Consider the following 60,948-nt stretch of genomic DNA (forward strand, 5'->3'; position numbering starts at 1 on the left):
CGCTGTGCTATCTCTCCGGGCCCTTAAGTTGCTGTTTAACTGGATAATTTGCTTTTTTGTCAGAGTATAGAGGTTCTATATCCATTATCTAGATTTTTTATATGATCTATTTTCAACTTTTCAGACAGTATAGCTAACAGCAATATATTCAGGAAAAGCATAAATAGAGTAAGGCAAGAAGACAGCAAAAATACTATTAGTTGAAGAACAATAGTAAACATATATTGCCCACTGTATATTTATAGAGACAAAATAATAAAACAACCATCAAAACTCTTGGACTATTAAGTCTAATTAACTCAAACTTATAAAATTAAAGGACACTTAAAAGTATATTGAAATGTTTAAGTTTATAAAAACAGGATATTATTAACTTCTTATATTTGGCCCATATTGATTTATTGATAAGCTGAGCAGCTTTTCTTAAACACCAAAATGTCCATCATGTTTAGCATAAATTGTTTTTAGAAAAGAGTTAATTCCTGGAATTTATCTTCTCACAGGGTTCTGTACTTGTGAGATGGCTTAAATTCGCTCATCCTTGTGTGAGTTCTGATGATTTGTTAGAGATGCAGAGGAAGTTTTAAAAAATGGAGCAATCAACATCTAATTTAAACAGAAAATCACAGACAGCTGAAATTCTGAGTTGATTGAATAAAGTGAAATAAATGCCCCAACAGTCCTACATCTCACTGTATCTCAGACACAATTCTTGCCTAAGATGCTATAATTCGGCTGAAAGTCAACTAAACATATTTTTTAAGTCTATGCAATTCATCTAAATTGTTGATAATCAATTCATTCTCTGTGGAACTAGGGAGTACCAGGCATAACAAAATAAGCCACCAGTTCTCCATGGTCAAACTCCTTCAACAGAGATTACATTTGCTTGTCCTCAGCCCTTAAAAAGATGGAGGAAATGAGCATTGCAGCCACACTTGCAGATGTGATGATGCAGTTAGATCATTTGATCTTTCAAGTTCTGGGTCTTCTATATTTACAAAATCTTAATGGAAAAAAACAAATATAGAAAACTGGAACCTTAGGCATTTGCATTGGGGTGGGTTTGACTCTGGAACTAGGAAGAAAAAAAGGTTCCAGGAATCACAGATGTAAGTTATCTCCTGAATTTTCACCAAAAAACATTTCATTCCTCATTCTAAAAAATTGTTATTACACATTCCTGATGGAAACACAGTTAAAGAGATAGAAGGTCATGCGCCTCTAGTAAAATCCATAGTTTAAAATTGAGTAAATTATCATCATTGAATTGTGTGCACTAAAGGAATGAAATAGTGTTCTCTGAGAGTTTCTAACAAAGGAAACTGGTCGAGAGAAAAGGCCACAGGCATCAGAAAACTAACTTTGTTCATAGTTGCGTAACCAAGAATAGAGGAATCCTTCCCACCTGCCTGAACTCCTCAGTTCTCACTTTTTTCTTAGTTTGTTGGGATCATTCAGACAACTACATGAGAGAAGTGCAAGATTAATTTTGCTGAGGTTTATATGATATGCAGTACTCTAGCATCATTCAGACTTGATGTGGGTAGCTGAGTTGGTCCATCAATTCTTGGTTAGTAGTTATTTTTCAATATAGTATTTTATTTTTATTATTATTTTAGCGGTTTTTGGGGGGGTTGGTTTTGGGGCCATACCCAGTGACACTCAGAGGTTACTCCTGGCTATGCACTCAGAAATCATTCCTGGGTTGGGGGGCCATATAGGATGTCAGGGGATCAAACCGCGGTCCATCCTAGGTTAGTGCATCCATCCTAGGTTAGACAGACATCCTACCACTTATGCCACTGCTCTGGCCCTCAATGTAGTATTTTAAAAGAACCATGACTGAATCGTGATGAAAATACTCCTGAGGTCATATGGTAGATTGAATGGCTACTGTTCATTTGTCTATAAAATTTAGCATCGCCTCAATTTCTCATTTTTATAGGGTATTTGAACTGCTATGTATCCACCTCTTACATCTTGATAAGTCACTCTTAGAATAACCTGCTTTTACATGGAATTTTGTTGCTTTTAAACCTGAAAATCCATATATTGAGAAATTCCTCAGTCCTCCAAAAGTAAGAATATTTGTTCACTCTCCTCACTGTACTACTCATAGATGAGAAAATGTTTAAAGTCAACATTATGTTATGGGCAAAATTAATTTTTTATAATCTTGCACAACTATGAGGTAGTAACAGAAAACATACATCATTACCCATGGGTAGATTTAAGCAAACGAAAATAATTTTATCTGATGGTATCTATTATTATTCTAGAAAAGAATTTTATGGTCAGAAAAAGAAACATGATCATGTTTATCATCATGACTATAAGAATGATTTCAGAGTTATTTTCTCAGTGGAAAAAATTAAGAATTTTATGTTATGCCTATATTAATAATACAATGTTATATGTCTAGTGCCATTCATTAAGTTTGCTGCTTGATATACACAAAAAGACAATTTTCAGTAACTCGCTAATAAGGGCCAAAATTCTATCCCCAAATACAAATTGATGGAGAAAGTCAGTCAAGCTAGAATTATCTGAGAAGGAAGAACCAGCTTGATTTTCTATCAGCATTATTCTACTTGCCCATTTCAATTTGTCACGTTCTGCACACTTATAGGCTAAAGGAGACATTTGTTGTTGACTTCGTTCATTTTTAGCAAGTGTTCATTATGGGACATTTCATGGGTATCAGATTCTGTGTGAGGCATAAATTATTATAAATCTTTGCAACTTTGCAAAACGAATCATAGGATTTGTTTTTCTTTGGGGGTTGTGTGTTTTTTTTTCTTTGTTTGTGAGAGGGAACACTCAGTGGTGCTAGAGCTCTGCACTCAGAAATTACTATTGGTAGTGGCTCAAGAAGCCATATGAAATGCCAGAGATCAAACTCAGGTTGATCACATGCAAGACAAGTTTCCTATCTTTTGTACTATCACTCAATCCCAATGGTTGTTGGTTCATTTGTTTAACTTTACAGATAGGAAAAAGAGATGCAGAAGCATTGTCTAATTCTAACAAAGACACCAGGCAGGAAGCAATGGCAACCAGATCAAAGAGAGGAAGTCAGATTCTCTCCATATACCAATCTACTGTTTCACAGGGTGAAAATTTTTGTTTCTGCTTCTTTGAATTTACTTTAAAAAAAAAAGAGTTCTTAATTTATAACCACTTGAATTTTGTTTTCTTATCATTTTTAAATAAGAGACACTTTAGTTATCTAGATCAGACTGGTTGTGTTTTATGGTCACAAGAGCTACACCCAACAGTTCGGAGTTATAGCATAGCTGTAGGGCATTTGCCTTGCATTCTGCCAACCTGGAACAGACCTGGATTTGATCCCCAGCATCTCAAATGGTCCCCTGAGCCTGCCAGGAATGATTTTTGAGTGGAGAGCCATGAGTAACCCCTGAACACTGCCAGGTGTTTTGTTCAATAAAACAAAACAAACAGACAAACAAAAGAGAGCTATACCCATCAACGCCAGAAAAGCTCAGGGTTGTACACTTGTCAGGTATGGGTTCCCAAACTTGAGCTACTGGCCAACTTATATATTATCTTTTCAGAGATATGAAAATCACTTTAAAACTTCTAATATACTCCAAAAATAAATTTTATTTTACTATACTTATTGTTTGACTTCAAATGAATATTTGTATCAGTCTACTGCCTATGAGAAGTTATATTCAAGAGCATATGGTGGCACCTGAATAGTACTCAGAGTCATGCTTTGAAGCAAGCATCTATGTGTTTGTTTTAGCTTTAATCTTTCAGGTGATTTCTAAAAACAATGTACACAATGAATGCCTGAGAACCATCAACGTTCAATAATGTCTGCGTTAGAGGGAGCCTCACAGATTTTTTGTGTTAAGATCTTATTCCAAAAATGCCAACAAATTTTCTAGTAGTATTCTTTTTTTTTTTTTTTGGTTTTTGGGCCACAACCGGTGATGCTCAGGGGTTACTCCTGGCTATGTGCTCAGAAGTCGCTCCTGGCTTGGGGGACCATATGGGACGCCGGGGGATCGAACCATGGTCGATCCTAGGCTAGCACAGGCAAGGCAGGCACCTTACCTCTAGCGCCACCACACTGGCCCCTAGTATTCTTGATATAATTTTTCCTTTTATCATTACCGAAATATTAGTCTAATGAAAATATTAGAAAGCTAAATGGAGGAGTCCAGAAACAAAAATGACCAGAGTAGAATTCCTGTTCAGTCATTTAACAATGCATCATCCTCTTTGTCTCTAAGCCTTGGAAACATCACTTGAAAAACAAAGAATAAAAGCTATCATTTAGAGCTAATTTGATATAAACCTTGTGTATAAGCCATGCTCAGTTCCATAAATAATTGGTTTAAAAAAAAACTTAGTGGTTAGATAGTGGGTATGGAGTCTCAAAGAATTTTCTGGTAAAAAAAGGTTCAGTTCTACCCAGTAATTTCAGCTGCTTGAAGAAAAAGCAAAAACAAAAAAACAAAAACCACAGAGGCCAACAGGTATTCTAAACTGCTATATGAGATTAATCATTTTAATTATATTTATTATTAACATAAACAAGAAAGATAGATTATTGATTAAAACCTCAAAATAAGCTGTCAAAAACAAAAATAAAATGAGCATTCACTTATACTAAGGGTGCTAGTATAAATTTTATCACTTGGAACTATCCCCAATTTAGCACACCCCCCCTCCCAGAGAGACAAGTCTGATAACATGCATTACCCCCTAACAGTGATCCTCAAACTACAGCATTCGGGCCACATATTATGTTTGTTCCCATTTTGTTTCTTCACTTCAAAATAAGATATATGCAGTGTGCATAGGAATTAGTTCATAATTTTTGTTTTTACTATAGTTCTGCCCTCCAACAGTCTGAGGGACAGTGAACTAGCCTCCTGTTTAAAAATTTTGAGAACCCCTACCTAGATTGAGTGGCCTCGTGTTCAAAGCAAATGTCAACAGCATAGGGTAGCTTTATGGACTGATGAGTGGAAATCTCTACTCTGTAGTTCATTTCCTGATGTGTTGTCATTGTTAACTCTTTATCAATAGAAAATATGTTGATTTTCAATGATTCACACCCAAAATGTGTTATGAAGCAATGTTACTTGAAAAGAGAAAAGAGAGGGCTGGAGTGAGAGTACAGTGTGTAGGGTGCTTGTTTTGTATTCCACTGGCCAGGGTTTGATGCCCAGCACCCCAAATGATTCCCTGAGTGCAGATCCAGGAATCAGCTCTAGGCAAAGCTCTCAAAAAAATAGAGGGGGGAAAAGGGAGGGAAAGAGAAAAACAATAACTTGCCTTTTAATATGTTTATTTAAAAGCATTTATGCACTGGGAAGTTTTCCTGTCTGACTTCTCAAATGTGAAAGTCTGTGAGGTCTCTTCAAACTAGTCCTATGTTTATCTAGACTTGCCATCTAGTATCAGAACTATTTTTTCCAGATCAATGAAATAGGTGCTGATGATATAATATAATAATCAGTAGGTGTTTCCTAATTTCTTCCTCATTCCTCAAAAGGTGCCCTAACTGTTTAAAGTGTGTTTGTATTTAATAAAAAGACAAAATATACAACAATCACAACTGTAAACATTTTTTTTTTGGTTTTTGGGCCACACCCGTAACGCTCAGGGGTTACTCCTGGCTATGCGCTCAGAAATCGCTCCTGGCTTAGGGGACCATATGGGACACCGGGAGATCGAACCTCGGTCCATCCTAGGCTAGCACAGGCAAGACAGGCACCTTACCTCTAGCACCACCATGCCGGCTTCACATTTTCTTACTTTTCTCATGTAATAGCTTTTTTTGCTATTTTTAAGATGATTTTTGTTTATATGTAACTTTGTTTAATAAAAAAGTACCTAACTTGTATACCATAAGTTTATTATAAAGATTATTTTTAAGTTACACAGGTAATTTGTTTTAAAGATATGTGGACCTGCAAAGACTAATTAAAATACCTGCATACTCACTTAAAAAGGAAGTTTTAGTAGAAAAATATTCTATGAAAATTTAAGTATCTCAATTATAGTTTACAATATACAATGGAATTCAATTGCATTTTCTTAAAATGATTCCAACATACGTTGTTTTTCTACTCTTGTCTTTTCCTGATCTCATTTGGTTATGTCTTTTTCTTTTCTTTTCCCCCCTCTTTTGTTACTTATAGATGAGCTTAGTGCATAAGATCCCTGGAGAGTTTGCAGCAAAAAGAAGAGTACTGGGGACCAAAGAGATAGTACAGCGGTAGGACATTTGCCTTACACACGGCTGACCCAGGACAGACCTAGGTTCAATTCCCAGCATCCCTTATGGTCCCCCGAGCCTGACAGGAGCAATTTCTGAGCACAGCGCCAAGAGTAACCCTTCAGCACTACTGGCTGTGGCCTAAAAACTGTTCTTCCCAGGAGCTTCTCTATACTGATTGTTTTTGCTCTGAAAACCAAACAAAAACAAAATGTTAAAATCTACAACCTCTCTCTTTTTTTTTTTTTTTTTTGTTTTTGTTTTTGTTTTTGGGCCACACCCGGTAACGCTCAGGGGTTACTCCTGGCTATGTGCTCAGAAGTTGCTCCTGGCTTGGGGGACCATATGGGACACCGGGGGATCGAACCGCGGTCCGTCCAAGGTTAGCGCAGGCAAGGCAGGCACCTTACCTTTAGCGCCACCGCCCGGCCCCATACAACCTCTCTTAAAATGAAATCAACTTAAGTGTCTTTGAAACTCTAAGCATTCAACAGTATATAGTTACAAATTTCCTTGTTAGAAAGATCAAGAAATTAGAATTATTGTTTAAGGTTGGTTTGGGAGTGAGGCCGGAGAGATAACATGGAGGTAAGGCATTTGCCTTGCATGCAGAAGGTCAGTGGTTTGAATCCTGGCATCCCATATGGTACCCTGAGCCTGCCAGGAGGGATTTCTGAGCATAATGCCAGGAGTAACCCCTGAGTGTTGCCGGGTGTGACCCAAAAACCAAAAAAAAAAAAAAAGGTTGGTTTGGAAGCAAACAGACACTGGTGAGGGAGAGAGAGAGATGATATCAAGCTGTCTGACTTTGAATTAGGTTCAACCTCTTGTTAATTTCTCAGTATCCTCTCTACATATCAGGAGAAATTGGGGTTGGAGAAATAGCACAGCAGTTACCTGCCTCACAGTTGGTCAACCGTCGCTAAATTTCTGGGGCCCCATACAGTTCCCTAAACAACCACCATCCCTGAGTGCAGCCAGATGTTGGCCAAAACCCACTAATTACAACTAATTGAAGAAGAAGAAGACGAAGAAAGAAAGAAGAGAAGAAGAAGAAGAAGAAGAAGAAGAAAAGAAGAAGAAGAAGAAAAGAAAAAAGAAAAGAAGAAGAAAGAAGAAGAAGAAGAAAAAAGAAGGAAAGAAAGAAGAAGATAAAGAAGAAGATGAAAAGAAAAAAGAAGAAGAAAAGAAGAAGAAGAAAAAAAAAAGAAGAAAAAAAAAAAAGAAAAAAAAAAAAGAAGAGAAAAATAATAAGAAAAAAAGAAGAAGAAGAAAGAAGAAGAAGAAGAAGAAAAAAAGAAAGAAGAAGAAGAGAAAAGAAGAAGAAGAAGAAGAAGAAGAAGAAGGAAGAAGAAGAAGAAGAAGAAGAAAGAAGAAGAAGAAGAAGAAGAGAGAAGAGAAGAAGAAGAGAGAGAAAAGAAGAAAAGAAGAAGAAGAGAGAAGAAGGAAGAAGAAGAAGAAGAAGAAGAAAGAAGAAAGAAGAAGAAGAAGAAGAAGAAGAAGAAGAAAAGAAGAAGAAGAAGAAGAAGAAGAAGAAGATAAGAAAAATAATTGCACCTACACATAATATACAGTTAATGTAGGTCAGGCACAATAATTTCTGGCACTTATTTTTACTTCTTTTTTTTTTTTTTTTTTTTGGTTTTTGGGCCACACCCGTTTGACGCTCAGGGGTTACTCCTGGCTATGTGCTCAGAAATCGCCCCTGGCTTGGGGGACCATATGGGACGCCGGGGGATCGAACCGCGGTCCTTCCTTGGCTAGCGCTTGCAAGGCAGACACCTTACCTCCAGCGCCACCTACCCGGCCCCTTATTTTTACTTCTTAAAACACATACTGTTTTAGACAACTTTCAAGGAATCAGAAAGTAAGAGTCGTTAAAGACCTGAGATTTAATAGGCATTTAGTCTATCTGAATTCTTTGATTAGAATGGGAATATATAAACTCTATTTCCTGCCCTAATTTTATTGAAAGCCTCTTTTGGTTCAGAAATTTGGCTCAGTGGTTGCTTTACATGTATGAGGAACTGGGTTCAATCCTAGCAGCACAAATAAAGTGTTCTCTGTTATGTCCTCTAATAGTGTCATATCTAACAAACTTGTCCTCATCTAGACTAAAATTTCACTGAGACTTAAAATTATGTTGGGCTTGTTCTACCTTTCTTCCAGACCAAATCACCATATTTCAAATCTTTATTGAATAATTACTAATAAGGTTTCAGATGTCTGTAAAATAATCCTTGATAATTTCAAAAGCACATCCAGGCGTATCATCTACACAAAGCCATATGTGTAGTCACAGCCACATCATTTTACACTTAGGAAACTGGGACTGGGAAAACTTAAATAATTTGCCAAAGGTCACTAAAGTATATGAGTATTAAGAGCCAATCTTTGAGTCTCTGATCCCAGAGCAAACCTGGTGTTTTTTTCACTGTGCATTTCCCTACAAGGGTGGCTCCCCATCCTTGATACTCTAGAAAAGAAACTCTCAGGTAAGCCAAGCCAAGCCACTCATAGGAAAAATAAACATAGGAATACATAGAAAAATAAACATAGGAAAAAGAAAAATGACTCTGCCAAGGCTAAGATTTGAAATTCAGGGTACTAGGGTACTAGTTTCTAGTCTATTGCACTTTCACAAATAAATACACACATATAATATGGAACAGAAAGGACAAACAGAAATCTATTCACACCCAATCTTGATGGAAGCAATTTTCAAGTTCCTGAAATTGAAAATGTGCATATTCTCTAAAAAAAATCTGACTAGGGTTTTTAGAGCCCTACAATTTCATAGAAAATTAAACACTGCTTATTTACATACACTTTTTCCTTCTCCCTTAATATGACAAATTAGAATGCAGCTTTAGCTACTGTTGGGCCTTGCTCACATATGTGCCTTTTGTGTGAAAGATCAATATTTTCCCCTCAAATCAATTAGCCACGAATTAATTCTAGTGTGGCAGATAGGAATCTCAGTCCACAAGCTCAGGTGTTCGAGAAATATTGCTGTTTCACTGCTTTTTAATCAACTTAGCATGGCACCCAGCTTGCATTTTTCATCCCAGTCTTCATGAGCAGACTTACCTAATCTTTTCATTTCCAAGTTGTACCTGAATGGATGTTGACTGTGTGGAGTACAGAAAATGCAGGAAGGGTCGTAATGGAACATCCATATTCTCTAGATCCAGGATGGCCTTGCAAGGTCAGGATCCCCAGCTCCCAAATCATGAAGGAACCTTGAGGATCACTTCCTGATCTCAAACCCAAGGCCTCTTCTCTACTGCTGCCATTTCTCTAAGATGTACCCATCTCTTTGACCTTGTCCCTACAGAAATACATTCTTTTTTTTTTTTTTTTGTGGTTTTTGGGTCACACCCAGCAGTGCTCAGGGGTTACTCCTGGCTCCATGCTCAGAAATTGCTCCTGGCAGGCACGGGGGGACCATATGGGACGCCGGGATTTGAACCAATGACCTTCTGCATGAAAGGCAAACGCCTTACCTCCATGCTATCTCTCCGGCCCAGAAATACATTCTTTACCAGACCCACAAGACTTATCAGTTGGTGAGGGGGAGAAATGCAGAAATATGTCTTCTTTGTTTTCTTTGGATCCTCAACAGTTTTATCCATTTTTCCCTTTGCATAGGATATGCTTATTAGCTCTAAAATCCTCCAGTTCTCACTCAGAAAGTAATGCTTCTTCTCTTACCCACACAAATCAGAAGCATATAAGCTCTACCCTACTCTTACCTGCAAAGAGAAAAGGAGAGGAAGTAACAGGAGAAAACAATTAGTTGATATTCCAGTCAATGATCCTACCACACTCCTTTCCCTCCTAGGTCTTTGATGTTAAGCTATTTCACACTAAACAAGATTTAACAAGACTGGATCCTCAAAATCATGAAGGGTGAAGGTGAACACAATTGAAAGCAGGCATTAAGAAGCATTATGCAAACACAAACTTCCACAAGTCCCTGCGGACTTGAACCAAAGTAGCTGGATAAAACTAATCTCTCTCCTGCTTCCCTGGGTGGGAAGCAGCTGAGAGGTGCTGAAGCAGAGGCCTTGCTTAACCTGAGTGAAAATCCCTGACATGCCAGCAGCCTTCTTTCTTCTGGATCCCCTCCTGGCTCCTTTCACACGTTTAAGTACATGCAATTGTTTCCAGGACGTGCCAGAAATAAAAGAGAATGAAACAGCCTTTGGAAAATAATTGACTCAATCTTCACTTTTCCAAAAATATTCATCCTTTAATTAAAAGAGAAGAAGCTGGGGCCGGTGAGGTGGCACTAGAGGTAAGGTGTCTGCCTTGCAAGCGCTAGCCAAGGAAGGACCACAGTTCGATCCCCCGAGTCCCATATGGTCCCCCAAGCCAGGGGCAATTTCTGAGCGCTTAGCCAGGAGTAACCCCTGAGCATCAAACGGGTGTGGCCCAAAACGCCTCCCCCCCAAAAAATAAAAGAGAGAGAGAGAGAAGAAGCTGCCGACTCATAACAACTGTGATGGTGAAGAACTGTTTCTGGGACCACCGAGAACGTCGAAGATGTCGGACAACCTAGTAGGCCTGGAGCCTGAAGTTGTTCTTATGCCAAAGCACTTCAAGCATGAGGTTTCCCTCTTTTTAGGCCAAAAGGTTTCTTTTTCCAATTTCTTCCATATTTTGCTGTGCCTATGCAAACAATAACTCCCACACACACACACCCTTTCTTTTCTTCTAGTCCATCTACTTACTACCTGAAAAAAGAAACAAAAGAGCATACTAAATCTTCTGCTATTGTATTAACGACTTTATTGTTGATATAATACTTGTCACAAATATATGCTAATGAACTTTCCTTTTCTTTTTCCAATTCTTTGATTTTGTTTTTTTAATTTTAGATCTCCTATTTTCTTTATATTTTTTGATAACTTTGCCTCCTGTCAGCTTGAAATCAATGTATTATGATCAGCTATGTCAACTATGATGCATTTTCTTTTAATAAATTTTAATAAAATTTTTAAAATAATTTAAAAAACTATATTCTGGTGTTGAAGGGGAGAGAGTCAATGGTTATTCTAGACATCATCCACTGTATTTCACTATATTTCAAAGTGAGAAGAAAAAGGACTCAATGGGACTGGGCACTATTGTAGGATTCTATTATTTAAAAACTTAGAAATCACCTAAAATGAGGGTAAAAGAAGCTCAAGAATTTCTCCTTTGCAAAAAGCAGAGTTATCCACATTGTTCTAATAGATTTTTAGAAAGAGGAATGTGTTTTTTCAACATCATTAACTTCTGTTATCATTATGTAATAAGACTTCAGAAGGTGGCCATGGAACTGGCTTAATGGGCTAGAGTGCAAGCTTTGCAAGTAGAAGCCCCAGGTCCATCCCTGTTTCTCCCTGATCTCCTAAGAACTGCTGCATGTGGTCCACAAATAAAAGAAAAAAGGAGGGGCCGGTGAGGTGGCGCTAGAGGTGCCTGCCTTGCAAGCGCTAGCCAAGGAAGGACTGCGGTTCGATCCCCCGGCGTCCCATATGGTCCCCCCAAGCCAGGGGCAATTTATGAGCACTTAGCTAGGAGTAAGCCCTGAGCACCAAATGGGTGTGGCTCAAAAACAAAAACAAAAACAAAAACAATCCCATTCACATTACTACCACACAAACTCAAATATTTTGAGTCAACTTAATAAAAGAGGTGAGGGACCAATACAAATAAAACTACAAAAGCCTGCTTCAATAAATAATAGAGGACACAAGGAAATGGAGATATGTACCCTGCTCATGGATTGGCAGGATTAATACCATTAAAATGGCAATACTCAATAAAGCTTGTACAGATTTATAGCAATCCCTCTAAAGATACCCATGACATTCTTCAAAGAAGTGGATCAAACAGTCCTAAAATTCATTTGGAACAATAAACATGCACAAATAGCTAAAGCAATCCTTAGGAAAAGGAATATGAGAGGCATTACTTTCCCTAATTTTAAATTGTATTGCAAAGCAATAGTTATTAAAATAGCATGGTATTGAAATAAAGACAGATCCTCAGATCAGTGGAATAGACTTGTGTTTCAGAGAAGATTCTCCAGACAAAAACTCAACTAATCTTTGATAAAGAAATACAAAATGGAGCAAGAAAAGCCTCTTCAACAAGTGGTGTTGGCACAACTGCTTAGCCACTTGCAAAAAAGTGAATACAGACCCGCATCTAACACCATGCACAAAGATCAAATCCAAATGGATTAAAGACCTTGATTTCTGGCCTGAAACCATAAGATATATAGAACAACACATAGGTAAAACACTCTGTGACATTGAGACTAAAAGCATCTTCAAGGAGTAAACAGCACTCTCCAAACAAGTGGAAGCAAAGATAAACAAATGGGACCATATTAAGCTGAGAAACTTCTGAAACTCAAAGGAAATAGTACCTAGGATACAAAAGCCACCCACAAATTGGGAGAAATTATTCACCCAATACCCATCAGACAAGGGGCTAATATTAAAAATATACAAGGTACTGACAGAACTTAACAAGAAAGAAATATCTAGCCCCATTAAAAAAAAATGGGGAGAAGAAATGAACAGACACTTTATCAAAGAAAAAATACAAATGCTCAAAAGACACATGAAAAAATCAGGCCGGAGAGATAGCATAGAGATAAGGCATTTGCCTTTCATGCAGAAAGACAGTGGTTCAAATCCCAGCATCCCATATGCCTGCCCCCACCCCCACCCTGAGCCTGCCAGGAGTGATTTCTGAGTGTAGGGCCAAGAATAACCCCTGAGCGATTTTTGGTTGTGACCCAAAAACAAAAACAAAAAAAAAAAAGAAAAAAGAAAAAATGCTCCACATCACAAAGTCAGGGAAATCACAACACAATCACAAATCACAACAACAATGAGGTACCATCTCACACCACAAAGACTGGCACATCACAAAGAACAAGAACAATCAGTGTTGGTGGGATGTGGAGAGAAAGCAATCCTTATTCACTGTTGGTAGGAATGCCATCTAATGCATATTGGAAAATAATATGGGGATTCCTCAAAGAAATAAAAATTGAGCTCCCATATGATCCAGTGTGTGGTATACATGCTGGTATACATGTGTTCCAGGAGTGGTATATACTCCTAAGGATATACCCTAGAAACACAAAATACGATTCAAAAGTCCCTTCCTCACACCTATATTCATTGCAGTGCTGTTTACAATAGCCAGAATGTGGAAACAACCAAAATGCCCTTCAGCAGATGAATGGCTAAAGAAACTATGGTACATATACACAATGGAATACTATGCAGCCATCAGGAGAGATGAAGTCATGAAATTTTTCTATAAGTGGATGTTCATGGAATCTATTATGCTGAGTGAAATAAGTCAGAGGGAGAGAGTCAGACACAGAATAGTCTCACTCATCTATGGTTTTTAAGAACTATTAAAGACATTATTTTAATAATGCCCAGAGACAATAGAGATGAGGGCTGGAAGAACCGGCTCACAATATGAAGCTCACCACAAAGAGTGGTGCATGTAGTTAGGGAAATAACTACACTAACAACTATCACGACAATTTTAATGAGTGAGAGAAGTAGAATGCCTCTCTTGAATACAGACCTGAGTTGGGAAGGAGGGAGGGCATTGGTGGTGGAAATGTTACACTGGTGAAGGAGAGGGGGTGTTCTGTTTATGAATGAAACTCAACTACAATCATGCCTGTAATCATGGTGTTTAAATAAAGATAAAAAATAAATTATGTTACATTATAAATACAATATAAATCAAAGACTATTATTATTTCCATTGTTCAGAAGACAATGTTGTTGAAAGAGAATTAGAGCCAGTATCCATAGGGCTCCAGGACATGAATAAATTTTATATATCCTTGATCTGAGTGGTCAAGAAAATGAAGAAAGGAAACACTTACTGTGTTACTCTCAAATGAAAACTAATTATCTATTAAGGCAGACTCATAAGGTATAAATGAAATATGAGTCAAAGAAAGTCATTTAATATTATTCTGTTGACACATTATCAGATTTTGCCAACTATTAAAGAGCAAATAGATGCAGGAAAATACCAAATAAATCTTCAATGAACAAAAATACTTTCAGAGAGTAAACTCAAGCCATATAAATACTATTTATTCAGAAGTTACAAAATAACTCCATATCACCAAATAATAAATTAGCCAAAAGTGACCAATTCAGATTTCCTTTTCCTCATGTTTTTCTGCTTTTTCCATTTTTTTTTCTTTTCCACTTCTTCACTTAGCTTTCCCATTTCTAATATTCTTTCTATTTATTCATTCATTTTGATTTGGGAGTCACCTTGGGCTCAGAGCTTGGGGGATGTAAGGGTGCACTCCAGACAATGACTTGGTCTCCTCAGGCCCAGTAAGAGTCTTTTAAAACAGAGTTTGGGTTATTGTTCAAAATTACTGTTGTTAAGAGAACAGGCTTTAGATATAGCCAGCCATCATGGCTTTTTTTAAAAACAAATTTTTCTATTTACCATCTGTTTACTATAACATTTCAAGAATACAACTTCACACCTCTCCCAGTGTCTAATCTTCACCTCACCCACTACCAAAGTTTTAACGTTCTGGAGACATCACACTCTCAATGACTCCCTCAACCCAACCTTCCCGCCTCCTCCTCCTCTCCCTCTGCTCACCACCATCTTGTTCGTGGTCTCTAAAGGTTATTTTTGTTGTTTTGCCAGTTTGTTTATTTTTTAATATTCCACATTTCGAGTGAAACTGGCCAATAATTGTCTTTCCCTGCCTGTCTGAATTTCTAGTTGAGTTCTTTATTTTCTGAAAGGAATCACCATACTACTTTCAATCAGTTTACATTTAACCATCTTCCAGAATTCCTTTCTCTCCCTTACCAACATTCTTTGTTCATTATTTTCAATATAGGCCATTGTCATATATTTGAGATATCACACCCTGATTGTGATTTGCATTTCCCTAATGATAAGTGGTTTAGAATACTTTTTGTTGAACTTTTTTTTTACCTGTGCCAATGTCTCTTAATATTTGAAAGAGAAGGAGTTTCCCATAAACCAGGAGAGGTTCATACTGATAAGGGACATTCTCAATGCATATTATGGTGTCTATATGTAGATTGTGACTCTTAAAAATCACTTTTCTTCATTATTTTGGAAGATGACTCCTTCAAATCCGAACATGACTTTGGTCCTGTGAATAAGATATGATTCTTATTTGTACATGTGAGTAACACAAATATCTATCCCATTAACTATCCAAGTGAACTATGTTAGAATAAAGAGTCATAATTCTACTTCACCAGAAGTTGATTGAAATTTCCTGGTCATGTCTCTTGTGTGTAAGTCTAGAAATATTCCAAATTTGGCAAGGATCTAGCTGCAGGTTGCTATCTCTAAAAATAGGGCTGGAGAAGGACTTCAAAACAAGAACTAACTTTGTGAAAGCAAGATTATGGAATTTTCTTTAAAAGAATAAACATTAGGATCTCTCAGTATTTTTTGTCTCATTTCTACTCTTTACCCTCCTTCCTTCTCTCATAAAGAGAAAAGAACACCTAAAATAGATGATAGGAAAAAATTCTAGTATAGATTATAATGGGCAATTTTTATTAAGGTACAACAGTCCTCCCAGATATAATTTTACATTTGGAACTATTTAAACACCATTATCAACAAAGTCATTCATAATACAGCTGTATAATCTTGGGCAAATGATTTTATTTTTTTTGAGTTTCTTGTCTAAAAATGAATTTAGTAACAGGAATTTCATAGTGTTTCATAAGTTTAATAAGTGCTCAATAAAAAGTCTTTTGGAAAAAGAAAATCTTCCCACTCCAACCATGAAAAAATAATCATTGACTTGCCTCAGGAAACAGACCTCCCTTATATATTGGGGTCACACTATATATCAACTTCTAAAGGCTCTTCTATTCTCTTTAAGGTTTAAAGAGTACCTCACCTTCCTCCTCAAGAGATTACTCTGTAGTCTGTGAACTCTTGGTCGTTTCTCTTTTATCACTCATCAATATCACATAACCCCACCATTTTTCAGGATAAATTAAGAACTTATTTTTTTTGTTTTTTTGGGCCACACCCTTTTGATACTCAGGGGTTACTCCTGGCTAAGCACTCAGAAATCGCCCCTGGCTTGGGGGGACCATATGGGACACCAGGGGATAGAACCGCGGTCCTTCCTTGGCTAGCGCTTGCAAGGCAGACCCTTATCTCTAGCGCCACCTCACCAGCCCCAAATTAAGAACTTTTATGTAGAACAATTCTGTCTTCCATTAGAATCTAAATTTCAGTATGCTCTTTTCCTTTAGAATGTACATCCTATTTATCACAACATGGTATGCAAAATACTCATTAAAGGGATAAATGATACCCTTCAAACAAATGTGCTTACAGAGAGCCAAGTAGAATAAATGTCATTCTATTCATATACCGAGTAACCAAATGGCAGAATACCTTAAACTTTAAAAATCAAATTAATGAAATTTTGACATTTGCAAACATACACAAAGCCAATACCAGATACTTTAAATTTTCCTTGACAGGAATAGCTCCTTTCTGAACAGCAGGTAAGTTCTAACTACAAATTCTGCTCCCTTCCCAACTTTTATTTTCTTGTTATTTCAAAGCCCACCATATATTTTGTTGCCTATAATCAATTAATATTCATTCATTTCTTTTTTGGGGTTTTGGGTCACACCTGGCAGTGCTCAGGGGTTACTCCTGGCTCTACGCTCAGAAATCACTCCTTGCAGGCTCGGGAAACCATATGGGAGGCCGGAATTTGAAACACTGTCCTTCAACATGCAAAGCAAATTCCCTAACTCCATTCTATCATTCTGGCCCTCATTCATTTATTTTTCAAATTTTACATAGTAAATAACATTGTGACATCAAAATAAGTGATTCAAAAGAATTCCAATCTAGTGTAGCTTTCTACTCCCTTACCTGCTTCAATGTGGACTTTGATCATTGTGCCTTTTTCCCAAAGAACAAATCCAAGAGAGAATAAAAGACATTTTAATTTATTGTAGGTATGAGTTTTTGGGGTTTGTTTGTTTGTTTTTGTTTTGGGGCCACACCCAGTAGCACTCAGGAATTACACTGGCTCTGCACTCAGAAATCAATCCTGGCAGGTTTGGTAGACCATATGGGATGCCAAGACTCAAACCCAGGTTGGCTGCATGCAAGGCAAATGCCCAAATGCTGTGTTATTGCTCCATCCCTGTAGGTATATGTTTATGAGATTAGATGTAAAGTCTGCAAAGAATCTAATTGGAATTAAAGTTTGAAATATGTAAGTCAATTTATCTAAAATCTGGAAATGTCTACTTCTAGTTCAGTCACCACAACTGACCCAGAGAATAAAACAGTAAAGGAATAAAACTCGTAAGAATCATTATGCATGGCATACCTGCCTTATTTTATAAGCCTGAATACCGCTCATGGCTTCAATCAGTAGTTAATTCATTTAAATCATTTTTACATAGTGTACAATTATATTACTAAAGTAAACTCACTAAATTTATAATACCACAACAAAGCAGTCAATAGGAACAAGAAGAGGTGTGTGTGTGTGTGTGTGTGTGTGTGTGTTTAAATTGCTTGTGATCCACATATCTTCAACTATCAATGTCACCTTGTCACTTGTCTGTTGAAGTCTTCACAGCTACTCCAGGCTGCCTGTCCTGAACTCCTTTTTGGTCATTCCTTTATCACAGCACTGTTAGACCACAGCTCTAGACCATTGACTAGGTTATAGGGTATCCTTAAATATTGAGTGTAGAGGTTCCACTTACTGTAATTTAAACCTAGGAGAGCAGGTCTGAAGCAGGAGTGTGGCAAAGATTAAAGAACAGATTTATTTCACTGGGGCCAAAGAGATAGCATGGAGGTAGGGTGTTTGCCTTGCATGCAGAAGGACAGTGGTTCAAATCCCGGCATCCCATATGGTTCCCAAGACTGCCAGGAGCAATTTCTGAGCATAGAGCCAGGGTAATCCTTGAGCATTGCTGGGTGTGACCCAAAAAAACAAACAAACAAATATTTATTTCACTCAGCACAATAGTTTCCATGACCATCCATGTTTAGGAAGATTTCATGATTTCATCTCTCCTGACAGCTGCAGAATATTCCATTGTGTATATGTACCATAGCTTCTTTAGCCATTCATCTCTTCTTGGGCATCTGGGTTGTTTCCAGATTCTGGCTATTGTAAATAGCACTGCAATGAATATAGGTGCACAGAAGGCATTTTTGTTTTGTGTTTTTGTGCTCCTAAGGTTTATTCCTAGGAATGGTATAGCTGGACCATATGGGAGCTCAATTTCTAGTTTTTTAAGGAATCTCTATATTTTTTCCATAAAGGCTGGACTAGATGGTATTCCCACCAACAGTGAATGAGAGTTCCTTTCTCTCCACATCTCTGCCAACACTGAGAAGTCAAAGGAAGAGAAATAGACACAGAATAATCTGACTCATCTGTGGGATTTAAGAAAAATAAAAGAGTATGTTAACAATACCTAGAGACAATAGAGATGAGGGTGGGAAGAAACAGCTCATGATATGAAACTCACCACAAGGAGTGGTGAATGCAATTAGAGAAATAACTATACTAACAACTATCATGACAATGTTAATAAGTGAGAGAAATAGAATGTCTTGAATAAGGTGGGGGTGAGGGGGACATTGGTGATGGGAATGTTGCACTGTTTGAGGGGGTTCTTTTTTTTATGACTGAAACTCAACTACAAACATGTTTGCAATCATAGTGCTTAAATAAAGATATCATTTTAAAAAAAAACACAAGACATACACAAGGAAGATAAGCATGGGGTCAAGGTGTTTCCAGCCTCCTGAATTGAGCTTAGACATTCCTTAGACCAGGCTCAATCAACCTGGGGGTTGGGGAGATGTGGTTAACAGACAAAAGTGCCTATTATGCTAATTAGCAAATAATATTAGCATTATGCTAATAAAGCCAGGGTGGGGGGTGGTAATGTGGGTATGGGTGTGTGTCTTTACATCTCATAAAAGAGTGGGTGAAGGGTAAAAAGGCTAGGGCAAAATCTGTTTTGGGGACAGCTGGATGTGTTAAACTACAGTTAAGGACTGCTTCAGAAGGAGTTCTTGGGTTAGATTGACCCATTTGAATCCTGTCACTACTGTTTTCTAACTATATGACCTCAGGTATATCATCTCAAGTCTCAGGCCCTCCCTTTCTAATTAATATCTGGGGTTGTGCACCTATAAATTTATACACAAAAGTCAACTTTGGTCAGTGTCTACCCATAATGACCATTTCAAAATATGTTTGCTATTTGATATCTCTAAAGCATAGCACAGTGACTAGCATATTTTGTATGCTCAGAAAATATTTGTAGAATGATGAAAAAAATGAATATGTTGGGGTGAGGGAATTTGAGTTATTTGTTTCTCATTCAGAATTTAGCACCATGATGTGGCTTCTAAGTTTATACTGCAAGATTAAGACTGCAAGGTTAAAACTTTCAAGCTAAAAATGTGGGAACAAAATCCTTGGGTGTCATTCCAGTTCCCCAGAACATTTCTTTTTGTCAAGAGAACTGATCATTGAGTGTTTCTATCTTTAGTTCACTACTTCATCCACCCACATATGAGATACATTTGTGATCTCTCTCAACTTTACTGTCTAAAAAGGAGCAGTGAATGGAAGTGAGAAGATGTGAGATTGTAATGTGAAGGAATTCACGTACCACTTTTCAAATGTTGATTTTTAAAAATTAGGTATGATGGATGGCACATCTTTCCTAAAGGTCTGAAATCATTCTTTAGTATTAAGTAATAAAAGCAGCAGAATTTTGAAGCTAATAATTAGTTTGTGAAACACACCCAAAATTCAGCAATTATCAGGGGTGAACCTGTCCAAAATTTCATGGGTGGAGTATAGGTAATGTGGATTCCACTTGAATTGCATCACTATTTTTTAAAACAACTAAAAAACAATGCACTAGTTTTCTATTAAATATGTGAGCTAAATCACAGCTAAAAAGTTTAATATATTAAGGTAGCTGCCATCAATATAAGAGGGAGATTTAATTTTAATCCCAAAACAGAAATACCATACCAAAAAGAACAATGGAATAATATTTTTAATTGGGATTTTTATTATGTTCTGGTTTCACTCCTATACAATCCATAAAACTCGTGACAAGTCACTTAATATTCCTGAAATTGAGTACCAATATCTTCCTTGCCTGTACTGGTTATACTGGGATATCATTATAATCATATTCATGCCATCAACATGTATTGAATATCTACTACAGATCAGACTGAAAGTAAAACATTAAGATAAAAAAGATATTTTATTCAATTATCCAAAGCAAGATCTTAATGCAAATCACAAAATGTTCTCAACTGATCTCAACTGTTCTCAACTGTTCTCAACTGAGTGGTATTATTATTATTATTATTATATTTGAGGCATGGTTACATTTATTATAGTAGGAATATTAAAATAAAGACCTTTTAGCAGATATTGTTTGTAGATTCTTTCCTAATCTACTCCATAGAAATTACTCCCCATTCATCTCCAGATCCTCTGTATTTTGATTTCACCTTTCTAAAAAGGCCACATATGACCATCCTATGGTATCCTTCCTTTTAAAAAAATTTTTTTTTCTGCTTTAGAGCAATACCTAACAAAGCTCAGGAGCAACTTACCACTGTGTCTTAGGGGTTAGGTCCTGAAGGTTCTAACAGCACCATGCAAAAGCAGGGACCTAATCACAATAATTTTTGTCTTCTAAGTCACACCCAGGTAATATTCAGGACTTTTTTCTGGCTCTGCACTCATGGGTCATTCCTGGTGAGGCTCAAGGGATCTGGAGATAGAGCCTAGGTAGGCTGCAAGCAAAGCAAGTGCTTTTCCCACTGTACTATCACTCCAGCTACTGGTCACAAGTATTTTTTTAAATACTCTGACACTTGTTTTATTTCCTTTTTGTAAATATTGGTAATGAAATATTATGCTTGTTTACATTATTATCATTTAATAAGTATTTGCTCTTTAGATGGATAAATTAATTATAAAGAGCCAGCCCAAATGAATCCAGCCAGCCCAAATGATCCAGGGTAGGGGAGTATATCGTATTGAATAAATCATAGCAAAATTGGGATGAAGTAGATATAGCCAGAGTAAATGAATATAATCAGATATAATGATATATATCATAAATAAAATGATATAGTCATAAAGAATTTAGACTCGAATTTTCTGGCTAGTGTTGGCTGACACAAACTATTTATTGAGATGAATAAGTAAATGATTCACCACATATTGATTATTTTGCTTAACAGTTATTAAAAGAAAACTTCTAAGTAAATGCTGTTAATAGAACTTATATAAGAAGAAACTGAGGCTCAAATGGAACACTTGGTTGAATGTTAAGTGGTTGAGCCTCCCTGGGGTATTGGATACCCCAGGAATAAAGGAAGCAGAAGAATAGAGATTAAGATTAGGCAAAGTAATTCTGATAGAATAAAGGTGTGTGTGTGTGTGTGTGTGTGTGTGTGTGTGTGTGTGTGTGTGTGTGTGTTCATTCCATATTCAAGATCAGTGATTCACACAAAACACTTCTAGAGCCCTGGGTTAGTCTGCAGGCCAGCAACAATTCCTAACTCTGGAATGTTCGCCCTCTCATTTTGTTTCCTGTCTTTTCCTTGGTTCTTTTAATTCTCTATAAGGAAATTGTTTAAAATGCACACAGACTAGCAAGCAAAGACAGTATGACCTTGATCCCAGAATTAAGTGTTGACTCTGTACCGGCTGAGATGGGCACTTGGCAGTCTGTTGTCATGAGTATCTCCCAACAGTCCAATGGAGAATAGAGTTCTGGTCCCACAATCTGCACGAAATCAATTTGTTGCAAAATTTCACATGGAGCCTCACAGCTTTACCTTTGGGAAAGCAGAAACTTCAGACTGAGGCATTTTGTACAAGTTCTCTGGTGGTGTGTGAGCGCCATCTGATGCCCGAAAGTGGAGGCTTCTTCGGTTCACGCCTTGGGCTTCAGGTTCCACATCCAGACCACAAAACAACAACAAAATACAGAATCCATCCGCTTAGATTTCAAAGAGATCCTTGCCAAGAATGCAGCATTAATCAGATCCATTCTCACATCTGTTGTAAATATAAAGTTTATATTCTATGTATCAATTTTATCCACAGTTTGTCCTGAGTCACATGAAGGCAGAGTTGATATATATTTTTAAACTTTTTAATTATATCACCATGATTTACCAAAGTGACTTTCCCTTCACGAGTGTCTTCAACTTCCCACCCATCACCTTAGCCTACTCCCTTGTAGGCACACATTTATTTCATCTTATTTGTTATATGCAAGTGGAATTATCAAAACTTAGACCAGCAAGGGCCCATTTGAAGTAATTATTGTATTTCTCTGTGGTGTTAATAAAATCAGTATCTAAGAATTTGTTGGCCTTGTGGTTGAGGGATCAATTATCACAGAGGGATCGACTATCTGGAATCGACTATATGGGCAGCCATATATTTTTAGTTATATTCAGAGCTTGGTAGAGGAAGGAGTTAGACTGTTTTTCTGCCGGGAAGATAAATGTGGGTGGAGACCAAAGTTGATATATTTATATGTATGTTCATAACACCAATTTTTGGTACAACAAGCAAAAAAAAATGAATGAAAAAAAACTGCCCCCAAAAAGTTTGTATTCTTAGAATGGAACTTGACCAGTAGGAGGAACCTGTTGACATTATAAATTATTATGAGGAGATAAAAAGATAACTAGACTACACACACACACACACACACACACACACACACACACACACGACTCGCTTTCTATAAATTGATTATTAGGGATTAGGGATTATTAGGATTAGGGAATTTTTTCTCAAACATGTGTGAATAAGGTTAAGGAAGCACGAGCATTCTTATGTATATATCCAGTGGCCTCAGCAAAGGGAGGAATTTGTATGTCCTGATGATCCTGCTACACTTAAACTCAGGGATACAATGGAGAAAGGAGCTGGATTTGAAGAAGAGAAAGGCAGAAGAAAGAAATTCACTGGGGAGGGGTAGAATTGTACAGAGCAATTATACAGAGGGCCTTGTATGACCCAGATTCTATCTCTGGTATCCATATCCCTCCCCCACCCACCCACCCAAGCACTGCGAAGAGTAATTCTAGTGTTCAGAGCCAGGAGTAAACCCTGAGCACCGCTGGATATGGCCCAAAAATCAAAATTAAAAGAAAAGAAATTCGGGGCCAGAGAGAGAGCACGGAGGTAAGGCGTTTGCCTTGCATGCAGAAGGTCGGTGGTTCGATTCCCGGCATATGGTCCCCTGAGCCTGCCAGGAGCAATTTCTGAGCTCAGAACCAGGAGTAACTCCTGAGAGCTGCCTGCCAGGTGTGACCCGAAATACAAACAAAAAAATTCACTTGGGTACAATAGGATTTTCCTTTTTTTGTAATGAAATAAGACACAGTTGCTGAAAATGGACACCCCCCCCCCTTTCTTCCTTCCAACCCAATCCTAAAGTTACACAAATATCTGTGAACTCCAGCTCAGACACTGGCTCCTTGCAGATGTGAATGTTGGACCACTGACCTTGACTCTGATTTTAAAAGTGTCTCCCTGGAAGAACAAAGATCAGAACTGCTCATCTGGGCAGGATACTCAGAAGTGATCCGGCGGCAGAGGCAGAACAACTGCTCAAGTCTGCAGTGAATGCAACTAGTTGGGAAGCCTGTTGAGAATCAGAGGGCCTGAGCTGTGGGCTCCCACAAATCTCGAATGCCCCAAATATGTCAGCTGGGCAGGCATGCTGTGTGGCAGCAGGGAAAATAAATTTTTAAGATTGTGAAAATTATTCCTTCTTATCTTTTTCCCCTTTCTTTCTTCCTAATCTATATGTGAGCTATTTATTTATCTTTACTTAATTCAATTATTTCTTAAGTGCTCAGTCCCATTCTATGAGTCAGGCCTCTAACAACAACTTATGAATAGATCTCTGATGTCTGTCTTTATGTGGGCATGAGTTTGTATACAGTGGACTCCTCTATGTCTGCCAAACCTGTATTGTAAATAATCCATGCCTAGAGTGTATATAGACCCTCATATATTATCCCTCCTCTCCCCCTTCAGAACTCCTTCTATCCTCTCATCCTCCCAAACCTGATCCATTATCCCTCCCTATTTAACCCTCTTTACCCTCAGTTCTTAAACTCATTAGGTACCAAAACCAACCTCCTGCCCCAATAAGCCACCACCCAGCCCCCAAAATGAAAGAATACCCTCTCAGTTCCATATTTCATGCCCTGGAAGGTAACTGCAACCACCACTCCTACTAACTCATTCTATTCCCTTCTTCTCACACACACACCCCCAAATGTGGACTGTTGCATGCTACTGGATGCAGCTTCAGAAGGATCCCCAGCTCAAGGACACTACCTGATCTCTTACTGCTGCAAACCATTTCTCAAACTCAACAAAACCATGGTGTGGGATGAAAATGTGCCGTAGATCTAACACACACACACACACCCTGAGAATCTATCAAAAGACTTAATGGGGATACCTATATTTCCTTTGTATGTTTAATATCTCTATAGTAATACCTCTTAGTGTTTTTATTCCCAAATGTAAAGGTAGCCTCCTCCATTCTTTTTTTTTAATTACTTTTGTCAATTTATTTTTATTTACTTTTTCTATTTTATATATTTTTTTTTCATTTCACCTGTTTTGGTTCTCTTGGTATGAAAACCTAGAAGAAAAAAAGTCTTGGGATAAAAACTCAGGTCAAAACCAGGGCACAGAGGTTATGTAGCCTGTCATTCTTACCCCCAAATGATCCAGCAATATAATATGCACCATTCCCTTTTGCAAAGGCATACTAAAAAGGGGGGAATTTGATGTATAGAAACAAGCTCTTATTTACTAAGGATAAGAACCCATTCATTTTATAATACCTCCCACCCTAAACGTGTGTCATGTGGACCCGACTTAGACTCCATGTGATCAGATAGCAACTGTCCAACCCCAAACCCCAAATCCCAAATGTACAACTGACACAGTTCCCTGAAACAGCTCCAGGAACCAAACTCCCCCCAGGGAATTCCTAAAACTGCTCTGGCACCAACTTGCGCCAGGTTGACACAACATCCTGACAAAGAGGAAACAGCAACAACTTGATCTAAGAGCAGGTTGCCCTATCTCATCACCTAACGGTAAGATAAAATCAGAAGACATGTCATCCTTTAATCTGTGCAAAAACCAAGATCACTAATTATAGAAGACTGACTTTGACAACTGTTAGAGTCTAGAGTAGAAGGATGAGACCACACAACTGGAATAAAGTTTAATACTTTAATCTGTCTGCCAACAAGACCCCCACTCTGGCCAGCCTGGGCCATCCTTCCCCCTCACCCTGAAAGAGATGAGCCCCACCCAAGGTCATGAGGAAGATTATATAGGAAAAGGATAGAGAGAGGTTCTAGCTTTCTGATGATCCTTAAAATGATTGACTATTGTCTAGGGGTACCTCCCTACTGCTCCCTTGTCCTTCCCTGATAGGCTACCTGGTATGGCCAGGTAGTTTTGGGTGGGGTCTATGCAAATAGGCATGTGAAGACCTAACGTGTGGCTTACACAGTGGTTCTTACAAAATGGTGTCTTTCCCTGCTCAGGATCTGAGAAGCCTGCCATGTGGACTTTACAAAATGGTGTCCCTCCTTGCTCAGAATTCAGGTCCCAACATTCCCTCCTCTTCTTATGGACCGGAGTCAAATCTTTGACTCTCCTTGAGGTTCTTCATCCTTCTCCCTACTTGTGGGCTCATACTTGGACCTTAGCACAAGCATCTTAACTGCACTTAAGTGTGCCTGAATAAAATGGGTGAGTGAGGAATTAATTATCAAGGACCTATTAAGAGTATCATTAAAAAAAATTGAACAGTGGCCCAGCCAGGGCTGTTATTAGGGAAGTTTGCCAGGGTGATCAAAACACTGCTCATACCAGGAGGCAGTCTTTCTGTCACCTTTTAGCTCCTTCACCTGTTGAAACTAGCCTTCACCTATTGCAATGTTTCATGAATGACCCTTGATTTGTTAGCATAGAAACATTGTTCCCCGAGAGCCTAGGTCTGTTCCCCACCTGTTCTGGAGAGCAACTTCAGTTAATATCCTGATCAGTATCCACTTGATGGGAGAGTTCATCTTTGTTATCACCCACCCTCTCCTGCCAGGTATGACACCTGGGGTGGGAGAATGACTATGATGCAAAACTAATCTGGGTTTGCACAAACAGTGGCAAACACATAGGGGATCATTTCCTTGATAAATACAAAGCCATCTCCCATTCGGCCTTGATGGGTATTATTTCTCCATGCAACTATATTAGCCCTTACAGTTCCATTGCAATAGTTCAGGTAAGGGGAGGGGACCTTGATGGCCCCTCCAGGGATGGATAAGAGGCCCATGCCCATGCCTTGTATTTCCTGTAGGGTGGTCCTCCCCTCATTCTAGGGGCAACCAGAGTCTGTTATCTTGATCACTGCCCTGAGTATTATGGTCCTGAGTGCCTCTTCCCCTTCAGTTATTGGGCCGAGAAGAGGTATGTATCTTATAGGGATTATGGGGTTTACAGTGGCACCTTAAGGCAGTTACTTTGCTGACTCCCTCCTTATTGCCTTAATTGATGCTCCCCATTTGGAGGTTAGTCTAGACACATTCTCTTAAAGGCCCTATTTGGGCTAGGCAGCTCAGGTTAACAGCACTCCCAAAACTCTGCCTGAGATCTCCACCTTTAGCTTCCAGTTCCAGTTCCCTCTGTGCTGCCAGGTGACTTCCCTACCACATGCTTATACCCTGCAGAGAATATCCCTCTCCTCACATTTTGGGGCACTCTCTTCTCTACAGGTATATCTATCCCAGAACCCGAACCCATGGGTTGTTATCCACTTCTTTTAAAACTTACACCTCAGTAGGAGCAGATTTTGTAGAGCATAACCAGAAACCCTAAACAAATCACACCAAGTCAAAGTTTAGGGGAGGAATCCCCAGGGTGACAGTCTGCCCACAACCCACCCCATCCACAATCTGGGTAAGAGAGTGTCATTCTTGCTAGTTGTCCTGCAGTTGTTACAGTGACTGCAACAGTCAGCAGGAACACCAGGACTATTTGCCTACTGTCCTGATCCTGTGAGTTAAGTCAGCTGGATCTGCTGGGGTTTCTTCTTATTCAGACTGTGACTTCACCAAGAAGAAAAGGAGGTTCTTGCTTCCTCTTTAATCCTGCAATTTGAACAGCTGATGGGTTGGAGAGAACAACAGAAAGCCCTAAACTCTAGTTGCCTTTCCTGCATTGGATCAGACAGAGATGAAGAAATCCCACACCCAGTGATAATTCTCTTACCCTTTACATTACCAAGGGCAATCATAATTTTTGCTTCTTTCCTTATACCACCCATTCTTGTTAAGTGTCAGTGTCTGGTTAATTCTTGCTACTTGTCCCAACTTCTGGAATAGATGGGCATAGTGTCATTTCCAATTGTCAATGGCCTTGGCTTGTTGAATTCCCAAGGCTTCCCCTAGAAGCTGTCCTGATTACCTTCCTGCTCTATATTTTTCCTAGAGATTTCACCACCTGAGAAGTCATTAAAAGGGAGTGTGGCCAAAGGGCTTTCTTCTGTAATTTCTTCAGGCTGGCAAAGGATTGTAGTCTCTCCCTAAAAATGGGTGAAATCTTATGCTACCCTAAATGAGCAGGTAACTGGTTCAGTTATTTTGTGGAAAATATAATAGTTGAATGCCTAATGCCTTTAACTTCTACCCTGCAGGGTTTGATTGCAGAGAACAAGACAAACAGACATAAGGAGACAAACAAATACACATGAATTATCTATGCATTAGAGTTACCTGAACAACTTTCAGTAGCCTCACAGACAGGCCATTTATTTATTACAATTTGTTCCCCCACTTGGATCCCAACAAAGAAGCCATTGTTTCCAGTGGCAGAGACATTAAGGACAGTTTGTAAGTGCATCAGCATTCAATGGGTACTAAAGAGCAGAGACTGATATTCACATAGTCAATCAGCAGGTATCTGAAAAAAAGACCCTAAACTATTTATACTCCTCTTTCCTGGGGCCATTTTTGCTTGTCCTGCTATCTAGTCATTCTTTCCTGAATTCACATTTGCAAACCCTGTGTATTCTAGGTCCTCAGTGTTTTATCAAGGAGAATATCCCAATCTTGGGGCAGGGGTGGAGGGGTGGGGGGTGGGGTGTTTGTAAAAAGATTCCCCACAGTTGAAGACTTCTTAACACACTAAAACAGGAATCACAAAGAGATTCTTTTAAATTCTAGAATTGCATCAGGGAAATAAATGTCTATACAGAAATGTGATATACCTAATGCCATGAAATTGAGCACTTAAACATAAAAAGATAGTAATGTCTATATTAAGTATATTTTACCATTATATTTTTATTTTCTTAAAAAATAGAAAGAAAGAAAATCTTTTTTTTCTTTTTTTGTTGTTTTTTTTTAGTTTGTTTGTTTGTTTGTTTGTTTTGGGACCACATCCAGTGATGCTCAGGGGTTATTCCTGTCTATGTGCTCAGAAATCACTCCTGGCTTGGGGGACCATACGGGACGCCAGGGGATCAAACCACAGTTAGTACTAGGTCAGCCACGTGCAAGGCAAATGCCCTACTGCTGCGCCACCACTTCGACCCCAGAAAAGAAGAAAATCTTAAAGCAGTTGAAATTTAGCTTGTTGGGTGTGGGCCCTGGGTTCTGAACAAGGAGGCACACCATTTTTTAAAGGATCACATTTAGGCTTCTCTATCTCAAGCCTAAGTTTCCATTAATACCTCTCCAAGATACTTGGCCATACCAGGTAGCCTATCTGGAAAGGGCACAAGGGATTGGAAGGAAGGTACCCAAGGCAACAGCCAATTGTCTTAAAGATTATCAGAAGCTAGAACCTCATCCCCTCCCTAGATAAATTGGTTTGTTACCTTGGCAGGGGCCATCTCCACTAGGAGACAGCCCTGACCGGTCAGTTTGGGGTTTGTGATTTATAGAAAAAAGTTTTGTTTTGCCTTACTCTAATTGTGTGGTCTCGGGATACTAACAGTGGGAATTATGATGTGGTCTCAGGAGTCCTGTCACCATTTTGTAGCAGCAGTGAGGACAGGAGTGAGGTCTATGCATTGAGGCTAGTGAAGGCAGCAAAGTCAGAGATGCCTGCTGCACCAGAGCTGCAGATTTGTGGGGAATAGCTTTATTTGAAAAGTGTATTTTCTAGATACATGGAAGAAGACATTGACCAGAAAAGCTCTACACTGGAGTGGAGGGCATTCAGAGAGCTGTATTTTGCTTTCCAGCATCGTGCTTGCAATCCAGGTAACCTGCCTTTCTGGGTATTCATCTTTCATTTCTACAAATGAAAGCAAGGAGCCCAAATAATACTTGACTTGTGCCAATACTACAATTTCATGGATCTAACTCATCCCTTAAATTCTTTATTTCTAGTTTTGTGACTGAAGCATCACCTACAAAGCAGGCAGGAATGCAAATAGGGAAGTCCCCTCCCCCCTTCTTGGCAATGAGTTCTTGGAGGAAAAAGAACAGTTCTTAGGCTGCTAAAAAAAACACATACAATACATACATATCTTATGAAGACAGGAAGCCAGGCCTAATCGGGTTAAACTAGTGCCTTTGAAGTGACAGAGAAGATTTGACCCCTACACAGAGGACAACAGAGGCAAAGACTGATGAGGACATGAAGGAGGATCAAAGCTCTTCCTTTATGCCAACTCAGACATCAACTTTCATGTCAACGAAAAATTGCAGGCCAGGGCATACCTGAAGCATATTCATATAAAAGCCAACCCCAAAAGCCATTTGGAGAAGCCTATATGTGCTCTTTCTTGAGCATGTTTCTCTCTGTGTGTGTCTCTCTCTTTTCTTCTTCGATTCCTCAAATTTTCTAAATAAGTTGAACAACAATAAAAAAATTTTTCTCTCAAATAAAACTTGTTTTTATTTCACTTCTGTTTCCTCCTGAAATTATTTTCTGAGAAAAAGGCGATAGACCTGAAAGGCCTTGGTAAGCTAGACTTTCTTCTCCTGCTAAGAGCAATTATTGACTCTAGCCTGAATTCAGGGCTTCCTGAGAAACCAGGTAGCAGGGATTAACTCCCATACTGACAGGTATGACTTGATGGCTGCCTTCTGGGGCCAGAGTGATGTGAAGTCCATACTGCATAGAAGCTGTACAAAGCCTTTATGAAACCTAGATTTCCCCAACCATTCCTGGGGTGCCAGAGGTGCCTTTTCAAGGCTGTTACTTCTCTCTTCCCCACTTCACACAAGTCACCCAGGGACCCCCATAATGGCATCAACTAGTCTCCTCTGGTCTCTCCTATGTCTTCCTATGCTTTTCATGGAAAGTTTTAAGGGGGAAACAGACTAGTTTCATAAAGTGGTAGTTAGTGCAGAGTATGGCTTAGACCACTTGTAACTTCTAATTATAGCACAGAAATTTCTGGATTTTTAAAAGGCAATAATGTTTTACTGCTGAATCATTTTAAAACCCTTGTTAAATTATGATCATTGGGAATCAAGTTATATAGTAGCAGCAACTATTTTCCTTTTTCTTAGGCAGTTGGGTGATCAAAAGCAGCCTGATTACTTTTCAATAGGAAAGGATGAGACTATCAACAAAGAAACTTTTTATAATCCTCTTCCACTATATAGAAGCAATAAGGAGCATTCAGTGGTTGTTTACTTAACCTGTACTTCCTCTTTTCAAACTAATTCATTCCATTCAGTTGCTCAAAGCTGCTGTTACAAAGAAAGTTCTTCTTAAAGATTTTTTTGACATTTAAGACTATTTTATGTACAATTCAAACCATTTCAAGTGAATCAAATGTGGCTGCATTTTATGTACTGCATCTATGAAATGATTGTTGGGTTTAAATTGAAAGGTTTTCAGTCAAATATCTGATTTTTCACCTGAATGATGCCAAATAATCCTTCTGATTGGGCAATTCACTCTTCAACCTATTTATTTGGTAATAACTAAAATAAGTCTGCAAAAAAAAAAGCCTAAAATCTCTTGAGTGTTCATGGATAAAGTTACCCTAGAGAATTAAATGACAGGAAAACAAGACATCAGCATCTCCAGGAGAGAAAAATGGCTTAAACTAGAACTACCAAGTAAAAGTTAAGAACATGTTTTCATCAAATATTATAATGTTATTTCAATTGAATTGTGTTCATTAAATTCTGTATCAGGTCATTATTTTTATATAGGAAATGGATTCTGATATTGAACCTCACATAGAGTATTATCAAAAAAAAAAAAAACAGAAAGTTCCAGCATCACCAAATGTGGACATAGCTCTGTTTACTAGCATGTGATTCACTGTGCTTTGCAGTTATTTATTACACATTGGATATATATGGCAACGAACATGGAGCATCATTATTGGCCCACTTTTTTAAAAAGTGTGAGTTTTCTGCATGTCCCCATGTCATATTTTGGTAATTCTCAATGTTTCAAAACATTTACTATCACTGTTCTATCTGTTATGGTGATCTGTGTTTAATGATCTTTGATGTTAATATTGTCATCATATAGGAGAACCATGAACCATACCAATTTAAGACAGTGAACATAATTCATCAGTGTTACATATGTGTTTTCTGACTTTTTCATCTGCCAACAGTCGCCCTCCCCCACTTGATTCCCTTTCCTCAAGCTCTCTTCTTCCCTGCAATATTAATTTTAGGCAAATTAATAACTTAAACTTGAACTCTAGACCGTCAAGTAATAGAAACAGTTACACATTTATTGTTTTAAGTTGAAAATAGGGGATGATTATGAGGAAGGTGGTTTGAAAGCTGAAAAAAGGATTGAAAGTTAGGTGTCAGTGCAAAACATTTTACCAAGTTGTGAATGAAAAGGAAATGAACAATGTTGCTATAGTGAATGCACAAATGACAAAAAAGTAAAACAGCAGTATTGCTGAAGTGAAAGTTTGAATCGTCCAATAAAAGTACAAACTCATTGCAACATTGCATTCAGGAAAATCCTAATCCAGAACTAGGCCCTAATGTTTGCCAATGAACGTTGAGAGAGAGGAGGAAGTAGCAGAAGTCTAAAACTAGGGCCATATTATATTTTCATTTGTGATTTTTTTTATTATATTGATTTGCATTATATTGATGGAATTAGGAATGTTAAACCAGTCTTTCATCTCTGGAATAAGTCATACTTGGTCATAGTATATGACCATCTTGATGAGTCCTTGGCTCCTTTCCAGTTTAGAGGAAGCTGAAAACCAGTAGACCTGTTGTGGAGAAGGTTCAAGGCAACCCCTCTAACTATAGACTGAAACAAGGCAAAAAAAAAAAAAAAAAATCTAAAATGTTCCTCAAAAGGAGCATAGTATTATTAAGAATTCATGGGCCAGAGAGATAGCATGGAGGTAAGGTATTTGCCTTTCATGCAGAAGGTCATTGGTTTGAATCCTAGCATCCCATCCCCCAAGCCTGCCAGGAGCAATTTCTGAATGTGGAGCCAGGAGTAACTCCAGAGCACAGCCGGGTGTGACCCACAAAAAAAAAAAAAAGAATTCATCCAGTATCATAGTAAATAAGACAATGCAACAATGCAAAACTCTGAACATAATGTTCTGAATTCCATAGCCCCTCCAAACTATGCATCCAAATGAAGAAAGGGTCGCTTTCACATGCCTATGGTTTCAAAATTTTACCTCTTGCATTCATTTTTTTGTTTTTTGTTTTTTTTGTTTTTTGGCCACACCCATTTGATGCTCAGGGGTTACTCCAGGCTAAGCATTCAGAAATTGCCCCTGGCTTGGGGGGACCATATGGGACACCAGGGGATCCAACTGTGGTCCTTCACAGTCCTTCCTTGGCTAGCACTTGCAAGGCAGACACCTTACCTCTAGTGCCACCTCTCCAGCCCCACTCTTGCATTCTTATGAAATTACTAAAGAGGACTTTTTTTGGGGTGAGTTTTGGAAGGTTTCTTTTATCATTTTTATTGTGACCAATATGAATTACAAGTCTTTAACATTTTATTTAAGGTACATAGTGACAGTGAGTCAGGGTCATTCCCACCATCAGTGTTGTCCTCCCTCCACCCCTATTAGCAGCATGCATCCGATACGTCCCCGCTTTGTCCCCTGAACTGCTAGTGTAACAGGCCTCTTTGTGTATAGAGTGTTGTAGATTGGGGCGTCTTGATTTTGTTGTTGTTGACTTTGGGTTTGGTGTTTAGGTCTGATCACTTTTTATTTCCACTCAAATTTCAAGCAACTGTTTGCTCCTAGTATCATCCACATTTTCCCCCCTCAGTTTATGAGGCAGAACAAGATGATTCAAGTTCTGTGGTTCTGTTGGGGAAAACAAAAACCAGCAATGGCAAAAAACACAACAGCAACAAGAATAAAACAACAATAATAAGAAAGAAAAAAAAGAAAGAGAAAGAGAGAAAAAAAAAAAAACAGGAAACAGGCTAGTGTGGCAAAACTTTTTTTTTTCTTTGCCTAGGTACAGATAGGATTCCTTCAACAATCCACCAGAAAGGGTTTATTTTAAGCAGAAAAAAAGTCAAAAGTTAAAAATAAGCATCAATACAAAATTCAGATGCGGATGAATTTATTCAAAATTCTCAGGATATTATTAGAAGATAATTCAGAAGAAGGTCTAACTCTTCTGAAACTAACTGACTCCATAATAAAGCACAGTAAGGAGAAGAACCAAAGAGTGATTTCTGAGTGCATAGCCAGGAGTAACTCCTGAGCATTACTGGATGTGGTCCAAAACCAAAAAATAAGTAAATATGCATTTTATACTACATAAAATTAGATTTATGGAGAGATAAGAGAGAAGGTAGGCATTTGATTTGCAAGTGGCTGATCTAAGTGCAATTCCCACATGACATATTGCACCCCTCCAATCTCTGCCAGGAAAGATCCCCTGAGCACAAAGACATGGGTAGGCTCTGAATACAGCACAGTATGGCCTGGATTTTCTAGAGGTTGGGTTTCTAGGTTGGCACAAGACTTGCCCTCTGTCTCACAGATTCAAGTATAGATGAAGCCTGGGAGTCTAAAAACTGGTCAGCAGAGGGCACTATGCCATCATATTCCCAAATGTGTGAGACGTTTAGGATGAAATGCAAATGTGATTAATTATCTTTTACAGGATGCCTTTCCCTTCAAGGCTACCAGGCACTCATCCTGACAGCTTACTCTTTATAGTGTCCTTAGCCTTATCAAAGAAGTGGTAGGGAAGTGACGAAGAAGGACATGAAGGACTTTGAGTTGGATCTAGATAACAGGAGAATCACAGGTCAATTTTTACTAAACATGTGCAGAGAGAGAAACAGATCATCTGATATTAAAGAATAAGGAGAGAAGGCTCTTGAGCTTTAGAAATTTTTATAGTGAAGTCAATGTTCAGCCCCTCTAACTAGGCAAGTCTCCGAAGAATTCAAGCAGGCAAGCACCGAGAAAAATATTAAATATGGGGCCACAGTAATAGAGCAGCTGTAGGGCATTTGCCTTGCACGCAGCTAATCCAGGATGGACCTCGGTTAGATCTCTGGCATCCCATATGGTGACCCAAGCCAGTAGTGATTTCTGAGTGCATAGCCATGAGTAACCCCTGAACGTCACCAGGTGTGGCCCCCAAACAAAAACAAACAACAAAAAATTAAATATGAAAGCTGGGATTAAGGATCCTCTTCAGCCCTGTTCTCCCATCTTGCACACACCAGGGTACCTCAGCTTTAATTTATATATGAGGCTGCAGTGCAAGAAGATTGTCAAAAACTAAACCTTAGACCCGGAGAGATAGCACAGCGGCGTTTGCCTTGCAAGCAGCCAATCCAGGACCAAAGGTGGTTGGTTCAAATCCCGGTGTCCCATATGGTCCCCTGTGCCTGCCAGGAGCTATTTCTGAGCAAACAGCCAGGAGTAACCCATGAGCGCCGCCGGGTGTGGCCCAAAAACAAAACAAAAACAAAAAACAAAAAACTAAACCTTAGTCTGATTGTCGATGTAAGCAGCCAATACTGCTGTTTGTATTTATGAACAGCTGCTCTCTCCAATACATAGGAAGAAACAATACCTAGTTTTTAACTCAGGGCATAGATTTTTATCTCTCCCCATATAAGATTTCACCTTGTATCCCAGACCAATCCTATTTTTCAAATCTCCTTTCTTCAGGGAACAGTCTTTTCCCACAAAGCCCTCCCAAAGCTTGATAAGGGTGTCTCCCTCAGATGCTTAATTCAGAATTAGCCCAAACACCAATGTGTGGCTTGGAAACAGATGTTAACATTTTGATTCCTTAGTGTCTTCCTATAAAGACCTTGTGTTCATTAAATATTTTCTCAAGTGTCCATTGTGCACCGAGCACACAGTACACTCAATGAACTCAGCCTTCATACTGACCCTCCAAGTATGGACTTCACCTACACTCCACAAACTAAGTCTGCACTGATCACTGTTGCTACCTTACAGTCTGCCATTGGTGAGGGGGTGCAGAGTCTCTAGGGGATGAGCTTCTTTTTCTTTCAACCCGAATAAACAAGAACTAGAACCACCAAATTCACAGTTTCCGGGATTTCTTTATTAATTCTCTTAGGAACTTGCTGCCATGGTTTGTCTTTAAAAAGTAATAATAGGGGCCAGAGCCATAGCACAGCGTTAGGACATTTGCCTTGCATGCAGCTGACCTAGGACGAACTTCGGTTCGATTCTCTGGCATCCCATATGGTTCCCCAAACCAGGAGCGATTTCTGAGCGCAGAGCCAGGATTAACCCTGAGCGTCACCGGATGTGACCCAAAAACCAAAAAGGAGAGAGGGGGGGAGGGAGAGAGAGAGGGAGGGAGGGAGGGAGAGGGAGGGGTAGGGGGAAGGGGGAGAAAGAAAGAAAGAAAGAGAGAGAGAAAGAAAGAAAGAAAGAAAGAAAGAAAGAAAGAAAGAAAGAAAGAAAGAAAGAAAGAAAGAAAGAAAGAAAGAAAGAAAGAAAGAAAGAAAGAAAGAAAGAAAGAAAGAAAGAAAGAAAGAAAGAAAGAAAGAAAGAAAGAAAGAAAGAAAGAAAGAAAGAAAGAAAGAAAGAAAGAAAGAAAGAAAGAAAAGAATAAGACTGAACTTTGGGGGATAATATGGTAGATACTTAACAATCTGAATCAAGGTGGATATTTAGGGAAAAGCAAAAAAATAAAAAACAGGGTTTCATATGCCACCTCATAGACTGTGACCACTGTCCCAAGGGCTACTGAATCTGTAGGAAATTTTTTACAAAATTCTAGCCATTGACTGAGTCACTTCATGAAATAAAATACCTGCCTCCTAACACACATACCCAAACCCCAACTCACCCCATCCCCGAGGACACAGAGTGTCCACCCTCTCACAGCCTCCAGTTCTCCCCAGTCTTCCTTGTTGCCACCAGGCAAGTAGTCCATTTGTAACAGATGCTTAAAGGAAATATAAAGTCACCAGAAATAGTCTCATACTCAGATACAGTTTGAGAGGATTTAGAGAGACACCAGCCTCCTTCAGTCCATCATGTTCATATAAAAGGCCTTGCCACCAGCTGACAGCCAAGGACTTATAAGCACTTTGGAGTGATATCCAATACCCTCCTGTCAGTTGATACTTTTAGTTTAGTAACTAGCATTTCTGTAGAAATGATTGGACAGTGTCTTTTAGTAGACTTTTAGTAGACTTAATTTAAAAGATAGCACTGTGGGGCCAGGGTGGAAGGCAGAGATAAAAAAAAAAAAAAAAAAAAAAAAAAGAATAGAACTGTGGATAACTCAAATAAACTTGGTTTGCTGGTGGTAAGTGCCTATTTTCTGGGTAAGCAGGAGGCTTAACCAGATGTGCAGTAGTCAGTCTCTGACCTAGTGATGGTGGTCCTGCCCAGATATACAGAATATTGCTTGTGGACAAAGTCAATCCTGATCACACCAACACCCTCACATTGATTGACTGTCAGAGGAAATGCTCCATATCCCTTGAAGTTCACACCACTTTGCAACCTTGATCTGATCTGTGACATGCCAGAGGCTGGTCAGTTCATACACAGTGGAAAATTGAAGAGCACACTAGAGACCCGAGAAGCCCAGTGGTTGCTCACTGCCATCCTCTGCTCTTGGCAGAAGAAGAGGTACTAATTCTTTCTCATGCTGCAGAGCTGTTTACGAAGCACTCCCACTTGTTTTGGCCACTGGAAGGGCCCAATGATCTTGCTATTTATTTGATTTTGTATCATTTTGCAATGTGGCTTCTAACATGATGAATGAGAATTGCCCTGAGTAATGCCACTTGTGTTAAAATATGACATCATTCCATAACTGGTGTTCAGTGTATGCCCCTAGCCAACGCCTAGAGACAACTCAGTCATTCCCCAATGTCACTTTCTTGGCTTACTCCCAAGGCAACTTCTGCTGCCTGCACTTGACCTAAGGCAGGACCTGTGTCCCTAGACCATTTCCTTCCTTCACTGTGGTTCAAGGAAATGAAGCCACTCACTTTATTGTGAGCTCCAGTGACCTCCCCCAGGTAAGATAGGCAAGAGTGGCTATGCCCATCCTAGTCAGATGAAAGCAGTTATAGAATCTGCACTGGGGATGCAGGAGTTGGCCTGTCACAGACTCAGTATCAACAATTTTCTGTCCATCTTGATGTGAATATCTCAGATGTTGAAAGTTCAACAAGGGGTCTGCAGGATCAGATTAATTCCTTACCTTCAGAAGTTTGATCTCTTGACAGTAACTAAAGGAGGATTTTGTTTGATCAGAGAGGAATGTTGCTTGCACCAACAAGTCTGGGTTTCCAAGAAACAGTTGTGGGTCATATTCAGACTCGTGGATAAAGGAAAAATAGTTGGAGGACTGGGTTTCATTGATGGTCCTTCTGCTGCAACCATTTTCTGTAATAAAGATGATCTTCATTTTTGTTCTCTGTCTACTCAGTTGGTTACCAGCACCTGCCTGCAGGCTATAAAGTTCTAGTTGCTTCTGACCAGATACTGACCTTCAGAGTGTTGATGCCTAGGCCCTAATGAGCAAAGTCATTAAGAAGGGGATGATGAGGAAAACAGACTGCTCATATTTTGAACAAATTCACAGCAGGAAGCACAACAAAGTGGCAGTTGAATCTGGACCACATGATATAACCATGGAATGCATTCTGTATGTCCTACAGATGGTTTTCATCATGCTTTCTAATCTTCATAGCCTGAGAAAGTAATTCATAGGTGCCCATGTCCTTTGGGTGGTCCAGAGCATGTTTTGCAAAAGAATGTGTTTAGAAATTTCTTCTCTAATCTGCCAGCTGTCTACAAATGCCCCATGCCCTATCATTTATTCTATGAAATAGAGTGCTTGAGTTTGTTCTGATCACATTTATTTGAAGCATGAGACAACTGGGTCTGCAGGTGAAAATAAAATTGCTTTTTCACTACTTGAGGCACACTTCGAGTTGCTTGGTTTGGGGCTTGGCTTTTGGTGAAAATTTCTGCAACAGGGGTACCAAATGTGATGCCAGATATTGAATCCAGGTTGACTGCATGCAAGGGAAGCAATCTACCCACTATACTATTGCTCTAGACCTATATTTTTAGTTTTTAAAAAATTTTCCTAACATTTTCTATATAAGCTGACTCAGATGACAACTCACCAATAGAGAAAGATAGTTTGCTCTTCACTATATCCCCCAACATTAGTTATCTCTAGCATTCTTTTGTCTTTTTGTGTTGGACTCACACCCAACAGTGTTCAGGGTTTATCACTGGTTCGCAGGAGTAATTCTTGATTGTGTTTGGAAAGTCACATATATTACCAGAATAGAAGCTGAGTTGGTCACATGCAAGCCAAGGGCCTTATCTTCATATTATTATTTGGATATTATCATTTAACAATCCTGTTTAAAATATATATATATATTTTCTTAATTGAATCACCATAAGATGCACAGCTACAAGGCTGTTCAAAATTGATTTTAGTTATACAATGCACCATATCTTTTACAGTGCACACTTCCAACCACCAATGTCCCCAGTTTCTCTATTCCCCTACCTCCCCTCTTTTCCCTACCTGCCTCTTTGACAGACATTTTTCTTAAACCCTATCTTCTTACTTTTTTATCCTTTTAGGCACTACAGTTTGAATATTATTACTTGAAGCACACAATTGTTGCCAGAATGATCATTTCCAACTATCATTATAATAGTGGTCCTTTCTCTGCCCTACCTGCACTTTCCTGCTAGTTGTGGCAAGCTTCCTACCATGGATTCATCCTCCTGACACTTGTCTCTATTATCTTGGGGTATTAACCATACTATCTTTTCTTACATCCCAGATGAGTGCAAACATTTCATGTCTATACCTTTCCTTCTAACTCATTTCACTCCAAATAATATTCTCCATATCCATCCATATATAAGTAAATTTTATAATTTTCTATTTCCTACCATCTACATAGTATTCCATTGAGTATGCCAGACCTTTTTATCTATTCATTTGTTCTTGGGTACTTGCATTTTTTTCCAGATTCTAGCAATTGTGAATAGTTTTCAATGAGCACAGATGTTCAGAGGGATTTTCTTCATTGTGATTTTGGGATCCTAGGGTATATTATCAGGAGTGGTCATATAAGAGCTCAATTGCTAGAAAGAAATAAACTGAAAAGAAAAAAAGAGATCAATTGCTAATACTTTGTTACAAATCTTTTTTATTTTTTTACATTTCACAGCTGAGCGGTTATATAATTTTCCTTTGGATTTTCATTTCCCTGATAACTGTAGGGTCTAAGTTGACTACCCAAAGTCAGCCCTGAAAGTCAGAGACCACTTCCAATAATGCAAAGCACGAAAGGGTGAAAGGGTGTAGAGTCAGGAGTAACCCCTGAGCGCTGCCGGGTGTGACCCAAAAACCAAAAACCAACACCAAAACAAAACAAAAAAACAAAAGGGAGTTTATTTGGCTAGCCAAGGTCCAAGTCTCATCCAACACAGTGGAGTCTTGACAAGGACCTTAATTCAAAGTTCCAATCAGTTTATATAGAGTTTACAAGTTTTAACAACACAAGCATTTCATTGGTTAATACAAACAGTTCATCCTTCACAACATTCATAATTGGCCTATATCTATTTGCACACAAATCATAGCATTTTCATAGAGATGTCTTATCTTATCTCTGACTCAACTTTGGCTGGCAAGGGGGCCTTATCTGGTGGAACATTCTGAATCCACCTAGTTTCTCCATCTCAACAAAACAGGGAGGGTCCTGACCTTTAGAGTGTACAATCTGTGGATTTGAGCTAACTCCCTCTGCCTTAGCTCAGAGTGGAAAAAATACAGGAGGCCTGTTTGGACCTGTAGTAAAAGCGGCTTTTCTGGGGCTTTACTGAGGCTAGACCCAGGGGCTTTTGTTCTCACAATAACAAGTGGCATTGAATTTTTTTACATGATTAGTGGTCTACCACATGTCATCTGTAATGAAATAGCTCCAATTCTCATTTCGATTGTTTTTGGTTGTTGATAATTTTTGTGTTTTATATATCTTGAATATTAGATCTTTTTTGATGTATCCTGTGCAAAAAAACTTTCCCATTTACAGGATAATTTAATTTCCTCTTGAGTTTCAATTGCCATGCAATGACTTATAATGTTTAATATAGTTTCATATTTGATCCTTTTTATTTTTTGGTTTTGGGCCACACCGCGTGATGCTCAGGGGTTACTCCTGGCCTGCAAGGAGCGATTTCTGAGTGCAGAGCCAGAAGTAGGTCCTGAGCACTGCAGGGTGTGCTCCAACCCCCCACTCAAAATCTATGGGAAGGAAATTAGATGCTATGCAATCCCTTTACAGTGCTCATGATAAGAATGTTTTGGCAGCTTATTTTCATATTAAGGATGCCTGAAAAAATGGTCAAATATTTTTGTTCACAGGAGTCTATAGGGAAAGAACTTGAATACTGCAGATTCACATCACAGTGTTCAGTACCCTAAATTATCATAACAGGGCTCATTATCAGAATATTTCAACAATTTATTCTCATTTAAAATATATCCCCAAAAATGTTCTAATGTTTTTCTTTACAGACGTCTATGGGAAGGAATTGAATGCTCAGGTTTTGTTGTTTGTAAGAATTCTGCTTTTGATGAGGCATAATGAGATCCAGAATTTCTTAGTGGGGCTGTCATCTGTAGGAATATAAGCATATCCTTTTCCTCCAGTGAGAAAATTACCTGCTACCTATTATTTGTCATTTTTTTTATTTTTTTTATTTTATTTAAACACCTTGATTACATACATGATTGTGTTTGGGTTTCAGTCATATAAAGAACACCACCCATCACCAGTGCAACATTCCCATCACCAATGTCCCAAGTCTCCCTCCTCACCACCCGACCCCCGCCTGTACTCTAAACAGGCTCTCCATTTCCCTCATACATTCTCATTATTAGGACAGTTCAAATGTAGTTATTTCTCTAACTAAACTCATCACTCTTTGTGGTGAGCTTCCTGAGGTGAGCTGAAACTTCCAGCTCTTTTCTCTTTTGTGTCTGAAAATATTATTGCAAGAATGTCTTTCATTTTTCTTAAAACCCATAGATGAGTGAGACCATTCTGCATTTTTCTCTTTCTGACTTATTTCACTCAGCATAATAGATTCCGTGTACATCCATGTATAGGAAAATTTCATGACTTCCTCTCTCCTGACAGCTGCATAATATTCTATTGTGTATATGTACCACAGTTTCTTTAGCCATTTGTCTGTTGAAGGGCATCTTGGTTGTTTCCATAGACTTGCTATGGTAAATAGTGCTGCAATGAATAAAGGTGTAAGGAACTTTGTCATTTTTTAACTCACCAAATAGGTGAGTTAACTGTTTTTGGAGCTTGTACATCTTCCCAAAAGTATCTCTCAGCAGATGTGTGGGGCTCTCCATAGGGTGAATTTAAAAAGTTTAGTGAAAATAATGTTAAGCATAAGAAGTCAAGCAGTGGCATACCTCCTTTTTCATGTTTTAACTATACATGTTTGAGGGTTCAGTGAGCAAGTTCAATGATATCTGGAGATTGTAAGGGATGTCAGTGACATGTTTGATTTGCCATTTTTTTAATAGAATTATTGAAGAGTTTTTAGTGTAGACTGGGGTATAATCGTTTTTGATGGTTTGGGGGAATGTTCTTGAAGGAAGAAATTATAGTAAAAAGAAAAAAAAAACTTTTAACTCTTTCAGAAGTCATAGAAACAGCCTTATAAAATGAGAAAAGGTGTCAAACACTACATGAAGATAGGGTATGTTTGGGAATAGGGTAACAGGTGTAACATCTATCTGTCTAATTCAATTGTTAGCTCTGGCTAACCCTGGCATGCCCACATACTCTCTCTGGCTTGCCTCCATGGAATGCAATAATAATGAAATAACGGCAGCAGGCATTTATGGGTAGGGCTTGATGTTCTTCAATAGTCTGATATAACAGCAGGCTTCTTTTTTTTTGTTTTGTTTTGTTTTGTTTTTGGGTCACACCCGGCTTTGCTCAGGGGTTACTCCTGGCTGTTTGCTCAGATATAGCTCCTGGCAGGCACGGGGGACCATATGGGACACAGGGATTCAAACCAACCATCTTTGGTCCTGGATTGGCTGCTTGCAAGGCAAACACCACTGTGCTATCTCTCCCGGCCCAGTAGGCTTCTTTTGCCAACTTTCTAGACCCTAAGTCCTAAGTGTGGGCCATTGTAAGAGCTATAAAAATATAAATTTTTTTCTGATATTTTTATCCTAAAACTCTAAAAAAATAATTTTTATTTACTATCTGTAAATATTTGATATATGCCTATATATTTTTATACCTACACATCTAGTAGCATGACCAAATTTCTTGGACAGAGAGAGATCACAAAAGGAGAAATATTAAGAAGCCAGAAGCTTTGCTCTACATGTTTGTGAATCAGTCTCAGCCCTTACTTTCTTCCCCTTTGGAAATTTTATAGATAAAATTTCACATCTGGCCTTTTGCCTACTTTACTCTCTAGCTTGGACCTCTTCCCGAGTTTCAGACTCCCCTATTTTATGAGCTATTTGAAGCTCTAACTTGACACCCAATCTTATCTTAACCTGTACAACTGATTACTTTTTCTCTCACCAATTGAGTTAAGGAGACCCAGACCATTCACCACTCAGGTCACAAATGGAGGGGCCTTTTCTTATCTATAAGGAATCGAGATCTGGCCTTTTCTTATCTATAAGGAATCGAGTTCTGGCCTTTTGGCCTTTTGTGTGTATCTCAGAATAAATGTGTTCCCCCATGTGAACGTGACTTGAAAGTATAGAGCAGTGGTTATGCATGTTCTATTACCCCATCCACCCATCATAAGAATCCCTTTGTGACAAAGTCACCACCTTATGATGACCCCCGGGTTCTGTCCTGAGAGACTTCTCAGTGCTCAGTTGCCTCAGAAAAAGAGTGCTCAGACAATGGAAAGTGTTAGTGATACTTGGCTAAATTTTGGCCCCTCCTCTGGAGTGATTGATGGCATCCTTGCCATCCTATGTGGAGTGGGTATCTTCCTTCTTTTACTCCCTTTCCTCCCAAAGAATACAACAATACCACAACCAAGAAGGTATCAGCAAATCAGGAGGGTAAGTAAGGAAACTTGCATCAGAAATAACTAATATGATCTCCTCTTCTTGTTTATTTCTACTTTCTGAAATGACCTGGAAAGGATGATTTCTGAAATAGAATGTTTCAGGGGAAAAAATCATTCTTCCAGGCAAAAACTGGATATAGAATAGGCTAGGACAGATATTTAGATTCTATCTAGAGATCTCTGACCATGTGTATGAGTGCCCAGGTATTATAGAGGACCCAGAGCAAAGTCTCAAATTCAATGACTAAGAATTCCATAGCTGACTATTTGGTACTCTGCAGAGAGGACAGGTCCTAAGAGTACCTCATTGCTCTCCCTTTTTATGGTTGGTGTGTCATTGTCAAGATTTCCTGTTTCAGAATTAATCAAATGACAGTGCTGAGTATCTGTAGGCCTTACCTAGAAACTCTGCCCAGGAAGTAAGGTCCTGACATTTTAGTCAGGCCTACAAATACAATAATCTGATGTTCACTGAGTAAAGAAAGAGTGAAGGAAAGGAGTCTTACATAGAAATATTATTCATTTCAGGGGTCGGAGCAATAGCACAGCAGGCATTTGCCTTGCATGTGGGCAACATAGGACAGATTCGGTTCGATGTACAGTATCACATCTGGTCTCCTGAGGCTGCCAGGAGCGACTTCTGAGCACAGAGCCAGGAGTAACCTCGAGCACTGAAGGGTGTGACATCCCCCAAAAAAAGAAAAAGAGAAAAATCATTCATTTTAGTCTTCAAACAAAATATATGTTGTTCATTTTGAGTAGACTATAGGGAAAACATTAAGTTTTATTACTTAAATTGTTGAAGAATGATGAATCTTAATCTTATCTAGATTTCAGTAAGAATGGGTTGTAAGGACCTAATATATATTTTTTTCTTATCTCTTTGCATCAAACAAAGCCTAGAGCAAGGAGCAGGCCGTGGAAAAAAAGAGATTTTCTGAAATGTAAGCTTCTCCACTTTAATCCTGATTCCCCAAGAGGTAACCCCCAAGTCTCCTGTTGTAATAATTCAAATCCACAATATGAATGTGTCATCAAAAGAGGCCATCACCCAGAATCCATGGAAGGTGTCAGAATGCAGAATTTTCAGATTCCTAAGCTAGGAAGGAAGTCAAAAGAAACCAGGAAATGATCTGTTGCCCAGTCAGTGTATGTGGGTTGCAGAGGAACAATTATACTTAAATTGGGAGGTGGGACTTCTACAACTAACTCAAGAATGGCTGACTAGAGACAAATTGTTTAATCTTGCTTATATTTCACTGGGAAATAACCTCTGTCCTGTTTCACATAGTCAGCCTGAAAAGAATTCTCCTTTAGGAGGAATTATAGTTACTTGTGCACTTGTACTGCAGAATCTCATTCCCCAGATCTCCTCTTGCTAGAGAGGGAACTAATGTCTTATAAAAGCTCTAGGCCTTCTATCTTCAGCACCTGAAGATATCTCCTTGATTTTCAGCATGCAGAGAATCCATGAAAAAACTGGACAGGGCTCAAAACATGATTTCACTTCTGCAAAGGTAAAGCATCTTCCTATTTCCATCTTGTATTCATTAGATCTGGGCCTTTGGTTTAAAGTCAGGACTGCAGACTATCTAGAGCTGATCTGGGGGAGGGGTTTAAAGCCCAGATGCAAGTATGAAGAACTCCCTGTAGGGAAGATGTCAAGGGACAGGAGGGGCAGTGCAGGCACTTTAACATGAAGGTTGTCATTTGTGCGCACCCTACTTGTCCTTCCTCACTCCATATGCTCTTGACTAACCTAGTGGCTCCTGTCTCCTCTAGCAGAGTGCAGAAATACCAGGACAAGGACAGCCATCATGCACACCAATGTGAAGACCATCCTGATGAGGTGTGCAGAGCAGTGTCTGGTGTAGCTCAAAGTCCTGTTGCAGAGGAGGTGGATAATGATCAACCTAAACTTTCCCTTCCCTTGAAATGTACTTCTCCAGTCCTTATACCTTCTAGTCCCACTGTACATATGCCCAGTTCAGGGGCCTATCTCCCACATCCCCCAGATGAATCTGTGCTATCTCTAAGCTCTATTCAGAGTCCTGTCCAGTGTCACCCATTGGCACTTCCTATGGGCATAGACCAACAAAGCTGCTCTACACATACATCATGGCCAGCTTCTCCTGCCCCAATGATCTCAGGCACGGACCATGCAGACTGTGCCCATTCAACCCTCTCCTGGTGCCAGACAACTGTCAAAACCTTGTGCCTCTCAATGTCATCATCCTGTCAGTCACAACAAGAAAAGAATTCCTGTCCCCCACAAGGAGGGTTGTTCTGGGAAGAGCACACACTCAGGCAGACCAAATCTGGTAGTTTCTCTTTAACTCCTCCTAACATGGAGTTAAGAAGTCCAGACAGAAAAGAAATTAATAAACACATAGAGAAAGCATCATTTTTAAAACAAGTAAAGCCAAGCTACCACCTTCCATTGAAGAACATGCTAAAATCACTGGGTGATATGCAAAAAACCAGAGCTCCAGTTTCATCTTGGATCACAAAAGGACAATTTAAACAGATGTATAGACAGTTCTCAGATCCAAAGATCTTAGAAAAGAAATATATTCAGCTTTTCTGGGGTCTGCCCTGGCTCCACAGTGAGTCCTTAGTGGCTACCGCCTGGAACTCCACATCACAATACCCTTTACGATTTAATTGGATTGTGGGTACCTTCCAGGAACAAATGAAGGCAAATATATCTCCCCTGCTTTCCCAGTCACAGTCCCTATGTGATCTGCAGTTTGAATCTCAAAGCTCAATTGGAACTCTATCTGATGATCAAAATACTTCTGTGGTTCAGGCCCATTTTGCTCTGGAAAATGAGCCCCTTTTTTCTCAATACCAGAGTAGAGCTTGTTCTCCATCATGGAGAAAGAAAGAATCCCTCATTCAAACTAAGAATCAGCTTCCAGAATGGCTATTTTTGCAAAATGAAGTAGGAAGTGAGTGGATGCTCCATCCTATACCTAAAAAAACACAGAAAATTTTTACTGTATTTACGACCTCTGAGGATAAGATGGTGGACTGTGTTTTTGCAAAAGACTTTTCCATAAATCCCCAACTCCAGGAGAGACTCGAGAAACTGATAAAAGAATGGATCAACAAACACTATAAAGAACTGAGCCTTAATATTGAACTTAGCCTTAGTTCTAGTTCTAGCCTAGAAATAAAACAGCACCAGGGAAATACTACCAAGTCATGCCAATTAGAGGGTAAACATAGATACTCAAAACCCTATGTACTAGCTGGTAGAAGTAAAAAGGAAGAGGTCAGCAAGCACCTGAGTCAAGTTCCTGAGGTTCAGGAATCAGAAAGATCCAGAGTAAAGTTATTTTTAAGGTCTGAGGAGTCAGGCAGTGACCTGGATGTGTCAAGCAGTGAATCTGCAAATGACATAATGAAAAGTTTAGATGACTCTCTAGAACAACGTCTGAAAAGACATCTGGATAGGAAGTTGGGCCATATCTATACAGGTTTCATCCCTGAGAGTGTGGCTCGATCCAGGCTTGATGCCAATGAAACTGGGAAGATGCTGGACCCTCGAGTAAAAAACAGAAAATCAGGAAGCTCAAAGATTGGCAAAGACTGTGCAAAAACCTCTCTCAAAGAGGACTTCCTCGATTCCATCACAAGGTCAGTTCTAGAGGCACACATTCGGAAGTACTGGGTCAATCACAGGTGGGGGCTTCCACTCAAGGTCCTCAAGCCTATAAACATTCTGAAATCTTCACCCCAACGGAAAGTTTCCCCTTCCCAATCCTCCTCCCAATCATCTACCATTGTATCTGGGACCCCCTCAAGAGTCAAAAAGCCCAATTTCAAAGAATGTCCTCAGACCCCACTAGAGAGGAAGATCCAGACAAAAACAGCTCCCATCCCAGAGCAGCCAGTCCAATTGCCATCACCTTCATCTGCTCAAATTCAGAAGTTGTGCAGTAAGATCTCCATTGGTAGCAAACAGGTGTCCATGGGGACATCCCTTTCTCAGCCCACAGAAGACACACAACCTACAGATTCCCTCAAATCCAACATTGAGGCCACAAAAATTGAGAGTAGATCTCTGGAACAAGCTAGGAAAAAAAGCTCAGAGTTAAGTCCAGATGCTGTAATCTCCACAAAAGTATCAAAAGTGGAGATTACTAATTGCATGTCACCGCAGTCCTGCCAACAAGAAAAAGTGGTGGGGGAGAACTTAGGTTCTGTGAAGGCCACAGAGACTACAGGGACAGCAGAGGCTGAAAAGTTGCCTGCGCCTCAACCAGACTCTAAATCCACCTTGGATTCCAGTGTGCAGACACAAGATGAATATTTGTCCACGATTAGCAAAAAAAGTTCCAGCACCAGTACAAGCACCTTATTCCATAAAATTCCAGTTCATCACCATCGAGAAGAGATAGTAAGGGAACTTAAATCTAAAATGAAGCAGCAGCCTGCAGATGGTCAAAAGCATGTGCTTCTTACTTCACACAATGTACCTTCTCAGGTTCCTCAGGTTCCTCAGGTTCCTCGCTACCACATCCAAAAAAGTCCCATGGGAGAACAGTTTGCTCGCCCTGTGCGATGTATCTACAAGACAGATGGAAGGGTAGATCCTAGGAACAGCCTCGATCCTAGAAACCCCAGGAGTTCCAGCTTTGTGGACCCCTGGAAGGGGCAGAGGAATGTGGCTTGTGTGAGTCCCAGACCTAGAAAACAGAAAGGGACTGAAGAATCAAAGATTACTCCACTGAGTCATCGTGTTTGTCTCTTTCCAGGGAAGCCAACAGCAAGCTCTCCGGAATGTAAATGCCTCCAGAAACAGGCTCCTCAAAATTTATTTAGTAAGTTAAGACTATTTATACAATCAATCTTTGCTAACAAAAAAGACAAAGGCCAGGATCCTCTGCAAAACAGAAGACCTACAGTAGCCTCTGCAAAGAGCCAAGGAGTAGGCAAAAGCAGAATGATGATGGGTGGTGAGATGTCTGAGGCTCAGAGACTCATGGAAGCTCTTGGGAAAATTCTAGAAGAAAAATGTGCCAATAATCAGGGCCTTCAAGACACTAAATTACATGTGCACAAAAATCTGCCCTCAGTACATGGGACTTTATGCTCCCATAAGCCCCAATACTACACAGACCAAGGGAAATATACAGCTTCCAGTACTGAAACCACCCCCAACAACCATAGTTTTTTTATCAGGGGAACCCAAGTTAGGAACCAACAACTCAGTAAGAGAGTAAGATTTAAAGATGAGGAACAGGCCATGGATGTCCACCCAGCTACTAACCTTAAGAAGACTGTGCACCCAGACAGTTCTTGTCAATTTAAACCTGAGGTCCCAGGTGCCCACAACCATTATCACCTATGCATGAGGCACCCAGCTTTCTAAGGGAGGTCTCTTACCTGGAACATCATAGAATGTTTTTTGATTTCCCTGGTTTGGATACACTCTGCAAACCTACTGTTCTTGCCAGAAATAAAAGTGTGTGAAGGAAAAAATTTTACATCTACTGTACTTACAAAATTTTATTTTCTAATGCCTATGTCACAAAACTTATACAATCAGAGTGTCTGAGTTGTGATTCATTATGAGTGCTTTTGTCTTTGCTGTGTTTCATATGCACTTTAACTAATTTATTTTTTTTTACTTTAAAAATACTGTGGGGCATCTTTAGAGGGATTGTATTAAATATTTCCAATGCTTTGGGGAGTATTGCCATTTTAATTATGTTAATCCTGCCAATCCATGAACAGGGTGTTTCCATTTCTGTGTGTTCTCTCTTATTTCTTGGTGCAGGGTTTTATGGTTTTCTTTGTATAGGTCCTTTATGTTTTTAGTCAAATTTATTCCAAGATATTTGAGTTTGTGTGACACTAATGTGAATGGGTTTGTTTTCTTAATGTCCATTTCTTCCCTATCATTATTGGTGTATAAAAAGTCTATTGATTTCTGTGTGCTGATTTTGTAGCCTGCCACATTGCTATATGAATCTATTGTTTCTAGAAGCTTTTTGGTAGAGTCTTTAGTGCTTTCTAAGTAGAGTATCATGTCATCTGCAAACAGTGAGAGCTTGACTTCTTCCTTTCCTATCTGGATTCCCTTAGTATCTTTTTCTTGCCTAATCACTATAGCGAATACTTCCAGTGCTATGTTGAATAGAAGTGGTGAGAAAGGACAGCCTTGTCTTGTACCAGAATTTAGAGGAAAGACTTTTAGTTTTTCTCCTTTGAGGATAATATTTGCCATTGGCTTGTGGTAGATGGCCTTAACTATATTGAGAAAAGTTCCTTTCAGTCCCATCTTGAGAGTTTTTATTAAGAATGGGTGTTGGACCTTATCAAATACTTTCTCTCTTAATGTGTCTATTGATATGATCATGTGATTTTTATTTTTCTTGTTGATGTTGTGTGTTATGTTGATAGATTTAAGGATGTTATACCATCCTTGCATTCCTAAGATGAAACATACTTGATCATAGTGAATGATATTCTTGATGAAACATTGGATCCTATTTGCCAGGATTTTGTTGAGGATCTTTGCATCTGTGTTCATCAGGGATATTGGTCTGTAATTTCCTTTTTCCGCAGCATCTCTGTCTGGTTTTGGTATCAAGGTGATGTTGGCTTCGTAAAAGCTATTTGGAAGTGTTCCTGCTTTTTCAATTTCATGAAAGAGCCTGGCCAGGTTTGGTAGTAGTTCCTCTTGAAAGGTTTGAAAGAATTCATTAGTGAATCCATCTGGGCCTGGGCTTTTCTTTTTTGAGCAGACATTTGATTACAGTTTTAATTTCCTCAATAGTATGGGAGTGTTTAGATATGCTACATCCTTCTTATTCAGCTAAGGAAGGTTATAAGAGTCCAAGAATTTATCCATTTCTTCCTGGTTCTCATGTTTAATGGCATTGAGTTTCTCAAAGTAGTCTCTGATTATCCTTTGAATATCTGTAATATCTGTAATGATTTCACCCTTTTCATTTCTGATACAGGTTATCAAGTTTCTCTCTTTCTTTGTGAGTTTTGCCAATGGCAAAACTATCAATCTTGTTTATTTTTCAAAGAACCAACTTCTGCTTTCGTTTATCTTTAGGATTGTTTTTTGGGGTTTCCACTTCATTGATTTCTGCTCTAAGCTTTGTTATTTCCTTCTATCTCTCTATTTTTGTTTCCTTTTGTTGATCAATTTCTAATTCTATAAGCTGTGTCATTAAGCTGTTCATGTATCCTTCTTCTTCCTTCCTGATGTGTGCTTGCAAAGGTATAAATTTTTCTCTCAGTACTACTTTTGCTGTGTCCCATAGGTTCTGATAGTTTGTGTTTTCATTGTCATTTGTTTCCAGGAAAGTCTTGATTTGCTCTTTGATTTTATCTCGGACCCACTGGTTGTTCAGTAGTAGGCTGTTTAATTTCCAGTTGTGTAAGTTTTTCTTCTGTGTCCCTTTGTAGTTCACATCTAATTTCAGACCCTTGTGGTTAGCGAAGGTAGCCTGCAAAATTTCTATCCTCTGAATTTTATGGAGGTATGTTTTATGTGCCAGCATGTAGACTATCCTGGAGAATGACCCATGTACATTGGAGAAGAATGTGTATCCAGGTTTCTAGGGATGAAGTGTCCTATATATATCTACTAGGCCTCTTTCTTCCACTTCTCTTTTCAGGGCTAGTATATTTTTGTTGGTTTTCAGTCTGGTTGACCTATCATGTGTTAACAGGGCCTTGTTGAGGTCTCCCTCAATTATTGTGTTGTTATTGATATCCTTTTTCAGATTTGTCAATAATTGTATTAAATATTTTGCTGGTTCCTCATTGGGTGTATATATGTTTATGTACATATATATGTTTATATATATGCTGTACATATCCCTTGATTAGTACAAAATGTCCATCCTTGTCCCTTACAATTTTTCTGAGTGTAAAGTTTGTGTCATCTGATATTAGTATGGCCACTCCAGCTTTTTTAAGGGTGTTGTTTGCTTGGATGATTTTCCTCCAGCCTTTGATTTTGAGTCTATGTTTGTTCTGACTATTCAGATGTGTTTCTTGTGAGCAGCAGAAGATTTGATTCAGTTTTTTTATTCATTTAGCCATTCTGTGTCTCTTAACTGGTTCATTTAGTCCATTGACATTGAGAGAGGTAATTGTCATGGGATTTAGCTCCATCTTTGTGTAGAAGTTTGTTGTGTTTGAAGTGTCTGTTGGTCTGTCTTGTCTTAAAGTAGACCAGAAAACTAAGCCACAATTAGGCACTTAGAATTGTCATCCTCACTTCCTATTCTTTTGATAAGGAAGAATAGTTGAAAATAGAGTTGATAATTGATTGTGCCACCATAAAAAAAAATCCCAATAGTAGGAGATTTAGGGAGCCTTCATGAAAGTAGATACTTGTACAGTCAGAGGATAATACAACATAAATTCAGGGCATAGAGCACTGTTATCAGAATCCTCTCAGACTTGACTGTGCATCTTTGCACCTGGACATTCATCTATACCACTTATCATATACTTCCAAGCATGTATGTATTTTCCTGAGGATATGAGTGACTCAACAAAATCAATCAGGTCAACTACATGCAAAAAAAAAAGTTAACTCACAACTCTTTTTAACACCATGTATGAGGGTTAAATCAAAATGGATTAAAGACATTGATATCTATTTATTACTTTATTGAAGCACCATGGTTACAAAATTGTTCATGATTGAGTTTCAATCAGACAATGTAGACCACCTTCACCAGTGCACATTTCCTACCACCCATGTCCCCAGTTTCTTTCCCACCCACTCTTATCCTCTTCCACTCTCCTCCCTGCCTACCTTTGGAGCAGGCTCTCTCTCTCTCATTCTCTCTCTTTCATTTCTTTTTTGACACTGTGGCTTGCACTACTGATTTTATCACCTTTCAGCACCCAGTTCTTGTCCAGAGTGATCAATTGCAACTATCATTGTCACAGTGGATCAACCATTCACTATCCTAACTGCATTCATCACTCTTTGTAGTAAGCTTCCTACCACAGACTAGTCCTCTTGATTCTCATCTCTATTGTCTCTGGGTATTACCACCATACTAACTCCCACCCTTCTATCCCACAAATGACTGAGACTATTCTATATCTATTCCTCTCTCTCTGACTCATTTTACTCAGAATAATAATCTCCATATCATCCATGTATAAGCAAATTTCGTGACCTCATTTTTCTTAACATCTACTTAGTATTCCATTGTGTAAATGGACCATAATTTTTTTAGTCATTATCAGACACCTGGGTTGTTTTCATATTCTGACTATTTTAAATAGTCTGTGATAAACATAGGAGTGCAGAGGGCATTTTTGTATTGTGTTTTTGTGTTCTAGAGTATATCTTCTAGGAGTGGTATTGCTGAACATATGAAAGCTCATTTTCTAGTTTTTTGAGGAATATCAGTCTTGTTTTCTAAAAAGACTGGATCAGTCTGCATTCCTACCATCAATGAATGAGAGTCCTTTTCTCCTCACATTCATGCCAGCACAGGTTGTTCTTGTTCCTTGCCAGTCTCTGGTGTGAAATAATATCTCATTGTTGTCTTAATTTGTATTTTTCTGATTGTTAGTTATGTGGAGTATTTTTTTTCATGTGTCTTTTTGCCATCTCTATTTCTTCTTTGAGGAAATGTCTGTTCATTTCTTCTCTCCAATTTTGGATAGGGTTATTTTTTTCCTTCAAAAGTTCTATCAGTACCACCAAAGCAGTAACTGCGACGTACAGACTTAAACTACAGGCTCTACTCATTGAACACATTCAAGCAAACTAGCATTCCCCTGCTACTTTTTTCTCTCTTCTCACTACTTTCTTTTTTATTTTTTCTTTTCTATTCTTCTCTTTACTTTTTTTCTTTTCTCTTCTCCCTCTCTTTCTAATGTATTTTCTCTTTTCTCCCTTCCTACCCCTACCATATACCTTCCCCTTTCCCCCCTTTGGAAATCCAACTATCCCTTCACCCCTCAATCCCATCCAGACCTCCTACTGTATTAAAACTCTTCACCCTCAGTCCTTAATCTATTAGGCATCAAGATTGACCTCCACCCCAATGAACCAGTACCCAGAACCCAAGCAAAGGGACATCCAGTCAAACACACACCTCATCTCCTGCAAGAAAAGGCAGCCAACTCCCCTGCGGACTCAGGCTGCGCGGCCCTCCCTACCAACTCCCCCTAATGTGGATTGTTACTTGAAACCGAACTTAGTTCTAAAAGTATCCCCAATGCAAGAACTCTTCCCAAGACCTCCCTGCCGCAAATCTTTTGCCAATATAAAAAAGGTCAGGGGGTGTGATGGAAAGGTGCCTGGGAACCCACACACCACAAGAAAAACCCAAAAGACAATGGGAAAACCTGTACTTCCAACATAAGCATAAGACCTGTATTACACCTCCTCTTTACCTGCTTTTCCCCAAATGTAAGGTATCATAAATGTTAACTCATTTCTTTTTAAAAAATTGTCTATTCGACATATACATATGTGAGCACATACATTTTTAATCCTATTTTTTGTGTGTCTTTTTTGGGTATGTGACCTATTTCTGTTTTCCGCTCTGTCCACCCCCAAATACACCGACAATATGATGTAGCACCATTTCTCCCTGCAAAGGCACACTAAAAAAAGGGGGAAATCTTACATATAAAAAAGAGCTCTTATCTACTAGAGATAAGAACTCATAGTTGTTTACAATACAGGGATATCTCCTACCTTGAAAATATGCCATGTGGAATCAACTTAGACCTCAGGTAATTAGATACCATCAGCCCAGCCTTGAACCCTGGATCCCAGACATAGAAACGGCACAGTTCTTCACAACAGCTGCAGAAAACAAATCCCATCCGGGACAACCTTAATACTGCTAGAACACCAACAAGTGCCAGCTCTAATGTGATATCCTGACAACGAGGAAAATGGGAACAACTTGACCTAAGAGCAGGTTATCCTACCTTACCAGCTAACGATAAGACAAAATCAGAAGACTTGTCATTCTTTGGTAGGTTCAAAAGCCAAGATCGCGATTTACAGATGACTGGCTGCTAGAACCATGATCAGACTGTATATATCTTGGGACCAATAAAAAAGCCCTAGTCTAGGGTTTGAACTACGACCTGCACAACAACCATGATCCCCAGTTCCAAAGGTCCGGCAGAGACAATTGTAATGGAACGGGGCTTCTGGAAACACAAAGAAAGATGCTATCCTAGGTGCCATCCTAGGTTTAGTGCAAAGACCAAGACCACCAACCACAGAAGATGGATTAAAATGACACTAAGGGAACGGAATTTCTAGAACCACAAAGACTGACTTCATAAGTCCTACCCCTGGAACTGTGCAGATACTGAGATCGCTAGATACAGAGGTCTGATTGTATCACCTAGGACAAGCATAAGTCTTCCAAACAATATAAAAGCACCACCGGGAGAGTAAATGATCCTGAACAGAGTCTATAGTTGATCCCATGACAATATACTCCAAGGGCGGAGAAACCCCATATCTCTTAGGCCAACTGAATTCCTTTTCGAATGACCCCAATATTTACTGTGCCAGGACAGGAGGGGAAAAAAAGCAAACAGCACAAAATATTGTTTATTTTTTTATATATTATTTTTATCTTCATTTATTATTATTATTATTTTTATTTACCTATGTATTTTTGGTCGATTTCTTCGTTTTGGTGCGGTTACTGAAGCTGTTGCCCCCATTTATACTTATTTTTTTTTCTCTCTTCTTTTCTTTCTTTATGTGCTCTGCCATGTTTCTTATCTCAAGACCGTGGCAGTTTTTTTGTTTGTTTGTTTGTTTGTTTGTTTTTGTGTGGTGCTTATCATTATTGTTGAAGTACTCACTGGATATTTGACACTTCTTTTTGTACTAGTGGAGTGTTTCACCTTCTTTTTCTCCTTCATCTCTCAAACCAATGATGAGAGCCTCTAGAAGAATTCCGCTAATTTTTGGCATATTAGACTTTTACCCCAGTTTATTACTTTTCTCTTCTTCAAACAAAACCACGTAACTTGAACTAGCTAGTCCTGCCCCCCAGTTAGAGGGGGAAATAAGGGAGGCACCAGGACCAAACAGGTGCAAGACTACTAAGTAGTAGGCTAGGTACAGAGGGAACATAAAATACATCTTATATATTAGGGAAAGTTACAAAATCAAAGGCATAGATCATTGCTTCAAAGGTTCAACAATCCTTGAAAGATGCTGGAAAGAGCTGGCTAGATGGGCTGAGTGCAGAGTTGACTTGAAAGAGACTGGGATTCCATCTCTGGCACTAACCCTAACCCTCAAGCACACCAGGACTGACCCCTAAGCCCCTGAGGTAGCCCCTCAGTACAACTAGTTGTGGCCCAAAAGCAAACAAAAAAATTCTACAATCTAAATTCATTCCATTTAATAAATGCATCACCAAATTCAAACAGGAAAAAATAGTTTTAAAGTACCATAATCAAATGAGAAAATCACCTCACCATTCCCACTAGATAAAACAAAAATATGGTAAAGCAATAGTACACCACATCAACAAAAGAACAAAAATCATATGACCATCTCATTAGATGCAGAAAAAAAGCACTCAAAAGATTCAACATCCTTCGATGAATTAAAAAAAATCTTTAATAAGGGTTGGAACAATAGTACAGCAGGTAGGGCATTTGCCTTGCACGCAGCTGACCCACAACTGACCCGGGTTCAATCCCTGGCATCACATATGGTTCTCAGAGTCTGCCAAGAGCAATTCCTGAGCTCAGAGCCAGGAGTAAGCCCTAAGTGCTGCCAGTTGTGGTCCCAAAGCCAAAAGGAATCAAACTTCAATAAGGCATTTTAATTTCAACTTTATTCCCAAAACAGCGATACATGTGGCACCAAGTAAAAGAAAAACAGGCAACTGTAACCACGCACACAAACACAGTCGCCATATTTGTATCAGGCCAACTCCAAGACTCACTTTTTTCTTTGAACAAAATATAAACCAAGCCATAAAAAATTATGGCTACATCAGCCCACACAACACAAAACTGGCCATTGTGGGAGGAGAGGGTGTACCAAGCCTCCTACTGCTGAAGCCAGACTTGCTGTTGAGATATCACCATTTCCCAATGGCCCTACCTGATCTGTGACCCTCTACAATTCCCTTCAGAAACACCAATCTGACTACAATTCAGGTACATCAGATTGGGGCTGATATCACCAAGGCTTTTGGGAATGAGCGTGGGCACCCTTCTAACATATTTTCCTTCTTCCAGGAGGAATGGCAACTGAGTATATGTCCATAACAGTAATAGTGCTATGAATTTCTAGACAACTTCCTTTGTTAGATGCTGCTATCCCTAAAGGAACACACCAATTTAACAGAATGGACAGATAACAGCAAAAGCTTACTAAACCTTCTGCTATTGCATTAATGACTTAACTGAAGACACAATAATTTTCACAAATATACTTGCTACTGTGTGAGGGGAGGTCGAACCCCTTGCTGATGGTCTGCGAGTCCAAAAATAACTCCCATAAAGATAAATTAAATCCCATTCTTCTGCCCCCCCCCCTTTTGGGGGAGATCTTGGTAATAATATCCGGAATAAATAATCAACAAAGGCAAAAGATTAGGGGACCAAAGGTTCAGCAAAAGGAGTTTTTTGTCAGTTGCAGCCAGCTCCAAAAAGCAAACCAAACAAGACATCAGCTCTGACAAAAAGCCCCTTACGCCTCCCCAACAAGCTATTTTATTTTTTCCTTAATCACCCCCACCTGGAAGATCCAGGTGGGATGACAGGCAAAAACAATATTACAAAAAAATACACAACACTACTATATTTTTTTCTTTTTTTCTCCACTTTTATTTTATTTTTTTTTTGGTTTTTGGGTCACACCCGGCAGCGCTTGGAGGTTACTCTTGGCTCTACACTCAGAAATCGCTCCTGGCAGGCTCGGGGGACCATATGGGATACCAGGATTTGAAAAACTGTCCTTCTATATGCAAGGCAAACGTCCTACCTCCATGGTATCTCTCTTGTCCTTCGTTTTATTTTTTCTTTCTATTTTTATTCCAATAACTTTGCTTTTACCTATCTACATGATAAATGTATTATGATCAACTATGTCAACTATGTGATACATTTTCTTTAAATAATTTGTTTAAAAAAGAAAATCTGAACTACTCCTGCATAAAACCCTAAATATACAAAGAACTCATAAATTTAACTCAACAAAATGACCCAATTGAAAAATTCACCAAGATTCCCAATTTCTCCAAGGAAGATCTACATATAGCCAACAGGTACAGGAAAAGTATTTCTCATCTCTTACTATTAGTGCATAATACTCAAAGCAATATGAGAGATCACAAGAATGGCTATTCTTCAAAAATCAAGAGACAAGTATTAGAAAAGATGTAGAGAAGGGAACCTCATACACAACATAAAAATGGATACAACATAAGGGTGAGGAGACTAGAAACTCTTTCTTGTTCTCCTCTCCTCTCACTGTCCCCATTGGCTGATGTCCTCTTTCTTAACATGAGAATATTCTCTCATGTATTGTGTATTTAATGTTAAAACCAGGAGTTAGCCATGGATGAATTTGAGAGAACTGTCACTAGATCCACCAAAGATAACTCTCGATGGAGCAGAGATTGTTGTTTCAAAACTTATTAGCAGAAACATATTTATCCTGGAACCATGATTCCAGCTAGACAGCCTCATTACTGGATCCTTCCATATGTCATTGTCTCACCATATATTTACATGATAAACTAATGCCTCAACTAGCCTTATATAATCCCAAGCTCCATCTGAGAATAAGATGGGTTTGGGGGCACATTTATGCTCTTCTCTTAATAAACAGAATAAATGTGTTTTTCATCTCATCAACTCTTCTCTCAAATACTAACTTGCCAGCAGCAAGCAACTAGACCTCATATTATTAACAAAGCCATTAATGAAAAACAAGATAGAAATTCCTCAAAAAAAATAGAAATACCATATCACCCAGCTATCATATTTTTGGGGACTTGCCTAAAATCATCAATTTGAAGAAGTACTTGTGACTTTCTGTATTTACTGTAGCAATATTTATAATAGTCATGAGCAGTATACTGTACTTATCATTTCCATAATAGAAGGAACACCCTAAATGCATATATTGACAAAAGACTGGAATAAAGATGTGATATATATACAAAATGTAATATTGCCCAGATGTTCAAAATTTGAAATCCAAGAATTTGCAACAAATAAATGAAGTTAAAAGATATTTCAATTATTTTAGTGATAAAAGTCAGATGGAGAAAAATGCCCTATAGTCTTTTTTATAGCTGATATCTAGAGAAACCAATAGAGAAACTAGAAAAAAATGTTCAGACTTTAAAATAATTGGTTCCCAGAAGAGAAGGGGAAAGTGAGGGGTCAATATGGTAAAAGGTACCACATAGGGTGACAAGTAGAAGTGGACTTTTTTTTTCTTTTTTTTTTTTCTTTTGGTTTTTGTGTCACACCCGGCAGTGTTCAGGCATTACTCCTGTCTCTATGCTCAGAAATCACCCCCAGCAGGCTTGGGGGACCATATGGGATGTCGGGATTTGAACCACCATCCTTCTGCATGCAAGGCAAAAGCCTTGCCTCCATGCTATCTCTCTGGCCCCAAAATGTTCTTTTCTTTTGCCATTTTTTTTTTATTTTTATTGTGACCAAAGTGCATTACAAATCTTTCACTGCATCATTTATGGCAGCGGTCCTCAAACTATGGCCCACGGGCCACATATTGTATTTGTATCTGTTTTGTTTCTTCATTGCAAAATAAGATATATGCAGTGTGCATAAGAATTTGTTCATAAGTTTTGTTTTTACTATAGTCAGATCCTCCAATAGTCTGAGGGACAGTGAACTGGCCCCCTGTTTAAAAAGTTTGAGGACTTCTGATTTATAGTACATAGTGACAATGAATAAGCGGGATTCCCATCACCAGTGCTGTCCTCCCTCCACCCCTGTTCCCAGTATGCATCCCATATCTCCCTCTTCTACCCCCCAGTATGCTAGTGCAACTGGTCTCCACTTTACAGCTTGTTGTAGATTGAGCATCCATTCCACCGTCATTGGAGATAAAAAGGATAAGAAAAGGGGAGGAAAAAATTGGTGACAACAACCAAAAAAAAAAAAGAAAGAAGAGGCGGAAAAGAAAAATGGAAGAAAAAATAAAAAATGGACCCGGAAAATAAAAATAAAAATAAATCTCTAAATAATAATCACAAGCATGAAAAAGAAAGAGAAAAGTGGAAGAACAAAGAGAAGGAAAATAAAGTCAAAAACTAACAAATCGGGCCCGGAGAGATAGCACAGCGGTGTTTGCCTTGCAAGCAGCCGATGCAGGACCAAAGGTGGTTGGCTCGAATCCGGGTGTCCCATATGGTCCCCCGTGCCTGCCAGGAGCTATTTCTGAGCAGATAGCCAGGAGTAACCGCCAGGAGTAACCCCTGAGCACCGCCGGGTTTGGACCAAAAACCAAAAAAAAAAAAAAAAAAACCTAACAAATCAAAACAAAACAAGAAAAAGTATGGGTGCTGGAGTGGTAGGGTTTGGCGTCCCCCCCACTTTTTTTTTTTTTTTGCATAGGCACAGTAAGCATTGGGGAAGAAAAGAAATTCCCGTGGCCTAAGAGATTCAGGGTTTCTACATCCTTGAAGCATACCATCATGGGATCAACCCCTGGCTCCATATATACTCATTACCCCATCCCAAAGGCTTTTTTTGTGATGCCAGGAAAGTTTCCTCTTGGTTGTGTGTGAGAAAATCAAGCCACTGTAGCTAGCAATCTTGGTATTTGCACAAGTTATAGGTCAGGGTCTAGGATAGAGTCTCTAGGTTCTAGAGGTTCCTATCCATCATTGTAGTGGTGTTCAGTCTTCTGTAACACTTGCTCCC

General features: G+C 38.9%; 1 protein-coding gene across 1 annotated transcript; it reads left to right on the forward strand.

Annotated features, from left to right (window-relative positions):
* Window positions 1-43,789: 43,789 nt before the first annotated feature.
* LOC126020219 (spermatogenesis-associated protein 31A6-like) lies at window positions 43,790-49,411 on the forward strand. Its single transcript, XM_049781672.1, has 3 exons — window positions 43,790-44,027; window positions 45,488-45,548; window positions 45,814-49,411. The coding sequence occupies exons 1-3, from the start codon at window positions 43,790-43,792 to the stop codon at window positions 49,409-49,411; spliced, it is 3,897 nt and encodes a 1,298-aa protein (XP_049637629.1).
* The last annotated feature ends 11,537 nt before the right edge of the window (window positions 49,412-60,948 follow it).

The sequence above is a fragment of the Suncus etruscus genome, chromosome 10, assembly GCF_024139225.1.
Source record: "Suncus etruscus isolate mSunEtr1 chromosome 10, mSunEtr1.pri.cur, whole genome shotgun sequence".
NCBI lineage: Eukaryota > Metazoa > Chordata > Mammalia > Eulipotyphla > Soricidae > Suncus > Suncus etruscus.

Coding starts and splice junctions, on each gene's coding strand:
- LOC126020219 (XM_049781672.1), top strand. CDS start 43,790: ATGACCCCCGGGTTCTGTCCTGAGAGACTTCTCAGTGCTCAGTTGCCT. Junction 44,028..45,487: donor TCAGCAAATCAGGAGGGTAA/GTAAGGAAACTT, acceptor CTTGATTTTCAG/CATGCAGAGAATCCATGAAA. Junction 45,549..45,813: donor ATGATTTCACTTCTGCAAAG/GTAAAGCATCTT, acceptor TGTCTCCTCTAG/CAGAGTGCAGAAATACCAGG.